This window comes from Sceloporus occidentalis, unplaced genomic scaffold, assembly GCF_023333645.1.
Source record: "Sceloporus occidentalis isolate IW3139 unplaced genomic scaffold, rSceOcc1.0.p SCAF_144, whole genome shotgun sequence".
Taxonomy (NCBI): Eukaryota; Metazoa; Chordata; class Lepidosauria; order Squamata; family Phrynosomatidae; genus Sceloporus; species Sceloporus occidentalis.
Window position 1 is genome coordinate 1,801,936 of NW_028317124.1, and position 72,089 is coordinate 1,874,024.

A 72,089-nucleotide genomic window follows, 5' to 3' on the forward strand; every position below is an offset into this window, starting at 1 on the left:
GCTATGATGTATATATATATATATTAACCCATTAGCTGCTGCATGCTGTGATGCATGTACTGTAGGTGTGAGGCTCACATATATATATATGTGTGTGTATGTATATATATATATATATATATATATATATTAACCCATTAGCTGCTGCATGCTGTGATGCATGTACTGTAGGTGTGAGGCTCATATATATATATATATATATGTGTGTGTATATATATATATATGTGTATATATATATAAATATATATATTAACCCATTAGCTGCTGCATGCTGTGATGCATGTACTGTAGGTGTGAGGCTCATATATATATATATATGTGTGTGTATATATATATATATGTGTATATATATATATAAATATATATATTAACCCATTAGCTGCTGCATGCTGTGATGCATGTACTGTAGGTGTGAGGTCTGTTTCTGAGAGGTACCTGTATCCAGTGGGCTGCTGTATGGCACTTCTTCTTGTAAGATCCAGGGGGGGTAAACACTTGGATTATAGATGCATGCCGAGTATCTATTTAAAACAGGATATCCCTGGAGAAATAAAGCCAGTGTGTTGTGTAGTACAGCCAGTGATCTTCCTCTCGGCAAGAAGGGGGAGGGGGTTCAAATATCTCCTACAGATCCAAAACCAAATGTATAATCTCAGGTGGGTAACAGAGCAAGAGGTGTCAGTGGATCCCTGGATCTGGCAGAAGGATCTGGTGGTATCTGGAGGATCAGTGGGTGCTGGAGTCCCCTGGGTGTCACTTGCTGAGCGGGGAGGACATCTCCTGAGAGCCGGGCTGTTGCTAAGGACGCTTCAGTGGTTGCTGCAAACAGCCCCAGGCGGGGGTAGGTGTGTGAGGCGGGGGTAGGTGTGTGAGGGGTGGGGTGGAAGGCAGGGAGAGGCAGAGGTAATCACTAGGAGCAACTGCATGTGGCTTAGCGTGATTGGAGTTGTCTTGCACAACAAAGTACTTAGAGAGAACCAATAATAATAATAAATAATAACAATAATCAATAATATTTAATTCTATGGAAACAAAGTAACAGATGCAAGAACTACATGTCGCCTGTCTAACCCAGGAAGAAGTGCAGTGCCGCCTAAAAAAAAATCAAAATAGACAAATCACCAGGTCCAGATGGCATTCACCCCCGCGTTCTAAGGGAGTTAAGTAATGTAATAGACAGACCCCTATTTCTAATATTCAAGGACTCTATAGTGACAGGGTCTGTTCCCCAGGACTGGCGCATAGCAAATGTTGTGCCAATATTCAAAAAGGGGACAAAAAGTGACCTGGGGAATTATAGGCCTGTTAGTTTAACTTCTGTTGTGTGTAAACTGTTTGAGGGTTTCCTAAGAGATGCTATTTTGGAGAATCTCAATGAAAATAAGTGTATGACTCCATATCAGCATTGGGTTTACAAGGGATCGGTCCTGTCAAACTAACCTGATCAGCTTTTATGAGGAGGTGAGCTCAAGACTGGATCGGGGTGAATCGCTGGATGTCGTATATCTTGATTTTTCCAAAGCATTTGATACGGTGCCACATGAAAGGCTCGTACATAAAATGAGAATGCTTGGGCTGGGGGAGAATGTGTGTATGTGGGTAAGTAACTGGCTCAGTGATAGGAAACAGAGGGTGGTTATTAATGGTACATACTCTGAGTGGGTGACGGTTGCTAGTGGGGTACCACAGGGGTCAGTTTTGGGTCCTATTCTTTTTAATATATTTATTAATGACCTTGTAGAGGGATTGTATAGTAAAGTATCAATCTTTGCAGACGATACTAAGCTCTGTAACGTGGTTAACACAATAGAGGACAGTGCACGATTACAAATGGATCTGCATAGGTTGGAGGCTTGGGCTGGGATGTGGCAGATGAGGTTCAACACAGATAAATGTAAGGTTATGCACATGGGGAAGAAAAATCCAGGCTGGGAATATGTATTAAATGGGAAAACACTGGGGACGACTGACATGGAAAAGGACTTAGGAGTTTTAGTTAACAGTAAATTTACCTGTAGCGACCAGTGTCAGGCAGCTGCTGCTAAGGCAAATAAAATCATGGGGTGCATCAAAAGGGGCATAGATGCCCACGACAAGGAAATAATTCTACCACTGTACAAGTCACTAGTCAGACCACACATGGAATATTGTGTACAGTACTGGGCACCAGTGTACAAGAAAGATATAGTGGAGCTGGAGAGGGTTCAAAGACAGGCAACCAGAGTAATAAGGGGAATGGGAGGACTACAGTACCCAGAAAGATTATCAGAATTGGGGTTATTTAGTTTGGAAAAAAGACGGCTTAGGGGGGATTTAATAACTATGTATAAATATATAAGGGGGCAGTACAGAGATCACTCCCAGGACCTATTTATACCCAGGACTGTATCTATAACAAGGGGACATCCTCTACGGTTGGAGGAAAGAAGGTTTCTGCACCAGCACAGACGGGGGTTCTTTACAGTAAGAGCGGTGAGATTATGGAACTCTCTGCCAGAGGAAGTGGTAATGGTAAACTCAATAAAAGAGTTCAAAAGGAGCCTGGACGTGTTTCTTGAAAGCAATAATATTACAAGTTATGGATATTAGATTAATAGGGACAGAACGTTGATCCAGGGATTTATTCTGATTGCCATATTTGGAGTCGGGAAGGAATTTTCCCCCTGGTATGGGGCAATTGGCATCTGCTTCATAAGGGTTTTTTTGCCTTCCTCTGGATCAACACAGTAGGGACACAATATGTATATAGGTTGAACTTGATGGACTTTGGTCTTTTTTCAACCTTATGAACTATGTTACTATGTTACTAAGAACTGGTTCTGGAATGCAGGATCTATGATTCCCATCTCCATTACCGGAGATAAGAAGAAGAATTCTACGATCCACAACACACACACACACAATCCTTATGATCAAGTGGGGGATCCCTATTTCCCCTGCCTAAGGGCAGCCATTCAAATTAATAATAGTTTTAATAATAATAATTTGAATTAATAATATAAAGTTGTATTTATGGGATTTGTATGGATGAAGATGTTGTTGACAATCAGGCAGCACAAGCACATATAGTTTGTGCTAAAAGCTATGAGTACATTATCATGACATCACTTATTATAACGCCTATCGAGACATTATAGATAATATTATAGATATTAACAGTCAGGGTTAGAGATAAGACCATTAGGCAGAAGAAGCAGAACGTCCCAAAACATTTTTCATTCAATTATAGAAGGTGGATACATAAATGTGACGTCGATTTCTATCATACGCGAAGTATTTAAATAGGAAGTCCCATGATAAAAAATATTGCTCTCCTTGAGCATAACCCCCAGCGCTGTATACAGTAATAACCCCCAGCGCTGTATACAGTAATAACCCCCAGCGCTGTATACAGTAATAACCCCCAGCGCTGTATACAGTAATAACCCCCACCTCTGTATACAGTAATATAACCCCCAGCGCTGTATACAGTAATATAACCTCCCAGCACTGTATACAGTAATATAACCCCCAGCACTGTATACAGTAATAACCCCCAGCTCTGTATACAGTAATATAACCCCCCAGCGCTGTATACAGTAATATACCCTCCAGCGCTGTATACAGTAATATAACCCCCAGCGCTGTATACAGTAATATAACCCCAGCGCTGTATACAGTAATATAGCCTCCCAGCACTGTATACAGTAATATAACCCCCAGCGCTGTATACAGTAATATAACCCCCAGCGCTGTATACAGTAATATAACCCCCAGTGCTGTATACAGTAATATAACCCCCAGTGCTGTATACAGAAATATAACCCCCCAGCTCTGTATACAGTAATATAACCCCCAGCGCTGTATACAGTAATAACCCCCCAGCGCTGTATACAGTAATATAACCCCCAGCGCTGTATACAGTAATAACCCCCCAGCGCTGTATACAGTAATATAGCCTCCCAGCACTGTATACAGTAATATAACCCCCAGCGCTATATACAGTAATATAACCCCCCACGCTGTATACAGTAATATAACCTCCCAGCACTGTATACAGTAATATAACCCCCCCAGTGCTGTATACAGTAATATAACCCGCAGCTCTGTATACAGTAATATAACCCCCAGCGCTGTATACAGTAATATAACCACCAGCGCTGTATACAGTAATATAACCCCCAGCGCTGTATACAGTAATATAACCCCCCAGCGCTGTATACAGTAATATAACCTCCCAGCACTGTATACAGTAATATAACCCCCCCAGCGCTGTATACAGTAATATAACCCCCAGCGCTGTATACAGTAATATAACCCCCCCAGCGCTGTATACAGTAATAACCCCCAGCTCTGTATACAGTTATATAACCCCCAGTGCTGTATACAGTAATATAACCCCCAGCTCTGTATACAGTAATATAACCCCCAGCGCTGTATACAGTAATATAACCCCCAGCGCTGTATACAGTAATATAACCCCCCCAGCGCTGTATACAGTAATATAACCCCCAGCGCTGGATACAGAAATAGCCCCCTGCGCTGTATACAGTAATAGCCCCCCAGCGCTAATAGAGTAATATCAGCTGACATTGGCAAAAGCTTGGTTTTATCTCATTTTGTTCCAATAAACTCCCTTTATCTGCAGACCTGGAGCCGCCGTTGCTGTCAGTCATGTGTAATTTTGGGTGACTTTCCCGGCTCAAACACCGCACTGAGCTGATGCTTTATGGCAACGCTCCGTAGACACTCATTAGTCAGAGTGTCGGCGGGGGGTTGTCGCAGTAAACTGATTTCTTTAATGATTCCTATAATTTCAGCCATCTGAGTAGCATCCACATCACCATTACTCGCTGGTTCCAGGGTTTATACCGTCATCATCCATGTTTCCCAGGTCACACATACATTTCACACGTTGCTGACCGGCACATGTAAAGTGTTGCCCCCTGCAGGATGTGAGATGTATAAACGGTTGGTGATACCGCTGAGATACTGCAGGGGGCAGCACTTTACATGCAAAATGCATATGTGTCCCGGACAAAAATCGCCAGCGTGCCAATCACAAAGGGTAGCAGCTACACAGTCCTGCCTGCCGAGAACACAGAGCATAGTATTTGCCCCATTTGCCCCATCTAGTCTACCTATTTATCCTGGTGTACCCACTGTACATTGCTACTGAATATGATGGCGCTATAAGACTCGCTATGTAAGGCTCAGATCTTAATCAGCTATTGATCTTGTCTTAGATTCAGGAGCCGTATGCCTATCCCATGCATGTTTACATTCCCTCATTGTATTAGCCTCTACCACCTGTGATGGGAGGCTGTTCCTGCTATCTACCACCCTCTCAGTAAAGTAAAACTTCCTTACATGTCATCCATACCGCATCATTACATGATTTTGTTCTTTTCCAATAAACTTCACAGAAAGTACCAGAAAAGTCCGTATTAACTTTGGGAACATATCACACATTTATCAGCTCTGAACGTTAACGAGCCACCTATTAACCATTTCAGTCGAAGTCATAAAGAAGACATCCTGGGGAGGCAGAATAAATGACTACTATTTTATTTTGAAAGCCCCAACAAATTATACAACGGCAGACAGACACAACATGTAACAACAGGTGACAAAAATTGGACAAACAGGAACAACATGATGGCTCCTGCCCACAAGAGCTTACAATCTAGCAGCGGATTTATTTCAGCCTAAATGGTAAAAAATAAAAATACAAAAATAAACATTAAAATATACACCGACCCCAGCCTTTTGCTGTATGTAGCTATATGTGTTTCTGACAGATGGATGCCATATATATATATATACAGTAGATAGTCACAAGATTGCATGATGTAATTTCAGGTCTGATATTCATTTATAGACAGCATGGCTTATAAAGCGTAAAAATGGATAAATAAATTGCAATATTATCCTATTATTTTTATCCTGGGTAAGGGGCATTTATCCCTGCCGTGTTCTGCTCAATGTACACCCGCGACACACGCTTACCCTACGCACTGCCAGCTCCTCACCAGTACAGCCCAACCGTAAGAAAATGTGGAAAGTAATGTTTCTGCCTGTCCAGAAATATCCACAATTACACCCAATGTGGTTGTCACGGGTCCTACCACGGGTATCCCAATTTTAATTCCGCATGACGATTTTATTTACGTTCGTTCATTATTGTACCGGACGCTATAATTAAGTGACTCTACTCCATGCAAGACTACGGGGACTCAACCATAGCCCATGGATTTGCTTTCATCTACGAATATAATGCCCAGCAGATCTGCCGGCAGAAATATTTAAAAAAAGACTCGTAAATGTGCTGATTGTGCTGTTTCATTGAAAAAAATAGAGGCAACTATATTATATTAAATACATTAACCCCTTAAGGACAATGGGCGGTCCAGAAAACCCATTGAAAACAATGCATTTGTCATTAAGGGGTTAAAAGTCACAATTAACCATAATAATGACCAACTTTGTGGAATTGTCCCCGGAACTTGCCACCCAACATCCTCATTTCTCCTATAGAGTTTTGGCATTGACTATATATATATTCTAGACACTAGCAGGGATAGCCTGTCGTTGGGACTGTCTCTCGAAATCAAGGCTTGTTGTTAGTTATCTGTTCAACTTGGACCCCAACGTATCAAAGAACAAAGAAGCCTTTTCCATTTGCAAATACAATGCAAGAAACCAAAGTCTCTCTTCTATCAGTGCCTACTGCTAAATAACAAAATAATATTAAACGAAATATATTTCTAATTAAACCATGTGGTTAAAGCTACAAAATCCTCTGCATTTTTTTTTCTGTATTCTTAAAAAATAAATATTTTCAATAAAAATATATAAAAACACGACTAAGGAAATTAAATCAACGTCCGTGAAGCATAATGTACAAATTCTATGACCTAGTTGTACATCTGGTCAGAATTTTTGTTAAAAAAAGGGAAAATGTATATTTCTGAGCCAAAGCTTTTAAATGTCATTGCAAACCTTACTGTACATAAAATAGATAATACTCTGAAAAAGTAAAAAAAAATAATTTGTATTGTTTATAATTATTTTTTTATTTATGCAAGGTGAGTTTCTTATTATCAATAAACAATCAATGGAATGTTCCAATCAGCGGGATCATTCCACTGGTTATTATGGTCATAAGACCACTTTTCAATGACTTTTTACCAAAAATCACCTTTTTTTCAACCTATGGTTTATCCACCTGGACAGCGCCAGAAAGGTCTCCATTAAATAACACACATATGTCACGAGGGTCTGGGTGAATTATGTTAAAACATATAAGTTCCAGCCGATATAGGGAATTGTCTGGATGATGTCTTGAAGATGAGACCTTCGCTATCTTGAAATGTTGAAAATGTTAGTGGTATCCAACTATGTCTAGGTCGGAAGGTCTAGGAGGCAGGCATTCTTTCCATGGAGCTCTCCAGAGGGCCTCAACCTAACAATACTTTTGGAGGGTAGTCGGATTCATTATAATTATAGGCCAATTGGGTCTACGGAGCACCATTATATCCTATTGCTTTGTCCAAAAAATGTGGGTAATTAGGTCTGGGAAGATAGGGGGCGCTGCTCTTGGTCAGACTTGGGCAGCACCCTTTCTATATGACTAGACCAAATACAGTCTGTCATTCCATCCAAAGACCTCAGAGGTCCCATAAGTGTATGGGGGCATGAATGTCTATGTATAAGTGTATGGGGGCATGAATGTCTATGTATAAGTGTATGTGAGCATGTGTATGTATAGGTGTGTGTGAGCATGAATGTATATGTGTAAGTGTGTGTGTGTGTTGGAATGAGTGTCTTTATGTATAAGTGTATGGGAGCATGAATGTCTATGTATAAGGGTGTGAGAATGAATGAGTATGTATAAGTGTGTTTAAGCATAAATGTAAATGTATAATTGTGTGTGAGCATGGATGCGTAAATGTTTACGTGTGAGCATGTATGTGTAAGTGGTGTGAGATTGAGTGTGGGTTAGCAAGAGTGGTATGAGAGGGAGTGTGTGTTAGAATGAGTGTGTAAATATGTGTGTCTTTACATATGTGTGCTAGAGTGTATGTTGGGGGGATGGGCAATGATGGCACAGATAAGATGTTTGGGGACAAAAATGATACAGATAAGCTGTTTGGATGTTAGGATGGCACTGATAAGCTGCTTGCTGGCAAAGGTTGTACTCATAGGCTTTTTGGGGGGCAAAGATGACACATGCTGCTTGGTGAAGTTGGGTGGCCCCAGGGGTAGTTTTTGCACCAGGGCTCTGCGGTTTCTAGTTACGCTCCTGCAGGTTTCTACATCTGTAAATCAACTGTAACCAGTAATCAGAAAACCAACGTTAATTAACTGTAAGTCAAAGACCACCTCAAGTCCCCCTCAAGTCACTCGCGCAGAAAAGCATTCAACAGTAGAGTTTCCAGTTGAGTGATTCTGTTCACCCAGTTCTTGGCCATCTCACCTTCATTCAAGGAGTCTCATGGAAAAGTTTATCAACTCGACTTTCTGTAAATACCAGAACATTCTATGCTTTCCAACAGTAAATGAGGGTTGGCAGTTCAGTTAAGTCAACCTGAAACCTGGACCTCTTCGCCATTGAGTGTATTCGTGTGCGGGCGAGTTGACCCTTTTAATGAGTTGAACTCATCAGTTTGATCAGGGCTGTCCACACAATGGGTGTCACGGTGGATTCCGACACCCCAGACAGCTGGGACACTTGGTTTCTAAAACTGTCCGTGGTATTGCTGCCGAAAAACCACATCTTTATCACAATTCTGACGTTTTTACCATTGGCCAAGGTCCTTTAATAGCCGACAAGGTCCATCCTAGAGTGATAGGCTGGTGAAGAAACAACCAGTACACCTCGACAAAAATACTATTTCTAACTTTTATAAAACTACACATATATCCTATAAATATGGCCCAAAACACCCATATATATATATATATATATATATATATATATATATATATACACGTCTATGGCTGTATTTATGATATTAAAATCCTTTCGGATGAATGCTTTGATATCCTGGTCCTTACTTCACAGACGGGCAGATTGGACAGAGTTTGCATTATAATTCATGTTTTAAGAATCATGAGAAAAAAAATATCCATCTTATGACTTTACCTAGGATCTGTCAGGAGCGGAAACCTGAGTTTCAGGGTTTTTACCCCGATTTCAGGGTCTCGGAGTGAAGGAGCATACTCTCAGAGTCACACAGTCTGGAGCTGACTCCTTCATAGTCTGCTTCTGCTGTTACATTTCTGTAATTCTATGGAATCTTCTAACGTTCCACTTTGCAGAACCCTTAATATATATATATATATTTTTTAATTATTATTCACCGTATAGCAGAATAAATTATTCTCTGTTTAACTATGTAACCTTGAAGTAATGTTCTTTCGAAACACATAAAACTTATATTGCATTTCCTGGGCCTTAAACGCAACATAAAGTTAATGCAATATTAGTGCCTCCTAAAGCATTAAAGCAGAAACACAAGAGAAAAGGCACTTTTATAAATGAATATCATGTCAGACACGTCAGAGAGAAGGTTGGACAAACTCTCATCCTTCTTAGGCCACATGCTTGTCCTAAAATAAACATATGAACACATATGCTCACAAGGTCTAATGTGCCCAACGCGTTTGTTGGACTACGATTAGATATTTATAGATATAGATATATTTATACACACAATACTGTTCAAAAGTTTGGGGTCACTTGGAAATCTCCTTTTCCACATATTGTCCATTACAAAAACATGAGATGGATCAGAAATCCAGCACAGACGGGGTTAATGTTGTAAATGACTATCGCAGCTGGAAACGGCTGATTTTTTATGGAATCTCCTCATAGGCGTACAGAGACCCTTTATCACTCCCATCACTCCTGTATTCCAATGGCCCTTTATCACTCCCATCACTCCTGTATTCCAATGGCCCTTTATCCCTCCCATCACTCCTGTATTCCAATGGCCCTTTATCACTCCCATCACTCCTGTGTTCCAATGGCCCTTTATCACTCCCATCACTCCTGTGTTCCAATGGCCCTTTATCACTCCCATCACTCCTGTGTCCCAATGGCCCTTTATCACTCCCATCACTCCTGTGTCCCAATGGCCCTTTATCACTCCCATCACTTCTGTGTTCCAATGGCCCTTTATCACTTCCGTCACTCCTGTGTCCCAATGGCCCTTTATCACTCCCATCACTCCTGTGTCCCAATGGCCCTTTATCACTCCCATCACTCCTGTGTTCCTGAAATTTGCTTGCTTTCCATGAAAATAGCTGAGTGACCCCAAACTTTGGAACGGTATTATATAATTGTGTTTATATATATATATATATATATATATATACACAATTGCAATAAATTTTATATATATTGCTGCACAACAGTCAAGGCACATCACAAACTGCATCCCATCTGCCACTCTGCTCTCCCTCGGCAAAAGTTATCTATAATACACAATTCACATTTTTCCATATATATTATGTCAGTAGCCCTTTAAATCAAATTAATCTAATATTGGCTTTGAAAAGAGAAAAAAACCTTAAACTCCACCTTGGCTCCTTAATAAAACTTAGAAGCAAAATAAACTATTACCAACATGTCTAAGACACGCACACGCTATGCCACTTTTCTGTCCCCTACCCATGATTTTAGGATTGGAAATGCGTCAGCTTGGGTGTCCCTTTCTTTCGATCTTTTTGGATCTTTTGGATCTTTTTAGAGGAATTTCTACTCTTATTCTAGAAATTTTCTTTATACAGAAACCCCCAGATTTTATTTTGCTTCTTCTGGTCTACAATAAAATGACCGTAAAATTTAAAAAAAACACCTAAATTATAGGTGCCCCGGCAATGTCAGTTCTGTGCATCAAGGGGTTAATGTGTTAGCATTTTAGAGGGATCTCCAACGAGAGGCACTGAATAGATTATTGACGGGTTCTGTTATCCGTTGAGATCATGTATCTAATCCCCCTTTATGTGTTTTTTTGAAAGGGTTCCTTCTCCTGTCTTCAAATCAGGTGGTTTATTCACTAAATAATTAAAACGAAAGCCTGGCCAGCGAGCCGGCAAATCATCGGTTACTTTTGTATCCCGACATATCCGGGAAATAAAAAAAACTAAAAAATCTCCGGCCGCGACTGTAAAACTTTAGTATTTATTAATCCACAGAATTAAAATAATAAAAATGTACCAGCGCGTTTCGCCTACACGGCTTACTCATAGATACTGAGACTGATACAGCGGTGTTTTGTTTCAGCATCTATGGTTGAGCCGTAGAGGCGAAATGCGTGAGAAACGCGCCTGTTACGTTTATTTTTTTTATTTTTTTTAATTTTAAATATTTGCTACTTATGTCCGGAGTTATTTGCACCCAAAATACCGATACAAATTTTAAAAATTTAAATTTAAAAAGTAAAATTTCCCTTACTGCTTATGGCCAACTTGCTTTTTGTGGCCCCTGGAGTACAAGAGGTGACTCTCTTTAGAGATGAGATTTTAATTATTTAACTTTCCTTTTTTTTTTTTTAAGATTATCAGTTTTACAAGATTTATTTTACTTTTTATTTTTTTAAGATTATCAGTTGGACAAGATTTATGTCTAAAAATTTGCTTTCAACAGCTCTGAATATGTTGGTTAGAGCCGATCAATGTTTGCTTCCCCGACGCATTTTACCCTCAGGATGTTGGAGGCTCTCGAAGGTCCCATTAAAGAGGCTACACCAGGAAACCAGCCGTTTATAGACTGCTGGGGGGGGGGCTTTGGTTCTGGGTAACTGTTCTCACCTTTAACATCCCAATGAGTGAAGTCTTGTTTGTCATTTTAAGCGAGGAATACCCTTTGGAGTCAGGGTTGGTTGTGCTCTATGTAACCTACTATTTGTGACGCGATTAGGGCAATAGCGTCCCCTATCTGCCATTTAGAGTCGTTGCAAGGATGAAAGCTCAGGAGTGGCAGATCCATCGCTGCTGGTGGGTTTCATTGTAACAAATCAAACCACATGCCTAGAAACGCGTTGGCTGCTTTACTTGCAATCACACTTTGGTGCAATCAGTCCACAAGTTTCAGCTTTACCAAGGTAAAAAAATGGCTTTCCAGGTAAATCACTGATGTAACGTTTCAAATACTTGCCTACAGTGTACCGTATAGATAAATACACATACGCACATTGTCCATAAGGGCCGTTTTGAGGACAATACTCGCAAATAAATTGATTTCCAACTCAAATGTACAAATCCCTATATTCTCTTGGGAATACTTCAGTAGTTGTGCCCTGATACTGCAATGCGACCTTAAGGTAAGTGGTGAAGAAGCAGAAACTAAGGAAAGTTAATACACGGGAGACGCGTTTCACAAATTCGATAATCCGGCTACTATTTTACTAACCCCTACCAACCCTTTACCAAAAGAACGACGCTTAACCCGTTCATTCCCACTGTGGAAAGGATAGCAAAGTACAAAAAAAAGAGGTTTGTAAAGCATCGCATGAGAAAAAAAAAGCACAAAGGTGATTCCGGAGGCCAAAACGCACCCTTACCTCGTCAGCATTATCAATAATCAGTCCTAATGGGGTGAGTGCCAGAGGGAGCGCCCGATGCAACGAGACGTCCACCCCTCTTTGCACCCAAATAAATATTTAAATGTTGATCAATGCAGAGTGTGCCTTAGGGTTTTATAGTATGGAATTTCCCATTCACTTGACCAACGCGTTTTATGTTGGCTTTTTTAAAGTCATTTTGGACGATGCTGGCAAATCGCCAGCTGAAATGGAGGCCTTGTCCTACGTAGTTTGTATCATGGCATTATTGCATAATCGTTGTTTGGTGGCATCTAGGGCTTCCTCAGCAGCAGGTGCCTGTGTGCACGCGCAGGATGCCTCGGCTGTGCATGTGTATGAAGGTAAAAATCTCCGAAGGCATGGCGTGGAAGCCAGGGCGAGGTTTCACATTGTCGTAGTAATGGTGAGTAATGAAGATCCCTGAGGGGTCCATGGGGAAGCCCCAGAAGCCGTAGAGGTGGACCTCCTCGCACAGCTCCAGGGCGGCGGTCACCAGGATCAGGCCGCTGCTGACGCGTTTCGCTCTTATGCCTTGGGTGAGCCAGAAGCGAGACACGTTGATTAGATACAGGGGGTGGAAATAATACACGGCTTGCTGGGACTCAAAATCGTCCAGGACATACTTGACCCGGATGGACACGTCCGTGTTGCGGGTGTTGTAAAAAGCAGGCAGGAGCAGCGACGCGTTTTCGTATTCTTGCAACACCTCGAAAAAAGGTCTTCTCCATTTCTCCAGTTTGTGAAACCTATGAAGGACCAAAAGGGACAGCAATGGTACTATTATTATTATTATTGTTATTATTGATACTATTATTATTAATACTACTATTATTATCAATACTATTATTATTATTAATACTACTACTATTATTATCAATACTATTATTATTATTATTAATACTATTATTATTATTATTATTAATACTACTACTATTATTATTATTAATACTACTACTATTATTATTATCAATACTATTATTATTATTATTATTAATACTACTATTATCATTAATACAACTACTATTATTATTAATACTATTATTATTATTACTACTACTGCTACTATTATTATTATTGTATTAATATAATATAAATAATAATATATTATTATTATTATCTATTTTATTTTAAAAGTAGACAAATATAATAGACTGAAATCTGGGCAATTTTAATAGAAGAAGTTGATGATTTCCAGCAAGAGAAGCACAAAACTAACCTCTCCGTAATAATGCTTGGGTTGATTGTCACCACGTCTGTTTTCTTCCCAACGTCGTCCGCATATTTCTCAGATACAGGAGGCAGATTACATCTGAAACAAACAAGGCACGCTGAGCAATACCAGCTACTTCATATTATTTCGGGTTTTCCGCTTAATTTCTACTTCATACTATTTGCTAAAAGTAACATTTTAAGAAAAACACCGGACACGCACCGCTATTGAAATGTTTGGGGTCACTTGGCTGTTTTCACGGAAAACAAGGACATTTATGGATGTAACATAATTTGCAAAAGGGTTTCTAAGGACCAATTAGCCATTTAAACTTAATCTTGGATCAGCAAACACAAAGTGCTATTGGAACACAGGAGTGATGGGAGTGATAAAGGGCCATTGGAACACAGGAGTGATGGGAGTGATAAAGGGCCACTGGAACAAAGGAGTGATGGGAGTGATAAAGGGCCATTTGAATACAGGAGTGATGGGAGTGATAAAGGGCCATTGGAACACAGGAGTGATGGGAGTGATAAAGGGTCTCTGTACGCCTATGAAGAGATTCCATTAAAAATCAGCCGCTTCCAGCTACAATAGTCATTTACAACATTAACCCCGTCTGCGCTGGATTTCTGATCCATTTCATGTTATTTAAATAGACAAAATCTTTCAAAAACAAGGACATTTATAAGTGACCCCAAACGGTAGGGTATAACTAAAATAATGGCTAATTGAAACTTAGGCTATGCAAATGCAGCCCATAACATATAAATATATGATTGCCCCCTTACTCCCCCGCTTTGTGGACGGTGGGGCAGGAGGTAATAAAATAAGTTAATATATATTGCAACGTATGGAAAAAACATTCCATATTTTTGTAAACAAACAGCACCCGACATACCGAAATACGAAATCGGCGCTGTCAATCTCTTTCCCGCATTTGCTGTTCTTTAGGATTCCGCCGTTCCCAACCACGGCGCATTTCTTAAACTGGGAACGGGAATAAGGCATATCCTAAAATAAAGGAGAACATGACACGGATTGGTAATTGTCTCCCTAATTTTTTTAAGCAAGGCCAACACCTTGAGTGAAGCATTGAGAGAGGAAACATAAAAAAAGAAAAGTAACACCTGTAAAAATTAGACCTACTTTGTTAAACTGTAATGGATACATTATCTGATGGACAATATTCCGTCCGGACCTTTTCTCAGAATTAGCGGCACTGATTGAGAAGGCCTTCAGCAGCATGGTAGCCTTACAGTCAGGACTGCCCAAATCGAATCAGGACAGCTGGCAAGTATGCAAATTACCAGTGGTCTACTATATATACAGTAGACCACCAAGGACCTTCTCTTATATCAGCCACCATGGACCTTCACTTATATAAGCCACCATGGACCTTCTCTTATATAAGCCACAATGGACCTTCTCTTTTATAAGCCACCATGGACCTTCTCTTATATAAGCCACCATGGGCCTTCTTTTATATAAGCCACCAAGGACCTTCTCTTATATAAGCCACCATGGACCTTCTCTTATATAAGCCACCATGGACTTTCTCTTATATAAGCCACCATGGACCTTCTCTTATATAAGCCACCAAGGACCTTCTCTTATATAAGCCACCATGGACTTTCTCTTATATAAGCCATCATGGACCTTCTCTTTTATAAGCCACCATGGACCTTCTCTTTTATAAGCCACCATGGACCTTCTCTTTTATAAGCCACCATGGACCTTCTCTTTTATAAGCCACCATGGACCTTCTCCTATATAAGCCACCAAGGACCTTCTCTTATTTAATCCACCAAGGACCTTCGCTTCTGCTGTAGTGCTGAGGTATGGTTCATATGGAAAAGATACCATGGGAGCCGTGATCACCCAGCCATGCAGAGAACATGAGAACTCAGTCAGCTCCAGCAATGGGTGAAACATGGACATCAGATGATTGGGGGGAGCCTAGAGCTGTGGAGCTGTAGCTTCTCCCTAAAGAACATTTTTTTAAGGTGGGAAGAATGTATATCGAAGTACTTTCTATAAGCTAATTACATGTTAATACTTTACCGGAATTGACTCATTTCTAGGCAAATAAGGTACCTTGGGAAAGATCTTGAATACTTCAGAAGTGATCTGAAATATGCCACTGGTGTCTACTTCGTATCGGAGTTTTGTCCCAAGTGGGGTGTTCTTCTGGGTGGTGAAGAGAAAGGATGGAGCGTTGCAGCACCTTGACAGCGCCGTCCTGAAAAACAAAGGGAGCGTCGCTATAGAGAACACTGCTGAGTACTGGTAGCCTTAAGGGGGTGGCCTAAGGGGGCTCCCCCAAGCTGCCCCCACAGGTAGAGAGAGAGAGAGGCTGTGGCCCCCAGGAGCCATCAGCCTAGGCCAGAATATATGACTTCTACCTGAGCTAAACAGGGGACGAGACCAAGTTTACGGTATTAACGCTGCTAATATTTCTTTGTGGTTCTGCTTTTGTTCCAAATTCATAACTTTTCAATTATTGATGTTGAACCTTACGACTTTCTCACTTACTCATTCTCCCAAAATCAAACGTTTCCATGTCCTCCTTAAAATTGACTTTATCAGCAGCCATCTACTTTTTAGTTTCAGTATAAGTAGTATAAAAGAAAAAAATAATCCATTGCCCTTTCTACCCCCTCAACTTGTATCCCCCAGGTGTGGGGGGGGGGCACAGTTCTTCCAATGTTCTTTTGGTACATCGAAATTGGGGACGCAATTGGTTGTTGATCATTGGTGGTCCCTAAAGGTATGAGTTAACATTTGGGTGGTCGGGGGGTGAAATGTATTTTTACCTCTGTTAACCTTTCCATACCACCATACTGGGATATTAGCAGAGGGGAAAGAGACATAGATTGCTTCCATGCCACTCAAAAGGGTTAATATGACTTTAACAACCCCCCCAGCAACCCCCATCCCACTGGGTAGGACATGAGAGGCACTGGGATTAGGGTACAGTGTAAGCTAAATCCTAACACTAAAATCAGAGCCGGCCCAAGGCAAAATGCCGCCCCCCCCCCCTTATCTACCCTTAAAAAGTGCCGCCCCTTCAAAAGTGCCGCCTGGAGCGGTTGCCCCACTCGGCTCCATTGTCGGGCCAGCCCTGACTAAAATTATATATGAACAAACATTCAAATATATATTAAAATGTATTGAAAACAATGTAATATGTGTACTTTTGGGGGTTTTCTCCCTCTTTTTTCTTACTTGAATATATTTGCTTCAGACGCGTTCATCTCCCATTTGCAAATCTGGAGACTTTTCCATCTATCAAATAATTCCGATTCTTTTACCCTGAAATTCATAAAAAAAAACAGGAAAACACAATTCTTTACGAATTTTGCCTCATTTCATCATTTTTCGCAGGAACACTTAATTTGTCATGTGACACAAAAGCAGTCGCCGATAAGTTGTTACCATAGCAATTCTTTCTTAAATGTCTGAAGTCCCAAAGAGAATAATAAAGTGACAGCGCAACACTTAATACAAGAATTATACAGTCAGAAGAAAAAAAAAACATTTATTGGTAAAATCTTGAATTGTAATTCTAGGGTTTCCATAGCAACCGGCTTCCAAAAAAAGATGAAATCCGTACACAAATAGGCACTTATTTTCCTGCACGACAACCACCCGACCCTTGAAAGCAAATCATTCCCCGTCAAACCGCAGAATATCATCCAGGCGATAATACGTGGAAGGGTATGTATATTTATTATAGAGAAATATAGTATATGTATATACATGATATTATATATATATATATATATATATATACACATACAGGGCCGGCCCAAGACATAATGCCGCCTGGGGCGGATTTTAAAATGCCGCCCCCCCCCTTATCTACCCTTCCTCCCTCCCTATTATCTACCCTTACCCCCCCCCCTGTACTTACCTTTCAGCAGTCCTGCGGCGAGTCTCCCTGTTCAGTCTCGGTGCCGGCTTGTAATGCTGAGCGCCCGAAAATTGCCGTCACTTCCAGCGCTCATCATTACAAGCCGTCACCGAGACCGAACAGGAAGACTCGCCGCAGAGGAGAGAGAGAGAGGGGTGCCGAGCGGGTACTGACAGCTTGGTAAGCGAAAACCACTCGGCGCCCCTTTCTCTCTCTTTCGCTTTAAAAAAAAAAAAAAAAGGGCTTGGGGCGTAAAAAGTGCCGCCCCTTCAAAAGTGCCGCCTGGAGCGGTTGCCCCACTCGGCTCCGTTGTCGGGCCGGCCCTGTATACATACATTATAATATATATTATTATTATATTATTATATATATATTTACATTATATTATATATATTATTATTATATTTATTATATATATTATTATTATTATTATATATTTACATTATATTATATTATTATATATATTTACATTTTATTATATTATTATATATTTACATTGTATTATATATATTATTCTATTATTATTCTATTATATATTACAAATATACATTTTATATATTTTTACAAATAATATTTTCATATCTTAATATTTCCTTTTCTACTCACATAGAAAGAACTTTCACGTCCTTGATGTCCTGTCTCAGCTCCAAACATTTCGTGGAGTTGAAATCCAAGGGACCCTCGTAAAATTCGAAGTACCTGCAACCAACAGAGACAAAGAAGACGTGAAGCAGGCGGCTCTTTGGGTTGTAAAGATGTTTCTGTTTTTGTTTTAATATATTTAGATAACTAGATACATTATATATATATAAATATATATATATATATTTAGCTGAAACAATATTTAATGGAATACATATAGTAACTTTGCTTTTTTTCACATTATTAAGTTCATTTGATTTTTACACTCTAAAACACAAAAAGGAAGCATAGAAAACATATACAAGGAGCACAGAAAGAAGCCAGTTATCATGTAATGCTGCCTAATGCTACTTGGGACCCCTGGTGGCTGTGTGTGGAACTGCAGGTAAAACACAATGGCCCAAAATATTAAAACCAGAGCAGCCCAAGGTGCAATTGCCCCTCCACCCCCCTGTCATCTCTCCTTTGAGACAAAGATTCTGGGGCAGCAGCAGGTGGATCTGTGGGGCAACTACCTCGGGCAATCTCTCCGATCTCCTTGGTTCCTCTAGTGCAGACCTGGGCAAAGCACGGCCCGCGGGCCACATCCGGCCCGCTGAATAGCTCGGACCGGCCCGCAAAGAGTGTCCTGGTGACTCACCAATGAGTCCGGTGTCCCCCCCCGCCCCGGTCACTTACCTTAAACTCCTGTGTTGGAAGCGTTTGTCTCGGGTGCCGGCGCTTTACGCTGGGCGCCGGCATATGACGTCAGACGCCGGCGATCAGCAGTGAAGCGCCGGCACCCGAGACAAATGCCTCACGCTTCCAACACAGGAGTTTAAGGTAAGTGACCGGGGCGGGGGGGGAGATCCTGAGAAGGGGGGGTTAGGGAGTTAGAGGGGAGATACTGAGAAGGGGGGGTTAGGGAGTTAGAGGGGAGATACTGAGAAGGGGGGTTAGGGAGGGAGGTCTTACTGTGTGTGTGTGTCTTACTGTGTTTGTGTGTGTGTGTATCTTACTGTGTCTGTGTGTGTCTCACTGTGTCTGTGTGTGTCTTACTGTGTCTGTGTGTGTCTCACTGTGTCTGTGTGTGTCTTACTGTGTCTGTGTGTGTCTCACTGTGTCTGTGTGTGTCTTACTGTGTCTGTGTGTGTCTCACTGTGTCTGTGTGTGTCTTACTGTGTCTGTGTGTGTCTTACTGTGTCTGTGTGTGTCTCACTGTGTCTGTCTTACTGTGTCTGTGTGTGTCTCACTGTGTCTGTGTGTATCTTACTGTGTCTGTGTGTGTCTCACTGTGTCTGTGTGTGTCTCACTGTGTCTGTGTGTGTCTTACTGTGTCTGTGTGTGTCTCACTGTGTCTGTGTGTGTCTTACTGTGTCTGTGTGTGTCTTACTGTGTCTGTGTGTGTCTTACTGCGTGTGTCTTACTGTGTTCATAGCTTATTCAGTTATTGTAATAAATATTTTAGCCCATTTTTTAGCTCAAAATATTTTTTCCTTTTTTTTCTCCTCTAAAATCTAGGTGCGTCTTATCAGCAGGTGCGTCTTATAGAGCGAAAAATACGGTATGCACTCCGAAGCCTTGTTCATTTTGTTCACTTCTGTGCTGTGCTAATAGTTATTCAGGCCTTACTTATTCAAGCACCTCTACCAATGACGTAGGCTTGAATAACTTTATTAAACAGCACATAAGTTAACAAAATGGACAAGGCTTCGGAGTTTGTAGTTTGTAGAGGTCTGGCCCTCTAAAACCATTCCAATTTCTCATGTGGCCCCATGGGAAAATTAATTGCCCACCCCTGCTCTAGTGGAAGAACATTTCATACCAAGTGGATAAAGACAATCTGTACATTTACTATGCTGTATATAAAGGTATTTTTTTTTTCTTTATAACTAATCTATCCGCAACCTTGGAACGGGATTCCGACACCGAAGTGTCCTCCAGAGCAGTGGTTCTCAACTCACTGTCTTCAGTGGGTCGCCGAGGGTCAGGGCCGGACCGGGAAAATTCTACACATTCTAGCGGCAATCCGCGAGCCGCAGGCTGTCAGGACCGCGGTCGCAACAATCAGGGCCATCAGGCAGCCTCCGGCCCGGCATGTACTTTAGTATCACTCCCCGACTGCAAAGCTTGCTTGATTGGTTTGCGGCCGCTGTCTGCTCCTAGTGGGAGCTGAATAAAGTTTTTCTCTGATTGCTCCTCCCCTCTTCCCCTCCCCTGCTGTAGTCCCCGGGCAGCCTTTCCAATCCCTCATCTTTTCTGAGGTAAGTATGTATTTGTTTAGTGTACTAATTATGTATATATATTATATATTATATATGTATATATATACCGGTATATATATAATCTGCTCTGCTGTCCCTATTGCCTCTGTCCCCCACTAGGACACAGCCCCAGTTACCACCATCATAGTCCCTGCCCCCAACACACTCCCTGTCCCCTACTCCCCACCACAGCCCCTATGCACCATCTCGGCCCCAGTTACCCAGACACCACAACCCCTGTCCCCCCACCACAGCCCCTATGCACCATCTCGGCCCCAGTTACCCAGACACCACAACCCCTGTCCCCCCACCACAGCCCCTATGCACCATCTCGGCCCCAGTTACCCAGACACCACAACCCCTGTCCACCCACCACAGCCCCTATGCACCATCTCGGCCCCAGTTACCCAGACACCACAACCCCTGTCCACCCACCACAGCCCCTATGCACCATCTCGGCCCCAGTTACCCAGACACCACAACCCCTGTCCACCCACCACAGCCCCTATGCACCATCTCGGCCCCAGTTACCCAGACACCACAACCCCTGTCCCCCCACCACAGCCCCTATGCACCATCTCGGCCCCAGTTACCCAGACACCACAACCCCTGTCCACCCACCACAGCCCCTATGCACCATCTCGGCCCCAGTTACCCAGACATCACAACCCCTGTCCCCCACCCCCATTAGTTTCCACTAGCACTGTGATTACTGCATTATTCATTGTGCAAAGTATCTGTTTGTTTGTTTACTGTTTAAAAAGTGCATATATATATATATATATATATATAATGTAAAAGGGTGAAGCCGTATTAGTCCAGTAGACACGATGTCAAAAAATAGAGTATTGCAGAGTATGCGGCGATACATTTTTTCGGAAATGAAATTATTATTGGGTCGCGACTTAATGACCAGAGACAAATGTGGGTCCTGAGGATACACGGGTTGAGAAGCACCGCTCCAGAGGACGTCTCGGTGCCGAAGATGATCTCAATAAGTTTGTTCTGCGTAAGGAGGACCTTCTCAGTGAATTATCTCACTCCAGATCGGATGTCGGGTGCTTCCCCCGGCAGACAAAATAAACCTTTTTTTAGACGGAGCTCTTTGGCAGCTCTTTGGAGTAGATCCGGTGTGACGGGGGGGGGGGATGTTAATTATTTCCTGTCACCCCGTCCATAAAATGACGCACTCCGAGCCAAATGACTTTACCAGCTGGCGAGTGCCTTCTCCCGGCTCCTCGCGATACCCGTCCGTGCCAACGGATCTATTTCCAGGGATAGTCATAGGTTTTGGCAACCCTGGCCAACTTTCACGACGTCTGGATGTTTGAGGGCTTCTTACGTTTTTTTGTCTCATGAAATTTCCCTTTTCTACTACCTTTCATCCCCAAAAACCACAATAAACAGCAGGTCTTCATGGGGTTTGAGATAGAAATGAATTGTCAGAGGCTATGGAAGGAGCGAGGGCACGTTGGTCTCTTCTCTCTGTGACCTCATGACAAAAGCCGCGGAATACGCCGTAATGTAAATATCCGGAAAGAAATACAGGTTTTTGCTTAAAAATTTTCATGGGGAGAAAAATGGCTATTTCTGTATTTAAAATATACATGAAGGTTTTGTGCGAGGAGCCTATCTTTATGGCCCAACGCGTTTCTCGCCGAACCAGCTGTCCCCTCCTATTATTGTTCTGATGTCAGGATGAGGTCATCAAACGTCAGCAAACTAATACGTCCTACACTGGGTGAGATTTATAGGGGAAAAGTAATAATATTATTATTATTAAAGGAGCATTTCTACACCACGCCAAAAAAAAATGCTTTTTTTACCCCATTTCTATACTGGGTTACCAATCACACGTTAACCCCTTCATGACAAAGGCCGTACATGTCCGGGCTCACAATGCATTGTTTTTTAATGGGTTTAAAGGACAACCCATTGTCCTTAGGGGATTAATAGCAAAAACTGAGTGTGGAGTGGGGAGTTATCTACTAAGCTTAGTTCAGGTCAATTAGCCAAAAAAAGGCCAGGTTGGATAAAATTAAAGGCAAGGAATCCACAAGTCTCGGGGGCAGCCGTGGTTATTTCACCCCGACACATTTCACAGATAAAGGCTGCTATGGGTTGTCACTCAAGCTCAGCTCAGCCACCCCCACTAACCCCATAGACACAATGGGGGGCCGACTCACACAAGCACACAATTAAAGCCTTTCTGGTCTAGATGTAGCTAAAAATAGAAAAAAAAAGTGGAGATGCGAGATGTTTTAACCCTTTGGTCATCTTTTATACACAACAATCGCATCACAGCCCATACCCCCCCCCCCGTACTTGTGTTAATAACTACCCCCGACGGTCTGGGTAATAATATGCCTTCGTCAGCTGTGCCCCCGATACTATTTCAAAAGAAAAAGAGGAAACGGTAATTAAATCCGGAGATATGGCATCGCTACATGCAAATCCTGTACATTAACCCGTTCATTGCCAGACAATGCTCTGCAGACCCTTGAAGCACTGGTCGTGGGGGGGTTGGGGGCAAGGATCACAATATTAATTATTGCTCACAAGCAGATATTGGCAAATTGATAACTGAGAATGTGCGGCTAGTAATACCTTCTCAGGGGTCCTACTACCATCCCAACAGAGGACCTATGAGGTCTCCAAACCTTATTTTATAAACGTAAAGGTCTCTGTAATCTTGTTCAAGGTCACTGAAGGGTATATTGATAGTCAAATTCAAATTAAGGGTTATTTTTTTTAAAAAAAATAGCACAAATATTACAAAAGTCACCATTTGCAAAATTTCATTGTTAATATTTAGCTTTCATTAAACTGAATTTTCCCTTAAAATTTATTTTAAAAAAAAAACAAAAAAACTCATATTTTATTTATATGCCAATTTTTATACGCTAATAGTCAACCTGCACTTTTGATTTTGGGAGGGCCCCATACTATTCATTTGGCCCCTCAACCACCAACTAGATTGTAAGCTCCCAGGACCAGCACCCTCTTCTCCTTTTGTACCAGTGAGTCGGGGGTTAATGCCCCAGCCGGCTATCTGCCCCGGTGATCGACGCCTGTAGGATTTTTCCACCCGCCCATGAAAATGTATATATCATAACCTTTCACCGCACAACCAACACAACATACAAACTGCGTCTAGTAACTGCAGATACATAATGTTATCGAAATGTATAAATACAGAATTCCTGAAGAAACGCGGCTTTCCAAACTAAAAGATACTTGTCTTATGGAACAGGAATTATCCGTTTTACGCTGAAACGAAGAATAAAGGACTCTGCGTGACGAATGCCCTATTTCTGCCAGCCAGGCTCGGGGGGGGGGGGGGTAGGAGACGAGGGGTTAACGCGATTCAGCTCAGACAAGCAGAAGGCAGCCGGGGCTGATATTCGGGCAGATTTATATCTGGGGCTGGGATATTCCGCTCTCAGCTGTGAATGTTCTTCCTTCGAAGCGGAAAGTCAGATTGTGAATTCTACAGCGGATGATGAGCGTACGGGCGGCAGACTCGCCTAACGACCCCTGAAAAGTCACGATATCTGCCCTGGATCCAAATAGATGCCGCAAAGCCTGGTTAGAACAAACATACAACCTGCCGGCAGATCGGCCCCATTCGGCCCCCATCTAGTCTCAACTCAAACCTTAATCAGTCGTTGGTCTCGTCTTAGATTCAGGAGCCGTATGTCCGTCCCATGCATGTTTAATACCCTCACTGTATTACCCTCTACCGCTTCTGCTGGGAGGCTGTTCCGCTTATCTACCACCCTCTCACCCCAGCAAGTGGAGGTACAGAAACCCAAAATTTGGAAATTAAAGGATAGAACCGCCAATAATGACATAATATAAAAAAATAATATTGACCTTGAATTACTTTGAAAAACATAGGTGAAACACAGGATCAGAGTATAATATATATATATATATATAAAGATTCTTCAATGACATTTGTGTAAGAGGATTGGACCTGTAGGAGATTAACTCCGTATTTCCTTTCATTGATTGTCTTGGAATAATAAATGACTGGAGAATTGGTAAAAGTTATGAGAATTATGAGATTTTTAGGAAATTAATAAAATGGCCCCAAAAAAAGACTCTTTTCATTTTCTCCTAAATTCCTCCAGCGGGTAGGCGACCTCTGGCACCGTGGCTGCTGTGGACTACAATTCCCATCATAGTGGTTGATTTTCTTTTTGTAAATTATAAGGTCATTGGTGGTTTTGGGGTACGATACATGCTGTCAATCACCAGCTGGGCAAGAATCAGAGACAAAGGAGGAGAAATGTTAGAACATCTCATCCAAAACTAGAGGGTCAGGGATTTAGATGTAACCTCGACTTTACCGAGATGGTGGTAGATACATGGAACAGCATCCCAGCAGAAGTGGTCAAGGCTAATTCAGTGGGAGGGGGTTACAGATGCTTGATAGGCATACGGCTCCTGAATCTAAGACGAAGGACTGAGTAAGGTCTAAATCTTTATAGCAGTGGGACTAGACAGGGCCGAACGGGTCTGATGTGCCATCAGATTCTATATTCGTAAATTTAACAGCTTACTGGGAGTTGTAGTCCACGCTTTTGTTTTTTCATTTCTCCCGCAGTCCCTGTGAATTAATATTCCAGACTGCGAAGTGCAGCTGTTCTGTGATCGAGCACCAGCCATTCACCATTGTTCTCTCTTAGCCATTGTCATTCCGAGTGAGTCTGTACCTGCCGCCCGCGCGACCGCCAGTCTTCACTGCTCCGTCATCCGTGAAATTAAAGATCCTGGTCCAATTTCCCAATTCCTCTCCATTCTGCCAGCTAAACTGCAGTCCTCTAATAAGAAAAGGAGGCAGTTTATATTGTGTTTTTCTGCTCTTCCATCACAGTCTCACAAATGACATAATACAACGAAAAGATCACATTTATTCTCGGTATATATTTAACCGGTGCCGGCATTCGACGTCTCACCGAAACGCTGAATGAAGTTCCCTTTTTTTTTTCTTTTGTTCCTCTGCTGACTTCTAATTTTTCTGCAGATTTAGATTTTTACTGGGATGCCCGACATTTCACAAGATATCTAGAAATGTAAAGGATTTTACAAATCTAATCTCTGACTTGCCTGGTTGTCCTCCCCTTCCAAATGGTATGGTCCTGGTAAATGCATTCTACAAGGGTAAATCCAATGTTTGACAAATCCCAGGGATCATGGTGCATCCAAACCGAGATGTTAGCACTTTCCTGCTTTTTACACAGATGGGGCAGTACATGAATCAATCAGGGGGTCCTCCATTTCTTGACAGGTTTAAAGACCCGGAGGCCTGTTTGCCAACCTGTGGTGGACCCTTGTACAATGCAATCATCCGGAATGTACCATTTTAAAGGGGAGAACTGGTCACTTCATTCTTGGATTTTTTTTTTTAATTCTCTACATTGTTTTATTCATTGTATTTCTACTTATATATATTTATTTTTTTCACGTCAAAGTGCAAGGTCAAGAATTTGAAGTTATACCTATTAAAGCACCAGCGGGGCAATTGTATTACTGATATATTGCCCCAATTTGGGAACTTTCTAGATGTGCTGGCCCTGAGGCTAATGAAATATTAACCCCTTACTAGCTCATAGTGAAGATTATATGTAGCGAGTCAGTTGCCAAATGGCTCTAAAACTGGTCCTCATGGAAACAGTGACTTGCCATTATTTAAAGATACCCTTCTTTGAGTAACCTACATTCAAGCAGGAAAATCAACCATAAAATACCGGTAGCAAAAGCCAGGTATGGGAACTCGTTGATCTCTTTATCCAAGGAAGAGTCTAAAAATGCTTTGGCATAAATAAATTGAATGTATTGTGTGCATTTTTTCCATATGTGTCTACATTTATAAGTAACAATGGCAGGATTTACACGCGTAATGTGCTTCCCGCCAGTCCGTGGGGTTTATAGACCCAGGAAAGGGAATCAGCTGATTATGGAAGACAAGAATCTTACAGGAACCATCGTATTAATTGATTTCCTTTCGGGAACATACACATATATGTTACACGCTGCGGGGAAGCACTTTACGAGCGCTGGTCAGCAGCCCCTGCATGGGAGTGAAAAATAACTATTAATACTAATTATTGATCTGGTATTTTTGGAATATTATGTTATATATTTAGGAAATTGTTGTGAAATTGTTTGAATGGTTTGTCACTGTAACTGCAGCATTAATGCGCAAAAAAAAAAAAAAAATCACAAATAATTAAATATAATCTACAAAAAAAAAAATGAAAAATCACCAAAAATTTAATCTTACATAAAAAAAAAAGTAAAAATCACAAAAAAATTCAATCTAATCTACAGAGAAAAAGTAAAAATTGCAATTTGCATCTTTGCACATTTACTATTTAGTAGCGTACACGTTACTGATTAAAAATAGTTTTGGTGAAAAACAGGTAAAATAAAATTTATATATATATATATGTTTTTTAAAAAAATCTGTGTATGGAAAGACAGCGTTTACATGCAAAATGTATATTAAAAATGCATATGTTTGTTATGTTGGGAGGCATATTTAATCAAGCAAAAAGAGGGAAAAACAGCACTTTTCATGAATGTAACTTGTCAATGTGTGAATAAAATACATTATTATTCTACTAAACAACATACTTAGTTACAGGCCTAGTAGTTGTGGTATTAAGTTAATATTTATCTGTTCTTTTGGCAAATTGCATTCAATACACACCTAACCACCGAAGAGTTAAAAATTGCATTACTTATAGGCAGTAGGCTTGAAAGTTCTTGATTCCAAACAGAAAAGATGAGTGATTGGCATAAAACATGATTACTTAAATTGTTTCCTCGCTATCATCCCCAGTGCTTGGAGCATAGAATATATATATAGAGAGAGAGAGGGGGTGGTAGGGAGAGGGAGAGACGGGGGGGGGGGAGAGAGGAGGGGAGAGGGGGGCATAAACTGCATCTTTGATGATGATGATCTGCATGTAAACTCATTATCTTGATTTTGCCCTTTTTGCCCTAAATTGATATAATCAACAAAAACGCTAACGAGAATGATTGGCACCATTATATAGAAAGTGTCGTTAGAATATTTGATTTTTATTGGCCGGTTTACCATAAGTTGTAAATGTTTAAGAAAAATGGTGACAAGACAATAAAAATGTGTCTGGCAGAACAGAAGGGATTTCAATGCAACCAATCGGTGTATAGAGTTTAAGAAAGTCCCTATTTTAAGGAGAGCTCTGGACTATTTTAGGGTCATAACCTACTTAAAAGGAGCTGCTCCAGATAAATGATTTTATACTTTTTTTTTATAATATTATGTATTAATATGGAATTCATCTTAAATAAGCTTATTCCATTAATAAATTTCCCATTTTGCTGTATTTTCTTGTCCAATGAAGCCTTTGAATCCCGTCTTCATTGCTAAGCCTGTCCATCTCTGCCATCACTTCTAATCACTCTCATCACACCTATCACACTCACTGCCCATCACTAAAGCGTTGCTGTTTCACATGCAGGAGCAGGACATGGAAAGTGGGAGTGGCTGTAGACAGTCAGACTGATGTGACGTAATGCACAGGGGAGGGCTTTGGAGGAATGACAGGACTCTGTTGCTAGGCAGCTGTTGTATTTCAATGAAATGAAGAGACAGGGACCATTAAGGAGAAAAAACAAATGTCAGATAGCTTTCTTTTACTTCTCTCTCCCTGATGCGGAACGTACATGGGGGGCCCCTACGTGGAACACTTCATTGGGGGAGTCATGCCCACTTAAATGCATATAATAGCTGAGAGGTCCCTTTAAATGTCTGCACAATTTCCCCAAATGCATTTGCCCCTTTTTCCACCAAAACACTGGGCGGGGCGGGGGGGACAGCTTCTACGAAAAGATCATTTATTGTGATTATTTATTTTGCTTTTGTGTTTAGTATTTTATTTTTATTATGCATTCTTTGTTTAAAAAGTAGCCTGGAACTCTCCCTTTTATCAAGGATTTTAGAAATCTTCTTGCCTCTTAGCGCACTCTGAATGCTTTCTCCCATTATAGGGCCCGGGGAGGACTTACATTTTTAAGTTGCGCAGCTAAACCTTTTGCACCCAAACAGTTAAATGAATTCAAATGCTGGTAACAGATAAGATAATGTGTGCGTTAATAACATTTTACATTCCGCACAGCTGGAGGGGGTTAAAGTTCCAATTTCTTCCCTGTCGCTATTATTGCGACATCAAAGAATGCAAATCACATTATTGCGGGAGCAGATAAAATAACGGGACGCTGCCAACTGCTCGAGAATGATAAGAATGAAGGTTATGCGGAAGTACTGGAAGAAGCAGAAAGGCTCATGGCTGGGGTATTATCACATGTCAGTTTAACCCCTTGATAGCTGTGGGATGTAGTTTAAATGGGAAGATTTATTTTTTCCATGATCGAAAAAAGCCCCAGCGCTATATACAATAATATAACCCCAGCGCTGTATACAGTAATAACCCCCAGCGTTGTATACAGTAATATAACCCCCAGCTCTGTATACAGTAATATAACCCCCAGCGCTGTATACAGTAATATAACCCCCAGCTCTGTATACAGTAATATAACCCCCAGCGCTGTATACAGTAATATAACCCCCCGCGCTGTATACAATAATATACCCCCAGTAATATACAGTGATATACCCCCAGCACTGTATACAGTAATATAACCCCCCAGCGCTGTATACAGTAATATAACCCCCAGCGCTGTATACAGTAATATAACCCCCTGAGCTGTATACAGTAATATAACCCCCCAGCGCTTTATACATAAATATAACCCCCAGCGCTGTATACAGTAATATAACCCCCCAGCGCTGTATACAGTAATATAACCCCCAGCGCTGTATACAGTAATATAACCCCCTGAGCTGTATACAGTAATATAACCCCCCAGCGCTGTATACATAAATATAACCCCCAGCGCTGTATACAGTAATATAACCCCCCAGCGCTGTATACAGTAATATAACCCCCAGCGCTGTATACAGTAATATAACCCCCTGAGCTGTATACAGTAATATAACCCCCCAGCGCTGTATACATAAATATAACCCCCAGCGCTGTATACAGTAATATAACCCCCAGCGCTGTATACAGTAATAACCCCAGCGTTGTATACAGTAATATACCCCCAGCACTGTATACAGTAATATAACCCCAAGCGCTGTATACAGTAATATACCCCCAGCACTGTATACAGTAATATAACCCCCAAGCGCTGTATACAGTAATATACCCCCAGCGCTGTATACAGTAATATACCCCCAGCGCTGTATACAGTAATATAACCCCCCCAGCGCTGTATACATAAATATAACCCCCCAGCGCTGTATACAGTAATATAACCCCCAGCGCTGTATACAGTAATATAACCCCCAGCACTGTATACAGTAATATAACCCCCAGCGCTGTATACAGTAATATAACCCCCCCAACGCTGTATACAGTAATATAACCCCAGCACTGTATACAGTAATATAACCCCCCGCGCTGTATACAATAATATACCCCCAGTAATATACAGTAATATACCCCCAGCACTGTATACAGTAATATAACCCCCAGCGCTGTATACAGTAATATAACCCCCAGCGCTGTATACAGTAATATAACCCCCAGCGCTGTATACAGTAATATAACCCCCCAGCGCTGTATACATAAATATAACCCCCAGCGCTGTATACAGTAATATAACCCCCAGCGCTGTATACAGTAATAACCCCAGCGTTGTATACAGTAATATAACCCCCAGCACTGTATACAGTAATATAACCCCAAGCGCTGTATACAGTAATATAACCCCCAAGCGCTGTATACAGTAATATAACCCCAGCACTGTATACTAACCCCCCAGCGCTGTATACATAAATATAACCCCCCAGCACTGTATACAGTAATATAACCCCCAGCTCTGTATACAGTAATATAACTCCCCAGCGCTGTATACAGTAATATAACCCCCCAGCGCTGTATACAGTAATATACCCCTCCAGCGCTGTATACAGTAATATAACCCCCAGCGCTGTATACAGTAATAACCCCCAGCGCTGTATACAGTAATATAACCCCCAGTGCTGTATACAGTAATATAACCCCCCAGCGCTGTATACAGTAATATAACCCCCAGCGCTGTATACAGTAATATAACCCCCAGCGCTGTATACAGTAATAACCCCCCATCGCTGTATACAGTAATATAACCCCCAGCACTGTATACAGTAATATAACCCCCAGCGCTGTATACAGTAATATAACCCCCCAGCGCTGTATACAGTAATATAACCCCCAGCGCTGTATACAGTAATATAACCCCCATCGCTGTATACAGTAATATAACCCCCAGCGCTGTATACAGTAATATAACCCCCCAGCGCTGTATACAGTAATATAACCCCCCAGCGCTGTATACAGTAATATAACCCACAGCGCTGTATACAGTAATATAACCCCCCAGCGCTGTATACAGTAATATAACCCACAGCGCTGTATACAGTAATATAACCCCCCAGCGCTGTATACAGTAATATAACCCCCAGCGCTGTATACAGTAATATAACCCCCAGCGCTGTATACAGTAATATAACCCCCAGCGCTGTATACAGTAATAACCCCCCATAGCTGTATACAGTAATATAACCCCCATCGCTGTATACAGTAATATAACCCCCAGCACTGTATACAGTAATATAACCCCCAGCGCTGTATACAGTAATATAACCCCCCAGCGCTGTATACAGTAATATAACCCCCAGCGCTGTATACAGTAATATAACCCCCAGCGCTGTATACAGTAATATAACCCCCAGCGCTGTATACAGTAATATAACCCCCAGCGCTGTATACAGTAATATAACCCCCCAGCGCTGTATACAGTAATATAACCCCCAGCGCTGTATACAGTAATATAACCCCCAGCGCTGTATACAGTAATATAACCCCCCAGCGCTGTATACAGTAATATAACCCCCAGCGCTGTATACAGTAATATAACCCCCAGCGCTGTATACAGTAATATAACCCCCCAGCGCTGTATACAGTAATAACCCCAGGGCTGTATCTTGGCCTAGGCCTTACATGGATCTCTCTTTCTCCACAAATCTATCTGCATTACTGGCCACTCGCTGCACTTCCTCACAATAAGCCACAGGGACCGCCTCTCCTCTGTTCCTCCAATCAGGCGCGGGGGAGGCTGTGCCTGGAAGCTTTAGCGGAAGTGCACCGGGAGCAGTGAAGTCCTTGGGAGAGCGCTCTGTATACAAGATAACGTATTGTGGGGCACTTACAGTATGGATTAATTTCTGATTAAATCAAGAACGTTTGATGAATAATGATAGTTTTATTCCTCCCTCATATTCTAATGAGTGTGAATTCTAATGGAGTGAGGTCAGCGACAGCCGTTTTTGTAATTCTTTTGGATGCTTTTGGATGGTTTTAGGGATTACGGACCAGCGTCCTGATACATCCTGTTTCCCTGTGACATAACACGGTTGCCATATCAGCCATTTTTTTTCCTGGGCATATTAATGAATTCAATTAGAATGTTTAAAACGTTTTAACGCATTGTGAAAATGTAGCCCTAACGACTCAAACGCCATGGTTAAAAATTACTCGTTTCCATAATCAGCCCAGTGTGAAGATTATAAATTATAAAGAAAATACGTTTTAAAAACCACTTAATTTGGCTAAAGCTGCTTTAGACGGAAATGAAAAGCCGGCTTCCTTAAAAATTGCTGAACTTTAGAGTTTTCTGCTCTCAGGGGAAACGAAGATATATTGTTACAATTTTTACTTTTATAAATAATATTTATTTTAATATAATAATAAAAAATATTAACTCACATAAATAATATTTATCATAATATAATAATGAAAAATAGTGACAAATAAAATATATTATAATAATAATAAAATTATTAATTCATATAAATAATATTCATATAATATAATAATATAAATATTGACTTATTTAAATAATTATATTTATAGTCGCCTGTTTTTCTCGTCTTCAGGAGCCATATGTCTAGCCCATGTATGTTTAAATTCCCTCGCTGTATTACCCTCTACCACTTCTGCTGGGATGCTGATCCACTTATCCACCATGATCTGTGAAACTAAGCTTGATTAGATCTTGCTCAAGCAAAGCTGTTTTTATAGATGCTATAACCCAGTTGAGACCTCGGACACAATGAATTAAAGGAATCTCCTTTGGAAGGGGAGGCAAATATAAATGGCGGAGATTGGGCAGAATCCCCCCATTCATTAGGAAAAGGGGCTTATGAAAATTTAAAGGGTCCCTTTGAAAAAAGGAGAGTGGAGCGGATATTTTCGAGGAGGGGTATAAATGCTTCATAAATGTTTTATTTTATGACCTATGTCTTAATCGTATAATATGTGTTTGTATCGGGTTTAATGTCAATGTGTCATGTGATCCCCTCCGGCCTATGAAAGCCCTGTATGTAGCTGTATGACTAGACGCAGGCATGCGCGGCGGCTAAGATCAGGGTCTCTGTTTGTCCTTGTAAAGGGTATATGGCCGAGGGACTCTGCTCGACGTGGGGGAAATTAATGACGATATTAACCATTACAGCGCTAGACGGGTGTGCAAAAAGCATCAAATCCATCATAGGATTATTAGAAGATGTAGTATTTCAATGAACAAGAGACAGGGAGCATTAAGGAGAAAACCAAAATGTCAGATTTCTTTCTTTTACTTCTCTCTACTTGATGCAGAACTTACCTGGGGACACTAAACAGGTAGTAGGGTGTTAGACAAGTGGAACAGCCACCCAGCAGAAGTGGTAGAGGGTAATACACTGAAGGGATTCAAACATGCATGGGATCGGCAGACGGCTCCTGAATCTAAGACGAGACCAACGACTGAGTAAGGTTTAAGTCTTTACAGCAGGAGATACAGGCGACTAGACAGGGGCCGAATGGGGCCAATCTGCCGGCAGATTCTGCATTTAAACATTAGGTGAGCCAAAGGTTCTTTGGATCAGAGGGAACTGCTGATACCCTAAAGTCAGGGGATAATGCTTACATGTGGATTTGAGGACCAAAGAGGGACTGACCGAACTAAACTAAGACATTTGGCAGCTATGCTATAAAAAAAAACAGGTGAGCCTTTAGATCAGAAGGAGCCGTCGCTTCTCCGGAGGTTAATGCCTCCGACCTTATAATAGCTGATTTTCCACTGCCACTTACAGCCGGTTATCTTAAAATAGAAGGTGACTTCGCACGCGTTCCCTTCTGCCGATCACAAGACGGTGGCCAAGTTCTACTCTGTCTCTTCGCTAATCGTTACCGGTACGGACTATCACAGGGAAAGGCTCATCAATAATCAATAAATAATGAAAAATGTTATATAGAAAAACTAATATGTGTCTTTCTGCAAGCAATATGTATAATAATAACATAATTCTGTTAAAATATAATATATAATAATATAATTCTTTATAATATATAATACTATATAATAATGTAATTCTATAATGGTCTAATTCTATAGTAATATAATATATGTCATACCCCTTGAATATATGTATTGTCGTAAGCGCTGCGTAAATTTTTGGTGCTATATAAATAAAAGATAATAATAATATTAATATTTTATTATAGGATTTATGATCATTTTATGGTATTTTAATGGACAAAATCGGCTTTTGTAAGTGACCCCAAACTTTAGAACTTTGAATGTTTGTATATGTACTGTATATTGTATGTATGTGTATATATATATATTATTATATATATATATATATATATATATGATTATTAAACAAAGTGTAAAAAAAGATCCACATACGATAATTTATAAAAACAGTAACCAAAGCAAATAATTTATTGTAATAAAGGACTGTTAACTTTTAGTGGGAGAAACAAATTCACAGAACAAGATTCAGAGTCGTATCAATTCAGAAAACCGCAGAGGTATTCTGTTCCACTAAAAAAACAAAGATATTTATTGCACTGACTGGTATGCTAAGCATATAAACCATCACATACGTAATATTTTATTCTTTCCTCTGAAAGGTTTAATTGGATATAAAAAGACAGACAATTTTAAGAAGCTTATTTGATGCTATGGCAACAGCCAACCGGTGCCTGTTTTTCATGTCACATGACAATTAAGTGTTCTCAGTAAAAATTAGGAATGAGGCAAAATTTTACATGAATAAAGACTTACTTATGGAAAGGGTTTGGATATTAAACTGGACTAAGACTGATGAATTTAATTCTGTTAAATAATGACTTGGGTGTCCTGATAGGGAAATGCATACTGCATTTATATTTGGGCTATCAGCTTATAGAATACGGTTAATGCTGATGTATGCCCCTGGTCTGGGTATACAAATCTTGCAGACCTGTATATGCTTTAAAATAAATGCAATTATAATACAAGTAATCCTATATGTCATGATATGTAATATGTAATATATATGTGAGATTAGAGATTGCCTAATTACGGACCAATCTGCGACTCCCAAACCCATCAGACTGATGTTGCAACAATGTTGCAGATCTATTGGACCAATTGAGAGAATGTAACTCATGATGTGTGGACACCATGGACAATTAGATGTACGAGGTCTGGAGGATTGGAATCACAAAGCAAAGGTTTGCTTGGGGACCTCGCTCATAAATATTTTACGGAAACTAAGGACCCCAAGGGCCAGTAATGGTCCAGGTTGTGTCTGTGTTCTCTATGGAAACTTTACCAAATCCAGCTTCATCGATGGTCCATGAAGACTAGTTTGAGAAGAAGCACTTATTTGGTTCATTGAAGTCTTCTTCATAGTTACCATCAGCCTTTTGGAGTCCAGCCTCTGGAGAGGTTCTGGTACCCAACTCTCCCAAACTGGTTACCTTCCTCACATCCCAACCTTGAAACCACATTGAAGGTAGACACTTGGGGCTGTACTTCTTTATCACGGGGCCTGCTGCAAGTTGGAGTTTCTTAAACATGAGAACCATAGGAGAAAATGGATTTTTGGGGAGAGGGGTGGACTTCTTTTAACAAGGACAACATCTAGGGGGCTTTACATGATGGACCATGATGGACTGGAGGCCACGGCTCTAAATTGGTACTTGGCCCTAAAAATTTTGAGTGGCCATTCATGACATCACAACATTTGTTATGTTTCAGGAAAAATCTTGTTGTGCTGGATCTTCATCCGGCTCTATACTAGATGTATACACAATCCAAGCTCATAGCAGGCTTCATCAGGACTTATGACATCACACATTCCGTCTACATACAACGTACACACATACATAGCACACGCTAAACGTTTAGGATCCTCTCCACCTTATGTTCCTGCCTGACGATATTATAATACCGAAAAGACACAAAGTACCGGTATAACCACATTATAGAATCCATACTGTCCCAGGGGTGGTGGAGAAGACTGGAATTTAAAATGTGGCCCTAAATCATGGTTTATTTAGTGACGCATATAACACAAATTATACTCAAGAAAGGAAAAAAAGCACAAACCTATGAAAATACTATTCCCGAAAAACTCTGATCTCTTACAGGGACCCTATAACTATAGGTTATGGGGCAAGTACATATATTCTATAAATAGACTACTAAAGAGAATAGGACCTGCCGATAATTTAATAAAGCGCATGATTTTAACACTTCAAACTTTTATATTTTCATTACACATTAACCACTTAAAGACTGGCTGGTTGCCCAAAATACAAGCAGAAAGCTCATAATAATTATATAAAATAAACCTGTTTATTTTTATTTTTTTTCATCCACAATCCCAAAAAATATTTTTTTATTACAGTTAAATAACCGTTGGATTGTAAGCTCTCCTGCTGGTTGCCCAAAATGGGTTTATATGCAGATATATTTATTCCAATTATATTTAATGCTGTACATGCATCATATGTTGATGATAACTTGAAATATATTCAATAAAAAATTATTAACAGAAAATGAGCTTTTAACCCTCTAAGGTAAATGAGATGATAATGTCCACCTACAGAGGACAGGCTTGTTAATAAGTATACTGTGAGTTCAAGGAGAGATTCCACTCATCACCCTCAGCCAAGCATTGGCAAACTTGTGATGGATCAGGTAGCTCCCTCAATAATGATTTTAGGGCAATGGGGTAACAACAGCCATAAGACAACAACCAACCATGCCTTGTAACCAACATACAATTATACTCATTTACACAAAGGGTGCGTGAAATTAATACAAATTAATTCACAGTTTGATCCTTTCATCACATAGTTAAATGGCCAGATACAGCACTTAATAAATGATGCACTTAATTAATGAAATTCTGGGATTTCAGAAAGATACAAGCCTGTTTTATAAGTTTATTAAATCCTCAAACCCCAAAAACCAAACTTTATTATAGTTGGATTGTAAGCTCTTCTGACCAGAATCCAAGGTATTTATTGTATCAGCATTCTACATATGACAACTGCATAATAAACCTTTATACTACGAGTCAGGGCAGAGGTTTTACCCCTGAAATATCAATGTATTATTATTATTACTATTATTTCTATTATTACTATTATTTGTAATAGCGCTACGGAATTTGATGGCGCTTTATAAAACAATAAATAAATAATAATCATTTGTTATGATTCATAATAATCACCATCAGGATGTCATCTAACATCTGCCAAGCTGACCTTAATATACATTGTTAAATAACATGACAGTAATACTGATTCAAAGTAACATTCACTTGTCTCTTTTAATGTATATATATATATATATATATATATATATATATATATATACACACACATACCTTATATACCTTTTAGTGTTTATGCTGGACCCCTCCCCCTGTCATTCCTCATTTCAAGTGCTGAGTATAACGTGCAGATATGATGTACTTGACAAAGTGATGTCATGTTAACCCTTAAGTGCCAGGTGAAGGCAGAATTATTTCTTGGGAAGTGGGATTTAAAAGATAAAAGTGTATCACATGCTGAGGTGACAATCTAAAAATCACAGCCATTGATTGATTAGCTCTAGTATCCTCGGGGATGAAAGGGTTAATACATGTCACCTTGGCAGGTAGCCTGTGCACTGCATGTTCCAGATATGAATGGATCGGCTGTTTGGGGGGTGGTGGGGGGTGCCCTGGCAGGCTTAAGGGGGGTCTCCTTACCTCTTTATGTAGTTTCTCCCATACAGGATCTGTTGCAGTAAGGTCACCAGAGCAAAGGCACAGATGAATATGAAAAATAAAGTTCTGCTGCCCAGCAGGTCCCTGCTGGATGAGGGGTCTGCATACCCCATGCTTGGCTCCCCCCAAGAAAACGCAGGGATGAGAGAGGGTCCTGGTGGGTGTTATTGCAGGACTGCAGGGACTGTGTCCTTGTTATTCACAGTGGAAACATGACAATCCCCCCTGTCCAACCCCCCCATAGCTCCACGATCCAGAGGACAAAGTGCCCCATTGTGTCTCCTCAGTGGCTATTTCTCTGCCCTGTGCCCCAGTGGGCAATATCCAGGACCCCACGACGTGGGTAACATGTAAAATAACCCTGATGCCCTCCCCAACTTCTAACAAAAAAAAAAGCAAGATTGGAGGAATAAATGGAGATGAGTGCTTTGCAGCTTTTTCCTCCTCTCCCCCTTCTCTTCTCCCTGTCTCTCCCATACTCTCTCCTCCCCCTTTCAGGAGCCTCTGCTTGCAGCTCTCCACTCCAGTTCCAGGCTGATGCTCCACATCATCTGAGAAGGATAAATGCACATGTCAAAGCAGGCATAAGCACCCATGCATGCGCTTTTCTCCTTTTCATCTCATTCATTCACACACACACACCCACAACCTTTTTTATACTTTTGTTTGCGTTTGTCTTAAGGTTATTTTTGAACAAGTATAGAAAGAATTCTCTGCGATGAACTACAGCAGTCGCTGCCTGCCCGGGTTTATTCCATTCTACATGGAATAGAATGTATGAATGACAGCGACATGCGTTCACAGAATTCTTTTCTCCTTTTCATTGTCTCTCGCTCTCCCTCTTCCTGATCAAAGCAGAGTGAAGGTCACAGCAGCGCTGTTCAAGGACACGGCTCCTGCAATGCTTCATTACTGCAACGTCTAAAGTCACAGGACCAGGAGATTGATGCCGAGACGCAAGAAAAAGATCAAGCGTCCTTAGCACTTAACCCTTTCAGCGCCAGAGGGGTACACGACACAAAAGAGAGAGAGACTATGCATTACGTTACGTCTCGTTTATAGAGCGCCAACAGCATCCGTGGCGCTGTTACAATAGAAGCGGGCGGAAAACCAACAATAACCGTAAAAGTGACAATATACAAAATTGACAATAAGATTGGATATCGAGATGATATAAAACATAAACATATTGGATTTTTTATTATCCTTTACGCACATATTATACATATTGTGGGTATATGCATTGGTGACATCACTATTTTTGTGATCCTAGAAGCTTACAGTCTAATGATGTGATAGTTTAGCTTAAAATGAGCTTTTAGATTGTAAGCTCCCACAAATAAATCTTAAATTTAGGTTTCTTGTTCGTTAACCTTTTTCAGTCGTTGCTCTCCTCTTAGATTCAGGAGCCATATCTCATGCATGTTTACATTCTCTTACTGTATTACCCTCTACCACTTCTGCTGGGAGCCTGTTCCACTTATCTACCACCATTTCAGTAAAGTAAAACTTCCTTACGTTACATCTAAGCCTCTGACTCCCTGCTTTTTGTTTCTGTATATGAAACCTTTTGCGCTGGTGTATGTTCATATGGAATCTATAGGAGTGATGATAATAATCGAGTGAGTAATTGCCAGTAAATGAATAAACAAATATTTAGGACGGCGGATTTAATTCATTTAATTAATTCGATGTCTGTGAATAAGGTGCACGATCACACACATTCAGTTACAGGATCTGGCCGCAGATTATTATATTCATGGTTTGAACTGTAGGTCTTTGCTGGCTGCGCTTCTGGGAAGGACAACACGGCTTTGGCTTTAAATATCTTATTTATCTCCCCCAATGAATAATTAATTTACTAATATTTTCAATATATGTTGCCTGTTGCCGGCTCACTTTAAGGGTTCTTAAAAACCATAAATGGATCTGAATCTTTCTTAAAAATGGGAGGGCCGGCAGTGGGGCAATTCCTCCCTAGGCTGCCCTTATTTGAGCTCTGATTAGGGCCACTACTATAGCCAATTCTTCTTGCTATTCTACATGTTGCCACTGGGGTTTCTAGCGTTACAAGGATTAATAGTGGTATTAAACCATGACTGGATCCTTTATGTGATCCCCGTGTGTTCTTCCTGAGCAGACCCTTCTGGTGAATGTGTGTAGAATAGGGGCCACTAAGCCCCTATTCTACACACATTCACAGTGCCAGCCCTCCCCTCGCTAATTGTGCGTCAAAATTTCTAAAAATATGTGAATTTACCGTAAATCTAGAAATATAAACAATGCCTGTAAAAAATAACAGCATTTAAATTTCCCCAAATGTTATTATTAATATCTCTTAGACTGTATATTCTGCCCTCTCCCTGAGGAGCGCTTCTATGTGAAATACTCTGCAGGGAGCCTCTGCCCCGCTCCGTTCGGTGCGATGATACATTAGTCTGCTTAAATAAGTGCCAGCTTGTTGCGTTCCTAAACACGGCCTCTGGGGGGGGGGGGTGTATTATGAGCATGTGACTGTTCCATCTGAAGAAGAGACTTCTGAGGCCTTTAAAGATTATGCAACTTTACATCTTGTTCTATGTTGGTCCAATAAAAGGTATCATCAAAAGAGCATGTGAGTGTCCACGCCTAATGCCTGTCTGTGTAGATGCAGCATCATGCAGACATGAACACTATACAAGTGGGTGGGGGGAGGGGGGGAGAAAAAGTGGAGGTAATAGAAATAGAAAAAAAAAGAATTTGAGTGGCTTTAACAAGGGGGGGGGGGAGCAACTGTGCAGAAAATACAACAAGTTGCGAAGAATGAGGACCCGCAAAGTAAAAGAGGATATTCGTGCCCACAAATAATCTTTAAGGTCCCTTTAAATACAAAACGTGTTCCTTGCGTACGCTAACCGCAGTGTCGTGTTTAACACACGTGCCGAGTTTATGGTTTCGTTTAAACCCGATAACCTTGTCATGTGAATGTTTTTCGTTCACTGTGGTCGTAAAAAAAATTTTTTTTTTCCAGACAATACTGGAAAGTGAATTTCCAATGAAAGCATCTATTATGCTTCTGGGGAAAAGCCATTGAAAATACAACATCCAGTAGACTAATTCAACACATATGCTCCCCAACCAATACCCACAACTCGTGTTTTGTAAAAAAAAATAAAAAAAAATAAAAAAAAAAATAAAAAAAGAAATTTTGGCATCAGACCAATTGTGTGTAATGGAGTGAGCACCGGTACACCGTTATATAACGAATGCCCGATCACCCGAGGAAAGGGAGAAACAAACCTTCTACCTCTTCCAAAAAAGAATTCAGTCATTGTTCAGCAGTGGCCCCTACTGTGTAGATGAATATTTTTTGAGAAATTGCCCCCCAAAAATCTATTTTAATATTGGGGTGTTTTTTGGTTTTTTTTACATATTACCACTAATAATTATGTTTTATTTATTGTGCTGATTTTGAAAGAAGGCCTGACTTCTAAACTTCTTTACAGCAGGAGAAACGGGCGACTAGACAGGGGCCGATATATATATATATATATATTTATATATATATATATATAGCGCCAATAAATTAGCTACAATGTTTCCTATTTTCACAAACAATTCCTGCTCCTTCCATATGGCGCCACCTAGTGGACACAAAAGTGCATTCATGTTCAGATAGTGAAAGTGCTTTTTACCTTTTGCTCCCTCCCATCATATTGAAAGAATCCGTAATTCTGCAAAAAATATAAATATAACATTTAATTCCAATAAAACTATAACATAAGCATATACGGTATATATATATATATATATATATATATATATATATATATATATAAATGAACTCAAAGTACCAGTAACTCAAAATAATCATTATTTATTTCTAATAATTTTTTTTAAAAGTTTTTATGATGTAGTTCAAGTATATTTGTGTTCACAAAGAATAATAAAATTAAAAAATACTGGTGTTTGGTTAGTGCACCACATTCCTATACGATGATATCGTTGCAACGTTAGGAAGTCTTAAAAATTTGGGGTACTTTGACGTAGTGGCGGGCGAAGCAATAAACGGCCATATAGTTTGATGGAATCCCTGATATTTATGCCTCCTGAATGGTATTCGCTGTCTAAGCAAACAAGTGATGAACTATATTAGGTGAAATCCCCAGTGTTGAGCACGATATGTAACGTAGAGGGTTGACTTCACTTAAAATATGTAGATTATTCTTCTTTTAAAAAAGGCTTGAGGGTGTCCAAAGTATATATATATATATAGAATAATAAAAAAATAATAATAAAAGAAAAAAAATAGGGTAGTAAATGTTTTATATGTGAATGTATATAAAAATATATATTAAAAATAAATTATTTTTAATATAAATTTGCATAGAAAACTTACAACACCATTTTTTGGGTTTTTTTTTTTTTCTGCTCATAATACTGTTCAATATATATATATATATAATTGTTTTGTTACATGTTTGGCACAAGGAAAAATGGGCTGAAATTTCCAATTCCGCCGTTAAAGTCTATGTTTCAGTTTATAATATATGTTATTTTGTTTGGGGATTCCTTTTTTTTATTTCACAATAATTCTGTTGTTCCAACTGCAGGGACCAGCGTTAAGGTCCGGTTTGGTGGACGATCAACTCTATTCTCTGGGACAAGATGAGATCCAAGGCAGCCGTCACCAACCCATAACTGGGTCTCCGAGAAAAGTACTGGACCAGGTGTGTAGTGGACCAGTGTATTAAACCAACAGCCCAGTACAGTCTTTACTGGTCCCCAACCCCGTAATATGAATAACTGCTTCCCTTTGTTCTCTCCGTAAGACCGGCCCAGATTAATGGAGACAGAATGGAGACTTCAATGGAGCCAACTGTAGACCAGGTCAGCGTCTGGCATCAAAGTATATTTGTTCTTATCCATGCTCATTATAAACCAGACATGTATATAGAAGTATTAGCCTTCTTTTTTATGAGCGACCAAGCATTACTCACATAAATCTGTGTGTTTCTTGCATTAATACTTCCTCGGCTCGATAGAAAAAGCTATTTCAGCAAGGTTCCTTTGAAACTCGCAGCGGAAGGCTGTATTTCCGTGGGAGGAATGCTGCTTCGGTTAAGCTGTTATAAAGACATGTACGGGGGCACCGTAACATTCCCACCGAGATGATCGACAATCCCATTCTTCGTGACTGACGACAGAGAACCATCTGGCACAAACCTCCGATTAAGCTTTGTTACTGATTATAGATATTAGTAGCGCACATCTGTGCCTGTCAATGCTTTCCGAGTGTACTTGTCAATTTTGTCTAAAAATATAGAAAACATTGCGTTCTTGTTTACGAGTTGACACATTTGATCCGCAGCCATATTTTTCATCATCTGAAATATAACAGCTTCTGAGATTGTGCACCCGAGATCCTTCACTGGAGTTCTATTCTTGCTTTCTTTCAATTGTTGATGGCTGGAGACTCCTCATGGGTGGGGCTTACATGCTCTTTGGGGATGGAGTCTACTTAACTATAGCTTGGTATAAATAAACATTCACTTTATAGGTGGTTATAACATCTTCTGACAGCAGATGGGAAATGTTTGCAGCTTTCAGAACATGTTAGGAAGCTGTTGTTTGATAGGGGTGTTTTTGGCCCTCTTAAATTACTAATTGTCAGACCAAAGGAATGATAGAAAAAAAGAAGTTTGGATTGAATTATTACATCGCACAGTCTGGAACAAATGTGCCAGCATCTTGTCTCATGGCTAGCATTGGTCTAGAATTCTGGGTCTGGATGGAGGTTCATCAACATGCTTATGTACAGTCGTTTAAAGAAGAAAGTACACCCTCTTTGAATTCTATGGTTTTACATATCAGGACAACAGCAGGAGCAATCACCTGTCCCTGAGCAGGTCTCAAAATTATGTAAATACAACCTCAGATGAACTACAACACATACCAATTTACACGGTGTCATGATTTATTAAAGAAAAGTAAAGCCAAAATGGAGAAGCCATGTGTGAAAAACTAAGTACACCATTACTACCTGTGGAAATGAAGATGCTAAGTAGCAGACAGGTGCTGCTAATCAAATGCCCTTGATTAATCATCAGCAAACGTGACCACCTCTATAAAAGCCGGAGTTTTAGCAAGTTGCTGGTCTGGAGCATTCAGGTGCGTGATCAGCAATGTTCTTAGTGAAGCTATTGCTGCTGCCCATCAAGCAAAAGCTTGGCCGAAAATGGGTCATGCAACAGGACAATGATCGCAAGCGCAGCAGCATACCTACAACAGAACGGCTGAAAAAGTAAAGAATCAAGGAATTGTAAGTCCAGACCTCGACCCGATTGAAATGTGGTGGGACCTAAAGAGAGCTGTACAACATAGAGTGGGCCAATATTCCTCCACGACTATGTGAAAGATTGATAAAGTCAGAAAACAGAAAAATACTTCAAGTATCAGCTGCTATAAGTTATTGAATTATATTTTTGTTGAAGAAATGACACGGTGTAATACGTCATGGGTCGTTGTCCTACTTACCTAATTTTTAGACCCGCTAAGGAACAGATGATCGTTTTGTGCTTATATGTATAAACAGAATTCAGAGAGGGTGTACTTTTTCCCCCCCACACGACTGCATGTTAAATAGATGGGATCCCCATAATAATAAAGTAGCGCTATGGGTTCGGCACTTCTAAATATAATTTTACTGGATGCATAGAGTTAAACTGAGCAAGCTAGTAAACGCTCCCTAAAGGCCATTTGATTCTGTTCTGGTGGATGTAACACCAATAAGGGCATTAAAGGGTTAAAACACCTCTATCAATTACACTGCCACGGAAGCCAATACAGCTACAGACCATTTTGTTTGATGCAACTATGTTCTTCACGCAAGACAGATGAGCTACACTGGACTATTTGGACATCCATTCATTAGGACGTACAGCTACGTCAGCAGGCACACCATCATTGAAGGAATGTTAAATCATGTGATCGGTCTTCCAGTAGGAGTCACCGCCGACACCCAACAGGAGTTCACTTGAGGGGAGTGCTGGGTTCTCCCATTGCGCCCTCTGGTGGCTGATTGCAATCAAGTTTTCATACTTGCAGGGGAAAAAAAAAAAAAAAAAAAAGTGTTCTAAGATACACGAACATTTCGAACAGGGGAACCGTTGCCTCTTAACAATCTACCGCCCCCTCCTATTTTTTACATTAATAAGCATCTTGAGAGCCCACCTGCCCAAGTGTTTAACCCTTAAAGGACAATGGGTTGTCCTTAAGCCCATTACAAACAATGCATTGTTAGCCCGTATACATACAGGCTTTGCCATGAAGTGTTTAACTGCAGCCCAATACATTGGCTGTAAGAGTAACAGAAATTCATTCTTAAAAGCCTCCGATCTCCCATCATAAATGTATCCACTAGATGTGGCTTCACCCCACATGCAGCCAATATAGGTCACCAAACGCAACATAAACAGTTCGGGTACCACAAGTGTTTGGAGCCATTCGTGCCAAAGACGACATCTAGAAAGTAAAGCACCCTGACCTTTTCGCACTTGATGATGAGATCTACAACTCCCATCAACTAGTCATTCTGGCTGAAGGTGATCAGTTATAGTACACGTGTTTTAAGTATATTTTTTTGTGGTTATGGCACTGGCAACAATGACCGAGCCCGCCATGGTAGCGAAGATCAGGCTGTTTTACCAGCCAGTTGATCTCAGATCAGTTGTCGGCACACTGGCACTTTAATGACCCTGGTAGAAGGCAGCCATACTGGAATAATTTGTGTTTAAGTGAAGCTGATTTCTCATTAAAGAGACAGACTAGAATTAAACATGCAGCTTTCCTTCAGCAGCCTGGTGCAGGACCGACAAACACAGCTGCTGGTGGGCGCAGGAGCTGACCATCAGTCATGCCTACACAGCATGAACAATCAGAGCAGACCCTGCAGCCACGCCACAATACATTAATTAGCGCCTGTGGAATCCCTCTAAAGCGTGTTGGCACTGATAGGGTTAAGCCTACTCTTCCCTTACACTCGCATGCATTAAGTCATATCATACCAAGTTTCAGCTCGAAAGGGAACAAACAAAACATTCAATGTTTCCATATTTTATTCATTTTAGGAAGGCTTTTGTCATTTTTATTAATTTTCTGGAGCGTGGACAGTCTATCCTTTGTGTCGTCGGCAGTTTAGTGCCGGCCTTAGCTGGGTGATGAGACTAGATGTAAATGAGAAATTTCAGGTCGCGGTGACGATGAGTTCGTGAAACGAGATGCCAGCGTTCGAGACGACATTACAATTTATCCAGGTAGTTATCCAGGGGTGGGATGCCTTCTTTCAATCCTTTGCGCTTGCGGGTTTCGGCAACGACTTGGCAGGGGCGAGAAGTGGTGTCGAAGGGATCCCCGGGCAGAATCTGCCAGTGGTCAAACACGCACTGCGGGAAAGCCTGGCCGCCAGTGTTGGACCTCAAATCGGCGGTGAAACCTGGGAAGAAAATAGGGAGGAAAAAGGGGTCAGCACCAGTAGCTACAATTATAGTATAGATAGTTAGAATATCCCGAGATATCACAATGTATGGACTTGAGATATAATTAATGAATTGCACATTTTTAGAGGCATTCTAGCCCTGACAGTGAAGTTTTTAACATGAATCCCATTTTCTTGGCACAGTAAATGCCTTATAGGAACAGAGTTAATATCAGGATATCTGGGGTGGAACCGAGGCACTGACCGACCAGCAAACAATGTATATTTCAGCCGATATTAGAACTAAAAACCGGGTACCTTTCATAGAAATTAAGTTACCTGGCGTGATTATTTATTGTTTTATAAAGGACCATCAAATTCTGTAGCGCTGTACAATGGGATAGCACCTAAAACACTGAACATTATATTACACTGAACTTTGATCATTTATCTGATGACACATGCTGGATATTCCTTTCAAAATTCATGATGGGGGGGGGGGGGGGGGGGGGTTTGGGGAGTTAAAGTACCGACAAGCAATAAAGCACAAATAGGGGAAAATACATACCGAAGGACTCATTGACGGGAAGATAAGCCTTTACGACAAACATAGGTGTTCCGGCGACCTGGGATTCTTCAAACACATGGCCGCGCTTCCTGTTCAACACACCATAGATTCCACCGACCACCTGCTCGGGACACTGGAAAGAAAAAGAAACGGGGTTATTCGAAAACACAAACTGGTTATAGACAAGGAATCCTTAAGTTGGTAGAAGGCAAAAAAACAGAGTGCCGAGGGCCAGCGCCCAACAATTTTCTGCAATATACCAGCATTTGGAATTTAGGAGAGTAAAAGGAGCATCGTCACCCGCAGATATAGCGCCCTTCTCGTTCTATGTGAGTGGAGTCTGTTCTGGAGCCAGTTGAAAGACCCCCATCCCCAGGGAGAAAATTAAGACATTCTAGCGAGCGCTCTTACCTGAATCTCCACGAGATAGATGGGTTCCATCAGCCTGGGCTGGGCGGTGAGAGCAGCCGCATAAAACACTCTCCTGGCGGTGGGGATGATCTGGCCGCCACCACGATGGATGGCGTCGGCATGCAAGGTAACATCGTGGACGTCGAAGCGAGCACCTCTCATGTTCTCCTCGCACAGAACACCCTGCATGACAGATTGAAAGAGTCAGACTGGCCAGATAAATTTCCACTTATTTAACATGCATCAAACCCAAGAACCTTCTAACGGCATAACATTCCCAATAGTACAGCCCAAAGTATACTGCCAGCATGTGTCCTTTCATGACAACATGTTAACTGTCCCACGGTTCAAGAATGATGCGCCCAAAGCCGATTGTAACAGCTGGGGCGGTTTAAGACGGTTTTGGCGGAAGACGCTCACCTCTTTGGTGGCCCACTGGAATCCGGCCACAACGCTGTCCTTAATCTCATTGAGATACTGGACTCCTTTGGTGACGTCGACCAAGATGTTGGGTCCTGTTCCGTCGGGGCCAAAGCACCAGATCTTACGGGCTTCTGTCACGTCCCACTCATACTTCTCGGCCAAGTAACGGGCACGCAGCTTCAGCTCCTGGCGGGCGCTCACGTCGCCCTTGTCGATGTCCTCGGCCAAGCCGTCTGGGAATGGTCTGGCTTTCACGTACAGACGATTGTGCTTGTTGGGAGACTTGGACAAGCAGAGCTGGTAGGATTCCTCACTCACCGTCTCACGATATGAGACAACGGGGTCCGATTTCTGGAGAGCAAACATGTTTAATTTTAATATAACTTTAATTCTAATCGCTTTTATAGGTGAACATTGCACACGCTGTAGGGGCAATGCTGCTAAACACTAGTATAAACGACAGAGCTCAAAACAAACGTACAATGTCAGCCTTGTAAAGGTCCTACCACGGTGGCACAGAATATTTAACCCCTTAAGGACAATGGGCGGTCCCTAAACCCACTGAAAACGATGCATTTTGAGCCCGTACATGTACGGCCTTTGTCATTAAGGGGTTAAGAACTCTTACCGACATGGTTAAAGTTTAGGGAAGTGGCATTTTGTTGCTTTATTGTACTAGAGATTTTCCCCACTACTGTGAAGGTTCTTACCTTGATTGGGATACAGGCATGGTCTTCTTCAAGATCCTTAAGGCAAATTTCCAAGTGCAGTTCTCCGGCACCTGCGATGATGTGTTCCCCGGACTCTTCAATTATACACTAGGAAAAGACCATAAAAACAAGTTTTATATATTTGCAGCATTGACAGAATGTAGGCAATTAAGCGAGGCTACTGCAGCACTAAAGTTAGTGGGACCTCTTCATTCATAAGCACCAACTTCTAGAAAGGCACCGATGTCCCTTTGGTGCTCTTCATGGTAAAGGTTGCTTTTGTACCACGCAGGGGTTTCTGAAAGGTTACCGGAACCCAGCGGTGGATTGGGGAAGGTTACCTGCAGGCAGTATAACTAGGAACACGAAGAGGAAACTAAAAGCCTTACAACTGTAACCCATCCTAGAGCCTAAACAAATGGGCTGAAAATGAGCGCCAATTCCATGGACAGAACAGGAAACAATCCAACAGAAAAGCAGGCCTATGGACTATAGCTTGTGATTAGGGATATAGGAGAAAACAAGGTAAAGATTCACAAAAGAGTCAATACCCCCTGTCCATTCATACGGATCACCTACCTGAACCATAGGATCAGACTTGGCCAAACGCTTCAAGCCTTCTACTAGCTTGGGGAGGTCGGCAGGGTTTTTTGCTTCTACGGCCACACGCACTACAGGGCTGACACTGAACTTCATCACCCTCATGTTGTGAGCATGCTCGAAGGTTGTGATGGTTCCAGTCTTCACCAAGAACTGGTCAACACCAACAAGTCCGACGATGTTACCGCAAGGGACATCCTCAATGGGCTCAACGTAACGTCCCATCATCAGGATGGTTCTAGCAAAACAAAATAATTTGATTAGAACACATTACCATTGAAGATCTGATTCAAGCCCCCACCAACAAGGAGGCAAGAGCAAAGAACAGCCTCAGAATTAAGTTACAGCTCAGAGGGTCTTACCTCTGGATAGGTTTAATGTACAAGTCCTCCTTCTTTCCAGGGGTGTAGTTGGGTCCCATAATACGCACTTTCAGGCCAGTTGACACTACTCCGGAGAACACACGGCCGAAAGCATAGAAACGTCCTTTGTCGGTGGTGGGGACCATCTTTGAGATGTACATCATGAGTGGTCCTTTGGGGTCACAGTTCTTGACAGCTAAATGGGAAGAAAAAAAAAAAAAAAGTTAGCACAGACAAGGAAAAATAAAAACGTATTCAGCATTATTTGCCGGCCATCATGAAAACAAAAGCCACAACAACGCTACATCACGGCCACTGTTTTCAAATGAGTATATTTGCAAGTTATATTGGTGTAAATTTGTAGCCATTTTCTAAGGGCTTACCCATAGCAGCTTCATCGTCAGGAGGTCCCTCGTACAGCAATTCACAACGGTATCTCTGAGCCGTCACGGGGGAAGGCAGGTGAATTGTGATCATCTGAAGCAAAGCTTCTCCAGCTGGCAGCCAGCGGCGCATTACAGCCTGGGGAGGAGAACGCACAAGGGATAAGCCATTTAAATACCCAACCAGCAGTGAAAAGCAATGAAGTCTAAAGCCCCCCCCCCCACTATTACTTTGTGCTGAATGCAGTGAGAAAGTTATGGCATCTGTTCCCACAGGGTACTGGACATGTGGCATTTTAATGCAAAAACAAGGACTCACTTGCACTTAAACCGCTGAATAAGTTGCCTACGAGGTCTGGCAGATTAGTTACTTTTAATCAAGCCCCCTGGATTACCCGCTAGCCGGTTACAGTCTATAGAGCTCGGCTCCTCACCTTAAGAAGTTGTTTGCCCTCCTTTTCTTTGTCCTCCGTATCAAGCTTAATGTCCAGTTTCTCCACCAGTTTGGCAGTTTCATCCTTCTTAAAGTTCATGATGGCATCAAATATCTAGAGACAAAAAGAACAGCATAAATACCCACGTCAGGCTGCTACCCAAACTACATAAGCTGGGAAGGGACACTACCTATGGCCTTAGTGTCACATTAATAAACTTAGTTACCTTAAAGATTGGGTCCAAGATGAGCTGACTGAATGTGCGAGGAAGTTTCTTCCCATCGGGAGAGGAGGCTGATTTGCTGAATTTACCGGCAGCTGGATCAAAGTACCTAAAAAAAATATTTAATGAGTATGTCGCACAAGCAAAGGCACGACGAGGAGGAAATAGCAATCTCCTGTGACATTCTCTATTTAAATGCAATGTCGATTCTCTTAACGAACCGTTTATTTTTTGGGAGTGCGATAAGGTTTCCATGCCTCCGTGATGGGGAGGACACCAGAGAAAGGCACACTGATGCAGTAACAGCGGCGCCCTGGTCTAACTGCCCCGAGCGTAATTGCAAAAGCCCCGCATTGCACTGCTTTGTTCTACCCGGCGTCATGTTTTAGACGATTATGTGAACGTGGTCTGCATTTCGACGACTTACTTGTCTCCCCACAGTTTCTTCATCATGTCTTCTACTTTCTTTGCACGTTCGGCAGGAGAGAGCTGAGACTTTTCACCTTTGGCAGCAAATTTGGCAACGTACATTTCGGCAAACTGCTTCAGGGTGAAAGCCCAGCCGTGCAGACCGGATCCAAAGCCAACAGTACCAATAACTGGGTCAATCTACAAACCAGGAAGAAAAGCAGTCTTAAAAAGGGTAATTTTCCATTAAAAAAAAAAACAAAAAAAACCCATGTCTGGTGTGTTCTTAGCGCCGTTATCTTGGCAGAGGCCACCAACACCCTTATACTGCTTGTGGCGAGTAGAATGGCTCAGTCTTAACTTTGCGGGACACTAAAACTGCTGAAGGTCTATAAAGGAACGGACTTCATTAGCCTTGCCATAAAGCATCAGCTCAGTGTGGTGTTTGAGCCGGGAAGTCACCCAAAATATCACATGACTGACCGCAACCGCGGCTCCAGGTCTGCAGATAATGGAAGTTTCATCGTTGCTCAACTATTCTTCTATGGGACTTCTTTAAAACCCACCCCGACTATATCACAGGAAACCCTAATGAAAACTAAGTTACGATACTTTCCCTTTAATCAGATAAAGAATGTAATTTTATATAAAAAAAGTCTACGTGTCTCGCTTTCTGTAGCCATTTTATGGACCCTCTACAGCAGGGGTTCTCAAACTGCGGCCCTCCAGCTGCTGCAGGACTACATCTCCCATACTCCTCAGCCAGCCCCTTAGCTGAAAGAGCATTATGGGAGATGTAGTCCTGCAGCAGCTGGAGGGCCGCAGTTTGAGAACCCCTGCTCTACCGGGTGAAATGTGTTAAGGCCTTCAGACGGAGCCGCTCACCATGATGTTTCCCATGGGACCAGTTTCTCCCTCTCCGTATGTGGAGATGATAACGTTGACGTTTTCCACAATACGCTGGAAGGTCAGGTAGAGTTCTTCTGGGTCCAACTGCAGCTCCAGGAGAGCGCGGTCCATCTTGTTCATCATCAGCACGGGCTTAATCCTCTCGGCGATAGCCTGACGCAAGACGGTCTCCGTCTGCACACAGACACCTTAAACCCAAGAACAAAGACGGTACTCAGTGCTATGAAATATTTGTACGGCTCCCCATTAAAAAAAGGAGGTAGTCGCAGCCACGCTCCCCCGAGACTAAAGACGCTTTAATATACTAGATACAGGCACCGGGCCTTCATTCAACCACCCAGAAGGTCTTCTTACCGGATACGCAGTCAACCACCACGAGAGCTCCGTCTGTTACTCTCAATGCAGCGGTCACTTCGGAGGAGAAGTCCACGTGCCCTGGGGAATCAATCAAGTTGATAAGGAAGCCGGAGCCATCCTTGCACTGCTTGATGAAGGCCATGTCATTTTCTGTCAGCTCGTAGTACATGGAAATAGCCCTGGAAGACAAGCAACATCTCGTTAGACCATCTCGCATGTTACCATACAATACATGAACAGAACGAGGAGCCATTCCCTGCACCATGTGATAACGGCGACGGACCTGCCCAGCCAAAGCTTTATTACCCCAGTAAAAACAGACAACGCTAACAAGAGACCAGAGATTGCACTCAACCCCTACATATGGTCCAGGTATTGAGAACCACCTTGGAAGTTGGAATATTCAGTGCTGCTCGAGTTCAAAGATTTTAAAGGGTATTCAACCCAACTTACTTAACAGGTATCTGCCTACGGAAGCTCACTGGGGACAGCCCTAAATTTAGAGACTCAGTGGCTTTTTTTTTTTTTTTTATTAACCTTGGAATTATCCATCCCACCAATTCCCATCACCCGCTACATGCGATTTAGGGTACGGTGTGGACAAGCCACCAGTGGAAGATAGATTAGGACCTCCTAATTACCACACAAAGTCCTCAAGACCCTCTATCCAGGGAGGTTACGGGCATAAGAGGCTACAAGATTCCCAGCCTTGGCTTCCACTATTATACAGACTGAAGTCCAGTTTCCCAGCCTTGTTTCTGTTCTAGAAGCCTCTTTATTGCTTTATACAACGTCGGGACATAATAGTTTGACTTAGACTGAGGTGAGGGCTGAATAAAGCACAAGCCAAGAACAGTCGGCCAGGAGCTCAAACCTATCCCCCTTTAAGACGAAGACGTTCAATAACAATGCAGTGGCGGGGGCTTCCGTGACATCCCAGCCCCCCCGCTGCGTCGGGGACTTACGTAGACTTGATGGTGATGCAGCGTTCCTGCTCATCTTTGCGCGTGTCGGTAAACCTCGTCTCTCCCGCTCTGGCGTTTGCGATGATACCGGCTTTACACACCAAGGAGTCGGTGAGGGTGGATTTGCCGTGGTCCACGTGGGCGATCACAGACATGTTTCTGATGTTGGACTTCTTGTCCATGATCGCACGGATCTGGTCTACGGTGAAGTTCACCTGCGCGGCGGAAATACACATTGAATGAGAAGACGCAGCCATACACAGAGACTAAAAACACCGTCATTCATTCGTATTACATTCGTATTCTACCCGCCTGCGGTAACGGAGGCGCCGCACGCTCCCAACATACAACCGGCCCCCCGAATACACCCCACGGACCTTCACGAGGGCTACAATAAACAGACCCTTAAAAGATTTAGTGACAGAATACCATTGTGTCGGCTTCAAGCACAACACCGGAGCAGGACCGGCTGCACCGAGTGGGGTTCAGAGGTCCAATGGTCAGTCCCCAGTGTTTATCGGGTGGTCACATTAACCCACACTCTGCCAGCTAGGTGCCGACGTGCATTGAGCCAGCAGCATCTCCATTAGTGTAGGAGGTCAACCTGCTGCTGCTCACTCACATGACATCATAGCGGGATATCTTATGTCATCTGGGAATCTTACCAGTACCCGGCTGCAGCATTTTTACTTGTGATCAAAGTTCGCTTCTGTAGTTGGGAGATCACTTATTACAGAGAACGCGTCCGCGCCACAGACTTATTGCTTATTATTTGGCTGCAGCTTCTCAAAGTTTGCCAAGACACTTGTTGGCCACCTTGTGTTAGACGGGGAGGGGTACGCATTACATCAGGTATACATTTAATCATTTAAAGGGAGGAGAGGATTCCAGACAACAACAGGGGAGGATGAACACTGCGAGGCCGCTTTATGGCTCGTTAGCAAGTGAAGGGAATGACTGGGTTGCCGGAAGCTGCAGCTTGCCGGGTGCGGCGTGTAGGTTTGATTCACCTGAGTGCATGCAGGTAATTAGTACACACGGGTCTTAAAGAGATCCACCTGCCTTCATCTGAGAGACATCACAAAGAGGAAAAGAATAAAGCAACCTCGGGGCAAAACACTAAACCTGGAGAAACCAGCAAGGGCATTTAATTGTTCTTTAGGGCTGCTGCGGAACACCCCCTCCCCCGCTACAACCGGCTTTATAACGGGACTAGCGCTGGATGTTTCTCGGGACGTAGGTGGGGTCTATTCACTAAACACAGACGTAAAGGATTTTAACACCCCCAACTTCACTATACATCACCAAGGGCCAACCCCAGTAAGCTGTATCATGTATAGCTGAACCCATAAGACATATTGAATTATGCATATTGCAGGGCCAGCTCAGGTGTTCCAAGTACAGATGTATATTAGAGATGCCCCCCCCCCCATATACAAAACTTCTGAATAAAGACCCTCCAGTGTCTCGGCATTAGCTTCAGAGTAGAAATTCACTAGGGATCACTGGTGATTGCCCCCCCCACCTAGATTCCACACACTGCATGTACTACACTCCGGGAGACAGTGAATCCTGATGTGAACAGCCTTGAGAAAATTAGTATTTGGAAAAAATAATAAAATACAATAATGAGCTGCGTTTGGGCCTCTGCAGGGAGTCAGATTTATATAGCGCCATCATACTCTGCAGCGTTGTACAATGGGTACAGTGGGTAATTTGAATTACCCGGCAGTGCATTAGAGACGTCGGACCCCCCACAGCACAAGACAGGGGTATCTAAAGAGCCACCTTCCACTATAAAGTACCCCTCTGATATACCCCAGCCTGCCTCTATACAGATATGACAGACAGTGATGAGTATTAGAGCCCTGCTGGTAATCCAGGCTGTAGTTCCGGCCCTTTAGATGCCAGCTGAGACTGCACCGCATTCACAGTCCGCACTAAAGGATGGGATTGGCTGACTACGCCCGGCCTCGCTGGGACGCGGCGCACTGTAAAGCTACTTCAGCAGCAATGAGTCAGCTCAACGTGACAATAATCCACGTTTGTTAAAACCGGCCAGTCCGGCGTGCCGGAGAACTGGGGCAGCCCCGGAGGCCCGCAGCATTGCGCAATCACTTCTTAAAGGGACAGCGCGCTGCCCAGGGGCACAAAGCAGCCTGTTAAATATCATTTACCCTCATTAACCATTTAGTGGGCAGACGCTGACTAGAGGGAGGTAAACCATGGCCTTCCTATACCCTAGCAACCAGCGGGGCAGGAAAAGAGACATCTTATGAGACTTCCCGCTGACTATGTGCAGGTATATATGCGACCATGCGCAGCCGGTGCCTACACTTTACATATGGTGCCAACAACTGATAGGGCCAATAAAACAAACAACCCCTCAGATGCAGGGGGAACCTTATTAGCCATTTAGTGGATCACTAGGCCATAGAACACAGAGTGGACCCCTAACCCTTTGTGGGTTACTTAACCCTTTAGAGGGCAAAAGGGAGCCCTAGGCTTTTGTATGTCAATTTACCCTTCACACGACATAGGGAACACCGAATGGTTTACACAATTAACCCTTTAGCAGCCAACTAGCCCGCCACATAATTTAACCCTTTAGACAATAAAGCAGTAGCCTATGCGTTAGATAAATAAGCTTTATTAACCATTTAGCAGGCGGAGAGGGGCATATCCAGCAGCTCTTAATGGGCTTCTTAGCCTCCTAGGAGTGACGCAGCACAGTAAAACAATAGCGCAACGTGGCACCCTGATGACGCAAGCGGACACTGCGGCAGCCCTCTCCTACCCGCCTAAGGACAAAAGGACCTCGAATTTGAAACCCTCTGCCCCAGCCGGTTATATTTGCTCCCACTAGCAACCACTAGGCAAGATGGCCGTATGGCAGCATCAATGGACCGAGGCGGCCTCGTCCTCTCCCCATTCCCCTGCCTATCTCCTCCTTGTCGAACAAATATCGCGCTGCATCGGTAGCTAGAAAGCTCAGGCTCCCCATACAGGGCTGTGAGGTCCCCGGTACTCACCATGGTTGCGGATGTTCCCGGATTGCACAAGCAGGCCGGAGATGGGAGATGCCTCGCTGATGGAGGACTGGAAGAGAAGGAAGAAGGGGCGGGCGCGCTGACGTCACTGCGCGCTCAGGGCCGGCATGCGGACTGCGCATGCGCAACTGATGACGTATGACCGGGGGAGGGGTGTCAGTAACCATAGCGACCCGAAGCGGGTAGTGCTGCAGTCAGTGATTAGGCCTTGTGTGATGGCGCCTGAATCCATTAATTATTGTTACTAGCAGATTAAGTAAAACTTTAACAATAACACACAATACACATACAGCTACGGGTGTAGGGGAGGACTCTGGTCTCGTGAACTTACAATCCATGAAGGGCCGGACTGGGGATAACCGGGTAGCCCTGGCACTTTAAGCGGCAGCCTGATCAAGCCAGGGGCTACACACCCGATCTGCTGCTGCGGTGGCAATATCTGGAAGTGTGTGGCCCTACCGGCTGCCGGGCATCTGCCTAATGTGCCAGAAGCCGAGTCTGGGCCCTTATAAAAGTCCCTGCCCCTCTTTCCTCCCCTGATGCCCCTCTTTTCTCGGTGCTCGGAATGTTTGCTGGGTATGAGGGTATCGCAGGGTTCTATGGCCCTAAAAGCCCCGATAATGTGTATAGAAACATATAAATATATAAAAATAAAATACATTATGCTGATTAGGAATGTGCTGTTTTGGGTAAACGTGCCTTTGATTTCATTGCTTTTTGGAATTTTTATTTCTATTTCTTTGTCCATCTTTCTGCTGGGGGGGGCGGCAAACTTCCTGCCTCCACCTTGCCTCGAAGACTTTAGCGATTCCCCTGTCTGTAATGGGACAAAGAACCCCCCCCCCCTCAGGGAGAGAAGGGCTAATAGATTGTAAGCTCACAAGAACAGGGCCTTCTGTCGCCACTGTAATAACGATTGAGCCCCTCGACTGGGTAAGAAGGTCATTACTCGAGCAACAAAAAAATGACAACGTTAAGTTTAAAGAAACTAGAGAAATCCGCGTCTGAGATGGAAAGGCGGTTGCTTCATAAAGCCAGAGATTCGAGAACACTGGCAGCTATGGAGGCAGCACCAGGACGCTGCGAAGGGGATTTTCCTCTGCCGAACCGGAAAGCCGGCCAGAGCCGGGAGCCGAAGGCCAGAAAGAGAATAAATGTAAGCGTGCGGACACACACGGCTCCGTCATATACATTCAGATTCTCCAGGTCTGCAGATAAAGGGAGTTTTTTTTGGACACAATGAGATAAAACCAGGTTTTTCCCACCGACCAATATTACTGGACATAGTCTTCAGTCTAATAATAACTTTTACAGGGCCAACGCAGAAAGAAAAAAAAAAAACGTTAAATAAGCTTTTGGGACCTTGGATGTCTCACATGAGGTTCCAAAAACTCACGTAACTTTAAATCCCCTCCCCCACTATGGTTTGCCCGAGAAGTGTCACTGCACATGCTCTGTCAGTGTTTAGCTAGCCTACATGTGATTGGGTGCTGCTACTCCCCTTGTTTGTAAAGGAAGTGCTGCAGAGCATTTCCTGTAAACGGAATGGACTGTAGAATGCAACGTGCAGGAGTTCACTTCCTGTTCTCTGTTGGGGCAGCCGGGGGAGGAGTTACATGACATTCATTTCCTCCCTCCATCCACTGAAGAATGCCTGCCCATGCCGAATATTCTACATTATGGATTTATTGCTAATGTTCCCATTTTTTATTTTTTTTTACCATTTCTTAGGAAAATGATTACAATCTTGTCGCGCAATGGTTGGCCTTATCAGCATAGCAACCAATGGAAAGCTCCGACGGATTTGGCGATTCCTTCGGTTGTTATGGTGATCATTTTGATACATAACCCCCAATGTATAAACGCACAATTTACACACACACACCAGGAATTATCAACACAATGCATCTTTAAGAGGTTTTAATTTATAAAAATACATATTTACATTTTGTGCAGCGCAACATATTTACAGAAACCGAATGTGTGCAACCTGCGGAGCAAACCAGGGGTGTCCAACCTGCGGCCCTCCAGCTGCTGCAGGACTACATCTCCCATAATGCTCTTTCAGCCAAGGGGCTGGCTGAGGAGTATGGGAGATGTAGTCCTGCAGCAGCTGGAGGGCCGCAGGTTGGACACCCCTGCACTAAACCAACGTCCGCCCGGATCCAATGCCAGAGACATTCCCCGCGTTCAAACACCCACAGCGCGTCCGGGCGACCCAATATTCTCTCCTCTCTGTGTCGCACATCTGGGAAATGATTCAATAAATAATAACATTCACAATTGGGGATTTTACTCAAGAACTCGGCGGCATCGGAGTGCGGGGGGCTTCTCGGGGGGCCGTCTGAATCCAGGGGTGAGTCCTGCCGCCCGGAGATGGAACGTCGCGAGTCCAGGATTCAAGGGGGCTGTTCGAGATTCCGGCTTTGCCATGCGTGAGGTTGGCTGGAAGGGCCGAGTTGAGACTATCCAAAAACATAGGGGGATAGTACTGCTTGAAATAAACGGTACTTATAAGAGATGGAACAAAAATATATCAAGAGAAGTCTAACAGTCCCTGGGGTCTAGCTGCACGAATGGCCCCTGGATTTCAAGCCCCCCCGCATTAATCCCGCATTATGCCTAAATATTTGGACAACAATTCCCCCCCCCCCCCCCAGGCCCCCGGTTAGATCGGCTGCAATACTGATGTTTGACAATCAATGACTTGTTAATGGTAAATTCGAAAATATTAGCACCCGGGGACTTCCACGTCTCAGATAACGAAGCTTAAGGTGAAATACACTTTCCTTGATTTACCTGCGAATCGACAGGAACGAGGGAGAGGAAATCCAGTCCTGCAAAAGACGAATGGTTTCCGTTAGCATTCTCTGTGTAGAACGTCAGCAAGGAACAGTTAACTCAATGGGGAGGAAAAACTATGCAGATCACAAGAACAGGACTCTATGGTATACACATATGGTGGTTTTAATACATATATGTAGCTTATTTTAATACATACAATCACATAGTTTGTTTTTTTTTATATATTGAAAATAAAGTTTCTATTGTATTTCAATCCCGGGACGTACCTTGTAGATCCGCAGAGATTCCAGCGATGGGCGGATGGTGGAAGCGTTCTGGGTATTCGGATACCGAAGGATGAATGGAGTCTGGATCGAGCGCCATTCCTTTGGATGATCTGATAGTTGACGGCTGGTACGTCACCACCCTTTAAGAAAGACAAAACTTATTACAGGTGCTCTTCTCTCATTTCTTGGTAGTAACTTTTTATTGAGTTTTCCGTCTACAGAAAAAGAAAATGTATCAAAATAACAGAAAATCCTAAACTTTTTGATGGTGTCCGGGATATTCCCTACATATAGTGGGCTGCTATATAGCAGTTTATCGGCAAGCCCACCGCCAGCTGCCATGTTTGAGGGTTTCAGTTCCAGGTTTGGCTGAAATGGACGGGGAACTCAAAAAGGTTTGATTGGCTAACCCTTTAATGGCGTTTCCCTGCGATTCTGGGATGAATATGCATTTCCTTTTGGCGGGCGGCTCTTCCTCTTCGTCTGATGAACTTTCAATGGTGAGGTCTATAACCTCGGCCTTCTTCTTGTCGGTCGTCTCGCTGGCCTCCACTACAGAGTATATTTTACTGACAGGCCCTAGATAGACGAGACAACATAACAAAACATAATGCATTTTAAAATCCCTGAAACACAGAAAGCAAATATATTTTATATTTATAAAATACATAAAAAAAAATATATATAAAATATATCGTCTACTTCTGTGAGGATCCTTGTGCTAGAAAAGTTAACGAAAAAAGCAGAGCTGTAAAAAAGTATTTGCCCCTTCCAGGTTTCTAAATCGTTACAAATGACGATTTTAAACAGTCATTGGTTTCTATGAGTCTGGAAAGGGTTACAAAGTTATTTCTAAGGCTCTTGGACTTCAGCGATCCCCGGTGAGAGGCATTGTCTACAGATGGAGAAGACTTGGAGTGATGGACCTTCCAAGGAGGGGCCGGCTGGCCAAAATTCCTCCAAGAACGCATCGGCGACTCATCCAGGAGGTCACTGAAGTACCCAAGACTGACACGTAAAGAAATGCAGGCCTCGCTTGTCTCAGTTAAGGTCGGTGTTCACGATTCCACAATAAGAAAGCGACTGGGAAACAAACAGCATCCATTGGAGAGTCGTCGGGCAAAAACCAACGCTGACCACGGAAACAGAACACAAAGACTCGTCTCACACTGGCCAGAAATCATCTTGATGACCCCCGAGACTTTTGGGATGATATTTTCTGGACTGATGAGTCAAAAGTGGAACTTTTTGGAAGACATAAGAGCCGGAACATCATCCCAGCAGTCACACACGGTGGGGGTAGTCGTGTGATGGTCTGGGGGGCTGCTTTGCCATAACTGACGGAACCATGAATTCTTTATCAGAAAATCCTGAAGGAGAACGTCGGCCATCAGTTCGTGACCGAAAGCTCAAGAGCAGTTGGGTTACGTAGAAGGACGATGATCCGAAGCACACAAGCAAGTCCTCTGAATGGCTCAAAGGAAACAGAAATTAAGGTTTTGGAGGCCGAGTCAAAGTCCTGACTTGAACCTGATTGAGATGCTGCGGCATGAAATGTAAAAAAGGCTGTTTTTGCACGAAAAGTGGCTGAATTAGAACAATTCTGCCGAGATGAGCGAACCACAATTCCTCCCCATCGATGTAAGAGACGCGCAGCCGGTTATCACAAACGCTTTGTTGCAGGTATAGCCGCCAAGGGTGGACGACTAGTCATTAGGTTTGGGGGGGCATTTACTTTTTCACATGGGTGGTTTTTATTAACTCTTTGCCTTCAACAAATGAAATAATCATTTAAAAAGCTGCATCTCTTTTAGATTAAAATTAGTTGGATGATCTGAAACATTTAAATGTGAAGACGTTAGGAAGGGGCAAATACTTTTTTTTCACAGCACTAACACCTTAGTGACTTATTTAAGTGTTTTTACCCACTTTAAATGGACTGCTAAATTTTAAATTTCTATATTTACAATCCTAATCCTTCTACTCCTTTAAATTAACCGTTCAAAGTGTTTAAAGCTTCCAAATTCGCTAACAGTCACGGACGCCTCGTTTTACTTTTCCCATCACGCAAGTAACGAGACCTGTGGGCAGACATTGCTTTTCTGCCATTTTTAGAACATGGGCAAAGGTTTGGGACGTGGCTCTCACACACCTTCGATGTGAGGATACTGTGAGCCGGAGGAGGTAAGGAGTTCCTTTTTGGGCCTCATGGGGCACCATGATCCATCTTCTTGGAACTGAATCTCATCTGCATCTGAACTCTGGTTAAGGATTTCCATGAATAGTCTGTGAAGATATAAAGGTTTTCTTAATGGAGTCTATTGTGTTACCGAATGCTTACAGAAAAACACATTGTGCAAACAGCTTATGCTGTAAACCCTTGGCATTCAGGGCAAAGCCGGATATATATATTTGTTTGCGTTAGTTTACAATTAAGGTGGCGCAGGCAGGCCGTTTGGGGGTCGCAACGGCACAGGCAGGCCGTTTGGGGGTCTCAATGGCACAGGCAGGTCATTTTATGGGACTGACATTCATTGGAAAAAATAAACGACAGGTTCTAGTTGCTTACTGAAGTAGGGAGTGCTATTAAGGCTTTAAGCGGAACAGCACCTTGAACTATGGGGGGCACTAGGTCAGTAGAAAAGTTACAATATATCAACCGGACAGCAAAATGGATTAACTAAGGTTCATGAGGTAGATACGTGGAGCAGCCTCCCAGTAACACAGTCAGGGAATGTAAACATGCAGGCATATGGCTCCTGAGACCAAGGAGGGATGAAGGCAGCAAATTCTATGAGGTCCAGCAGCAGGTGGAGGGTCACGGGTTGTCAATAACAGCAATCGTGGGTGAGATTAGGGAGCCATGGAATACCGGACGATAATGGCAATCCTGGAAAGGCGTTTCAGACTCATGCCAATAATGCGTGATGTCACGGGGTCATCGCGGCAGTGTATGGGCTCGAGTGTCCAACTCCTAAAGCCATACTCACCCATCTAATATGAGACTTTCGTATTCAGCCTTTTTGTCGCACACCGGGCAGATCCACGTGGGTTTCTTCTCGTTCATTTGTAGGTAGAGAGCGGCGTCGAAGCACTGCAAGTGAGTGCAGGTCACGGCTCGGCAAGGGATCGTCAGTCTCATTTTCCCCAGCTGCGGAGTGGAATATTTCCAGAAACCCGTATCAATTTAAGGTAAAGACTGCGCAAGGTTTCTAGAATCTGCAATAATGTGATAGAGGACCCTCCTATCCCCACATACACTACCGTTGCAGAAGTCTGGGGGTCCCTCAAAAAACAAGGAAACTTCTGGCTGTAACATAATTTGCGAAAGGGATTCCGACGATCAATTAGCCTTTTAAACTTAAACTTGGATCAGCGAACACAACGTGCCATTGGAACACAGGAGTGATGGGAGTGATAAAGGGCCATTGGAACACAGGAGTGATGGGAGTGACAAAGGGTCAATGGAACATAGGAGTGATGGGAGTGACAAAGGGTCAATGGAACATAGGAGTGATGGGAGTGATAAAGGGCCAATGAAACACAGGAGTGATGGGAGTGATAAAGGGCCATTGGAACACAGGAGTGATGGGAGCGATAAAGGGCCATTGGAACACAGGAGTGATGGGAGGGATAAAGGGACACTGGGACACAGGAGTGATGGGAGTGACAAAGGGCCATTGGGACACAGGAGTGATGGGAGTGATAAAGGGCCATTGGGACACAGGAGTGATGGGAGTGATAAAGGGCCTCTGTACTCCTATGAAGAGATTCCATTAAAAAATCAGCTGTTTTCATCTACAATAGTTGTTTACAACATTAACCCCGTCTGCGCTAGATTTCTGATCCGTTATGTTATTTTAATGGACAAAATGTGCTTTTCTTTCAACAAGAACATTTTTAAGTTACCCCAAACTTTTGAACAGTAGCGTATGCTTACAGGAAACCCGTTGTAGGACACATACGTTTTGTCCCTGTCACAGGGGCCGGAGGAAGGTTGTTAATTTTAATTTTTCCCATTTTTGTTGTATTTTATTATTGGCGATAAACTGCCTATCTTCGGTCTATAAACTTGGTATCACATTAATCATGGAATATATACATCTAGTCACGGATTTGTCGTTTTGAATGCTATAATGACTGCTTTGGAATGAAATTTTATTCCATGAGGCTATAAAAAAAAAGTTTTTTTTGTTTTTTTTTACATGGGTAATTGCCTAAAGTAGCCTTCTTAGACGGGTCTCATACCTGCCTGCAGTAGATGTCAAGCATGACATCAGACTGGTATACTATGATACTTTTTGGAGTGTTCTATGTTTGTTTGCATGTTTCCACGCTTAACAGATACTTTCTTTTTTTTTTTTGTCCCAATTATAGGCCGCAACCCTAGAGTTTGGGGCAATTTGAAAGAAAATGTAATAAAAACAGAAATAGAGTAAAGGGTAAAACAGTATTTTCTCACTCTCTCCTTCTCTCTCGATGTCTCCCTACCTTCTCCACTGACGGCCGCCACGTCCCTGTCACCTTTTCCACAGCTCCGTTTCTCCGCTTCTTGGGAGTACTTCTGCAAAAGGGCGGAGCCACAGAGGGAGAGGCCCCGCCTTCTTGCGGAAGCGCTCCAGGAGGCCTGGTTCACGGAGATGATACCGGGGAGAAGCGGACGAAGAAACAAGGACAAGAAGAGGCAAGAGAAGAAGCAGAGCTGTGGGAAATGAGACGGGGACACGGAAGCGGTCGGCGGAGAAGGGAGGGAGATGTTGAGACTATCTAAACCCGGATTTACAGATTAAAATTTATGGGGGGGGGGCGCGGCCTATAATTGGGACAATGCGGTATACCTTCATGTGCTTTATTTACACAAGGCATGGCGTGTCACTTTATGTACAATGACATTCAGGTATCCGTATCGTTTAATCATACCGGTACATTGTTAATTGTAACTTTGTAACTCCACAGTGATGCGTTTCCATGAGCAGGTTTATTAGACTAAATGTGGCTTCAGTTCTCTACAGGATGTGATGTCATTTCCTCTTAACATTTTGTTGAATTGTACACGATTGTATATTTTTTAAGTAAAAGGTTTTAGTGAGCAGGGCTGGACATTTAATATAGGGACCCCGAAGCGTTTGTGTGTTGTAACATAGTGAACCGCTAATGGCATTTATACGCTGCACCCGGATAAAGATTATACAGAAGGCGTGCGGTCACTGTTTTTACTTTGTCGTACACAGAAAAGTGACACGTTAAGGGCTGGAAAAATATAAAATGTACTTACTACATAGCGCTACTTACAGGGCACATCAATGAGACCCGCAGGCTGGTGGTGGCAATCTCGCTGTCAGGATCCGCTGTCAGCTTCTCTTTGACTGAGAAACAATGATATATTTAGAGTCATTCCCAGAATGAGAAGATTGAAAAGCACACTGTATAATACAGAACACATTTTAGTACTGGCAAGGCTGGAGTGTTATATGAGAGGGGCATAAGGCTTTTCTGGAGGCAGAGTGGCCCACGATATGCCTTTTAACCCACTGTATGCCACTCTGCCTTCAGAAATGCCTTATACCCCCTATATGCCACTCTGCCCCATGATATGCCTTTTAAGCCATTATATGCCAGAGTGGCATATAGGGGTATAAGGTATTTCTGGAGGCAGAGTGGTATATAGGGGGTTAAAAGGCATATCATGGGGCACAGTGACATATAAAAAGGCATATCATGGGGCAGAGTGGCATATAAGAGGGTATAAGGCATTTCTCGAGGCACTCTGAGCTTCTGTGATGCCCGGGCCGCCCGCACGGCACCGCACAAGCTCTGGCACCGCTCAATCATAAGTGATAAGCGATGTGCCACTGCAGTGCCCGAGCACAAGCAAGATCCTCTGCAGCGCCAGAGCGAATCCCATGGCCTGGCGTAAGCTCTGAGAGCCTCCGCAACTCCCGGGTGAATCGCACTGCATGGTAAACGCTCTGAGCCTCTGCAGCGTCCGAGCCGATCACACACCGCGGAGTAAGCGCCGCTTTATATACTTACTCAGCGCTCTGGAATGGTCTGGATTCCGAATGCCTTTCATCTTCAGCTTCTGTAACAAAACTGCAGATGTCAGCTGTCTGACGAGGTGCACGGCCATGGAGTAGCTCTACGGACAGAACGAGTGGAGTGTAAAGATATCACCGTGCTGACAAAACACACAGGCCGACAGAACGGAAAGATAGTCGCCTTGCCGAGAACACAGGCCGGCTGCTAATTATTAACCCCATGGCTCAAAAGGACTGAAACACGTAGATAATCCAGCACCGGAGCGACACGTGTCCACCTCCAGTTACTGCTGTACTACGATTCCCATGATCCTCAGCGAGATTCTTCATACTGCAACCAAAACGTTGTGGAAGGACCACAGCTTCGTCACGGTTGACAAATTATTTCTACACTAAAATTGCCATGAATAGCGGTAACAGCAGAAAGTAACTGTATGAACTCACCCACCTTTCCGATTTCCGAAGCCCATGATATGGAGACCTGGTTCGGTACGGCCGACGACAGCCGGACTAATGAAGTTATGTTAAGTGGGCGACCGGGCCGTTTCTGTTCCACTCCATTTTTCGGTGGTGGGGCACATCCCTGCAAGACAACATTACAAACAGTAATTTAACCCCCTAGCGCTGCATACAGTAATCTGCAGACCTGGAGGCTGCCATTGTTGCCAGTCATGTGATATTTTGGGTGATTTGAGCCGATGCTTTATGGCAATGCTAATGAAGTCTGTTCCTCCATAGACTTTCATTTGTCAGAGAGTCTGGCTGGTGATTAGGACTGAGCCATTCTATTGTTTACGGCAGGCAGTGTCATAAAAAGTCAGGGTGTTTTGTCTAGTAGAGGGGTCTCCAAACTGCAACCCTCCTTTTTTTGCAGGATTACTTCTCCCATAGTTCTCTGCCAGTTGAGCATTATGGGAGATGAAGTCTAGTGGTCTAGTAGATTTGGGCTCAGATAAAAGAGAGAGAACTCATACAAATGGTTAATATGCATTTTTGAATCTGATACTCGTAATAAAATAATAATAATAATCAATAATAATTCCATTAGTTTGGTTAAGCTCACCGGCAGAGGGAACAGCTTTCCGTTAACCTTCACGCACAGACTGCTGGGGAAGTTATCCTCCTGCGGACAGCTCGTCTCCGCTAAACACAGCCTGTTTTTGGCCAAAAAAAATATTAAATAGGCACTAACAATCCATACAAATGCAACGCACCGATACAAATCATCACAATGGCGTGAACTAGAAATTACCTTAGTTGAACCTGGACTGAATAATCTCTCCTTCCGCCGGGCATATAATCTCTACGGAGAGAAACGCAGAACACGGCTCAACGGATGTAAATCCCAACACAGTAAAATAATACAAAAATAACACAAAATACAACAACCACGTCCGCCTCGCATGCCTTCCAGATGGTAACCAATGATTTTATAGATCCAGTCACGGCTAAAGAGCACATGAGCCAGACGAATAAAACCAAAAGCCAACGGGAGACCCGCCAGCTGAGATCAATTTCAGGAGGAAAGCTTATTCCAAAGGAGGAGGAATGATAGGACAAGACGCCATAATATAAAACCAGAGGGTCAGAGATGTGATGTAAGGCTCCACTGTACGCAGAGGGTGGTGGATAAGTGGAGCAGCCTCCCAGCAGAAGTGGTAGAGGTTAATACAGCGAGGGAATGTAACACACGGAACAAAAATTTATAATTACATCCCGATTCCGTTATCTCTGGGACCTGCCTGCTTTCTTACTTTACCTGGAGATGCAGATTTCACGGACCTGCTGGGGGGTTAAAGCGAAGATAAAGAATTTCTCCTGAAATCTTTGGATATTATTCTGCACTGCAAAGGAGAACAAATTGCATGTTTTTTGTTTGATCATACGGGTAACAGATCCTACAGAGCTACGTCGCACACAATACACGCACCGTCCATACGATACACCATACGATACACGCACCGTCCATACGATACACGCACCGTCCATACGATACACGCACCGTCCATACGATACACGCACCGTCTACAGCGAGAGGAACGGAAACGCTCCGCTTACTAAAATATTTATAGAAGTATTTTGTTACTTTTGTCATTAACACTTTTATGAAAAAGCAATCAATTTCACTCAAAGGCCACAAGTTTACAGAAAATGGCATCAATAAAAAAAGGGGAACGCATTGATTCTGTAGCAGGTGTCTGTAGCCGGCAGATCGGCCCCCGTCTAGTCGCCCGTTTCTCCTGCTGTAAAGACTCAAACCTTAATCAGTCGTTGGTCTCGTCTTAGATTCAGGAGCCGGATGTCTATCCCGTGCATGTTTAATACCCTCGCTGTATTAACCTGTCTCCAAGAGCTTGGCCAAATAGGGACGGTTTTACAATACATGAGCCGCTGCACCTGATAAAAAAGCTAATTCTGCATTCCACAAGAGTAACATCACACCAGTGGTCAAGAACGGCGGTGGCATTCTCATAGTTGAATCATCACCGGAAGAACCGTGAGTTCCACCTTGTATCCGCTTTGGAGAATGTTAGAATATCCATCCTGGAACTCCGCTGGGTCAGACAGCAAGACGACGATCTCCGATTCCGCAAATCACACCACCCCATCATTCAAACATTTCATTTCACCATCCGCTATTAAATCGGGGGCAATCAAAAGATTCAAACAGATTCGCCTCCAGGTAGCCACTTTATATTAATAATTGGAATGTGAATAATAGCGTTCGTGATTTTATATATGCTTCTGAATTCTGAGAAGCCGGTAAATTCTGAGTTCACTAAGCATTATGAGCAGCCTCCCAGCAGAAGTGGTAGAGGGTAATACAGTGAGGGGATTAAACATGCATGGGATAGACATACGGATCCTGAATCTAAAACGAGACCAACGACTGATTAAGGTTCAGGATTATGGGACAGCGCAGAGCATGTTCTCTTTTGAGGTTGAACTCGATGGACTTGCACCCTTTTTCGACCTAAACTACATCTAAGCTGTATTTCCACCCCATTTCTCCTTCGGACCGCGTGCAGCTTACCTAAACTAGTCGGTTTGATGAGTACATCGAGCACCTCATAAAAAGGAAGACTTTTGAGATGGACGTCTGGATGTACCGGTGGGATCGGTGGAGAAAGCTGCTGGATCTCAAACTGAGGTTTGGTGTCCTGAAGTAGTACCGTACCCAGGGGGGACGCGGGAGAGTGAGGGGCTACAGACGTGGAAGGTAAGGAATGGATGCCGGCCACCGCGAGGTCGGAGTCCACAGAAGAGTTGCTGTCCAAACTGAACGCATTCGATCTAACGGACGATAATCCGGAGACGCCGTCCAGCGTCCTGGGGAACCGGCGTCTGTACAGCTCTTTGATCTTAATCTGAACGGCAGGACTGCACCCGTTCTTTAGCAAGTGAAGCGCTCTCATGAGCAGGTCGTGCTTGCGACCACTTTTATTACGGCCGGCGAAGCCCAACAAGACTTGGAGTTCTGAAACTCGGAAGCTCGACACCATATTCTGCAAAAGAAAAAGAACGCATGGCAGCAATTCAATGGTCCGCGTCCCCTAATAAACGTCATCCTTTATAAATGCGCTTTCATGAACACGACATGGAAAACTCTAATGAGGAGACCCCTCCACACCTTTAGACAAAATACTTAGTGCACCCCTTCACTAGAATAACTGTTTATCCATACACACACAGAGCCTACGTATGGCTTGAACATGGCCATCATATATATGATAAATATATATGATATACATATATCGTAATATAAATATATATGATATACATAAATAATCTATATGATATACATAAATAATATCTAAATAAATATAATTATATATAAATATAATATAAATAATCACAGTTTAAAGGTGCTGTTCCACCTAGGTTGCAGATCCTAAAATATCATCAGACAAGTAGACAGAATTAAAAGAAACCTATCGGTCTATTGTCTTCTCCCTTAATCCTCACATTAATAGGTAGAAACGACAGAAAAAACGGTACGTCGTTTTAAATCAAGAATATATTTATTCATGTATAATAATGATTCATTATTCATGATAATAAAAGTTCTTAGGAAAGTTGGGGAAAAACATCTAGGTGGAACAGCACCTTTAAAGCTGATAATGTCGATACCCGGTACTGCTGAATCAGAGAACGGCTGGATGCATGTAATCCAACAGGTTTAGAATAGGAGGGATTCTGCATAATAACAGCCGGAGGCAAGGATTAGGTGTTCTAACAAACTCCTGCGCACGTCGCGAGGTTCACAATGCGAGAAAACAGACCTCCTCGATGCGATAACCGCATAATAATAATAAATCATTTACATAAAGGCGTAGAATACCATGGTGCGTATACCGTATTGGCTCGGATATAGGCCGCCCCCGTATATAGGCCGCACCCTAAAAGTTTGGTGCTTTTTTAAAGAAAACGTTTTTTTCTTTAAAAAAGCACCAAAAAAACATGCTGCCACTCTGTCTCCCCCCCCCGAGATATGCTGCCACTCTGCCCCCCCCGAGATATGCTGCCACTCTCCCCCCCGAGATATGCTGCCACTGTCCTCCCCCCGAGATATGCTGCCACTGTCTCCCCCCCCGAGATATGCTGCCACTGTCCTCCCCCCCCGAGATATGCTGCCACTGTCCTCCCCCCCCCCGCGAGATATGCTGCCACTATCCCCCCCCCCCCCGAAATATGCTGCCACTGTCCTCCTCCCCCCCCCCCCCTCGATTTACCGGAGCAGACTCCCGGGTGTCTTGCGGGGCCGGCGGGGGACATCTACGCAATACGCGTATACAACTTCCGGTGCCGGCACATCAGCTGCGCTGCGGGGGATCTGTATCCTAACCCGGCTGCCTGCCCGGTGCCTGGGACTGCATGTCCCGGGCGTCGGGCGCTAGGCCCCGAATATAGGCCGCACCCCCACTTTAAAGAATTAAAGTGGGGAAAAAAGTGCGGCCTATATTCGAGCCAATACGGTATATGTCAGGTCAAGAGGTAGGACTTAATAAAAGACCTGTGAAACAGCATTGCTAGAGTGCTCTTATTTGATTGGTTGATAAGCCTAGCGGCAGGCATAGAGAACACAAACCTAAATTACATTAAAAAAAAACAAACAAAAAAAAAACAACAAAACAAAAGCACAGTTAAATGACACTTAAAAACAAAACAATATATATAGTGGGCAAAATTTAACACATCCAAAACTTTTAGAATAACTAAACTCTGCGCTTTATCTCTCCCCTGGTGACTGTTGGAGTCAGCAACTTTACACCAGGGGAGAGATAACTTAGAATAACATAAAAGCAGAAAGTTAATAGTAGAAGCCGACAGGCAAGTCTCTGGCTTTAAGCACCCGAGGCATTGGTTCCTGCGCTGACCCCTGAAGCTTCGTTCATCATTCCTAAAATATAAGGAGCATACCAAGGGTAAAAAAATCCAGCGTTCTGCTCAATACTTGGAAACATTACCCCCCTAAAGATCCTTAGTAATCTCCTTCAAGAACTTTGAATGAGAAGGGAAAAGAAGTTCTGCAGAGCTCCACTCCAGCCGGTTTTTCCACGCTACATGAACCTCCGGAGTCCGTCTCTCGTGGTCCGTCCTCCGTGGCCTCGATCGAAGGCAGGCGGGCGTTCGCCGGTACACTTACTGCACATGCTCAGTAGATCTCCTTTTTGAGTCGAGAAAGGACGAGAATCCAGAGCAAACAGACCCCGACGTGCATTGAAAACAAAAAATAATAATAAAACTTTGGGGACCAGACTATTCCTGTAACAAAGAAACCCGCTGCAGGGCATAGCATTATATATACACATATATATATTTAATGTCCAAATCCTATTTGGGCCAGCCCTGTCCAATACAAGTATAAACTGGCCCTTGCGGTCAGATTCCGGTTGTCAGAGCATAAGGTTTCCAATCCAAGTCCATTACGCCCCGCGCAAAGTCATTCCTGGACCGCTACAAAAACTAGCTTCGGACTGGAAAGGGTTACACTCGCTCAACGACTCCACCAACTCAAGAAACGGAAACATTGGCGAATCTTTACAGAAGTGGCCGTCCTACCAAAATCTCTCAAAGAGCGGGCGTTGGATAACCCAAGAAGCCACAAAGGTCGCTGGGTCATCATCCAGGCTTCTGCAGACCTCTCTCGCTCCTGCGATGCCCTCACCACCGGGTAAAGATGGTACCCAGGGCAGAATATGAACGAACGTATGGGCAAATAAGGCAAAAGTGGACATTTTTAGACAACACGAGCCTGCTGTGTCCGCATTCCACATGAAGAACCAGTGGTCATCACCGATTTGTATCAGAGAATTCTACCGGAGAACGTCATGATATCCATCCTCAGATGGGTCATCCAGCAAGAAATTATCCCAAACACACAAGCTGCCGGACAGCGCAATGGCTGAAAAGAAAGGAATTCACATTTCTGGGACGACCTCATCAAAATCCGGACCAAAACAGGCCGTTCATACTCAAAAAAACCCCACAAACATCACGGAGATAAAGGAGCTCTGCATCGAAGAGCGGCCCAAGATTACTTCACTATATATATGGATGAGAGGCTGGAAACTCCCATTGAGAAAATAAAAGCTCTCATTTGATTGGTTGATAAACCTAGTGGGAGATATCGATGTTTTTGGGTGCAAAAAATTTTTTGGCAAATGCATAGACACAAAAGAATCCACGTTATGTCATTTCGTTGCATGTCTTTAGGTTTGCAGCCTTTTTTTGACGCCGATAAGGTTTATTCGCTGACACAGGCATAGCTTTAAGCTTTGTTTTCTCGTTGTTCCTATGATAGCTTTCTTTTTTTTTTTTTTTCCTTCATTTTAATACTCTTTATTTCTTTTCTCAGATAAATAAGATATAAACAAATTCACAATATTCACAAGTATATATCCAGATTAACCCCCCCCCCCGGTGTCTGCTAGGGAA

General features: G+C 42.7%; 3 protein-coding genes across 5 annotated transcripts in view; all 3 read right to left on the minus strand.

The window, feature by feature from the left end:
* Positions 1-12,855: 12,855 nt before the first annotated feature.
* LOC149280890 (alpha-2,8-sialyltransferase 8E-like) lies at positions 12,856-37,896 on the minus strand. Of its 3 annotated transcripts, XM_089499971.1 has the most exons (8): positions 37,766-37,896; positions 25,305-25,412; positions 18,305-18,397; positions 17,011-17,097; positions 15,880-16,024; positions 14,684-14,796; positions 13,789-13,881; positions 12,856-13,318 (listed from the first exon to the last, which is right to left on the minus strand). In XM_089499971.1, the coding sequence occupies exons 1-8, from the start codon at positions 37,894-37,896 to the stop codon at positions 12,856-12,858; spliced, it is 1,233 nt and encodes a 410-aa protein (XP_089356097.1). The 3 variants fall into 3 exon arrangements, with proteins under 3 accessions (XP_089356097.1, XP_089356098.1, XP_089356099.1); XM_089499972.1 differs by lacking the exon at positions 25,305-25,412; XM_089499973.1 differs by lacking the exons at positions 18,305-18,397; positions 25,305-25,412.
* Positions 37,897-45,900: 8,004 nt separating this feature from the next.
* Positions 45,901-56,058, minus strand: LOC149280891 (elongation factor 2-like). The gene is made up of 15 exons (XM_089499991.1): positions 56,024-56,058; positions 52,992-53,206; positions 52,024-52,205; positions 51,646-51,857; positions 50,780-50,961; positions 50,356-50,461; positions 50,130-50,243; positions 49,696-49,834; positions 49,313-49,508; positions 48,930-49,188; positions 48,351-48,458; positions 47,638-47,991; positions 47,218-47,400; positions 46,807-46,939; positions 45,901-46,256 (listed from the first exon to the last, which is right to left on the minus strand). The coding sequence occupies exons 1-15, from the start codon at positions 56,024-56,026 to the stop codon at positions 46,063-46,065; spliced, it is 2,580 nt and encodes an 859-aa protein (XP_089356117.1). The 5' UTR covers positions 56,027-56,058; the 3' UTR covers positions 45,901-46,062.
* A 2,279-nt stretch (positions 56,059-58,337) lies between these two features.
* Positions 58,338-72,089, minus strand: part of LOC149280892 (E3 SUMO-protein ligase PIAS2-like) — a 17,681-nt gene continuing 3,929 nt past the window's right edge. Inside the window, exons 2-14 of the mRNA XM_089499992.1 lie at positions 68,185-68,656; positions 66,910-66,994; positions 66,403-66,453; positions 66,214-66,304; positions 65,599-65,733; positions 65,146-65,251; positions 64,405-64,478; positions 62,103-62,263; positions 61,265-61,398; positions 59,523-59,691; positions 59,113-59,252; positions 58,841-58,878; positions 58,338-58,535 (exon numbers count right to left, since the gene is read on the minus strand). Of these exons, the coding sequence (XP_089356118.1) occupies positions 58,338-58,535; positions 58,841-58,878; positions 59,113-59,252; positions 59,523-59,691; positions 61,265-61,398; positions 62,103-62,263; positions 64,405-64,478; positions 65,146-65,251; positions 65,599-65,733; positions 66,214-66,304; positions 66,403-66,453; positions 66,910-66,994; positions 68,185-68,656 (1,854 nt within the window). The remainder of the gene's footprint in view (positions 58,536-58,840; positions 58,879-59,112; positions 59,253-59,522; positions 59,692-61,264; positions 61,399-62,102; positions 62,264-64,404; positions 64,479-65,145; positions 65,252-65,598; positions 65,734-66,213; positions 66,305-66,402; positions 66,454-66,909; positions 66,995-68,184; positions 68,657-72,089) is intronic.

Bases quoted from the DNA above. Each gene is read 5' to 3' on its own strand.
- LOC149280891 (XM_089499991.1), bottom strand. The intron at 49,835-50,129 runs GTGAGGAGCCGA...TCTCCTCCCCAG, and splicing joins AGGGCAAACAACTTCTTAAG to GCTGTAATGCGCCGCTGGCT. The intron at 46,940-47,217 runs GTAAGAGCGCTC...TTTTCTTTCCAG, and splicing joins TCTATCTCGTGGAGATTCAG to TGTCCCGAGCAGGTGGTCGG.
- LOC149280890 (XM_089499971.1), bottom strand. From the start codon at position 37,896: ATGGGGTATGCAGACCCCTCATCCAGCAGGGACCTGCTGGGCAGCAGA. The intron at 18,398-25,304 runs GTACAGACTCAC...TGTTGGTTGCAG, and splicing joins GGCGGTCGCGCGGGCGGCAG to GTACTTCGAATTTTACGAGG. The intron at 14,797-15,879 runs GTACCTTATTTG...CCTTTATTTTAG, and splicing joins TATTCAAGATCTTTCCCAAG to GATATGCCTTATTCCCGTTC.